The following is a 72089-nucleotide window of genomic DNA, read 5'->3' on the forward strand; positions in this document are numbered from 1 at the left end:
CTTTGACTTTGCTATTTCTCCTTTTTATTTAACGAATCTCAATTATGGGACAGGATACGTTCTGTTCGATTTATGGATCGATTGCGACAGAACGCGTGAACAATTTTGCAGCGTGAGGCTTAGGCTAAGGGTTGGAGTCAATACTCAGAATATGAATTGTGTGTTGTGTGTGTCCTTTCACGTCAAACTTAAGGCCCTATTTATAGAAAAGAGTTCGTGGAAAGATAGAATTGCAGAGTTCTAATCCACAAAGAATTAGGAAAAAACACGTACCCAGGTATTTTCAGCGCCCAGGCCTGGGCGCCGAAGATTTCGGCGCCCAGAGCCAGGCGTTGAATAGGGTCTGGGCTTGTTTTCTTAGTCAGATTCGGATTCCTGAAATCCGTAGTGTTTGAGACTTAATCGAGCCTTTTAGTGCGTATCAACTTTATGAAGGAATGCGTATGGGCCCGTTACGAACTCTAGGCTCGTTAGGATTTTAATTAATACGTAACTCTTATTTCTGTATCATATTAGGAATAGGATTCTCGTAGTTTTCTATCTCATTTAGGATTTATGTTGGAGTGCAACACCTAATTCTGACAGGTTTCTATCTTTTATGACTTGCCACTTTTAGAAGCTAACTTTTACGGCAGTTACTATTTTTAGCAGGTTTCTATAAATAGCAGGTTTTGGGTGAAATGAAAAGGGGAATAGAGATTCGTTTATTTTATAGGAGATGTGTTGTCAAGTGGAGATTTATGTTCTCATCATCGAACCTTTCCCTTTCGGGAATGGGGACAAAAGTAGGTGTCTAAACCTGGCGAATTTTGACTTTCGGATTTCTAAACGCGTTTCCGAATGGGATCAGGATGTCACTTGACGCGTTCAGCTATATATAGGGGCTAGATACGTCCCTATTTTCCATCACTCTCAATTTCCTTCTTTCTTTGCTGTGTTTTAGTTACTCCTTGCTTTCGTCATGTCGATTCCTACTTTCTCACTCCAACGGGCTGTTAGGCGTTGGCTACGGGCCCTTAATCCTACAGAAAAGGATTTGTTGAAAGAATACCACTTAGAGGGACTTTTAGTCTTACAACAAATCAACATTGACTATAATTTTCTGCACGCAGCCCTAAGCTTTTGGGATTCCGATCATCATGTTTTTGTCTTTCGGGGCAACGAAATATGTCCTTTGCCAGATGAATTTGCTGCGATCCTTGGCTATCCTACTAATGCTACCCCTGCCACTCCTGGCACTATTGAAGAGAGTAAAACAACCATAGGGGCTTTCCTAGGACTAGATGCTAACATGCTTGCTGAAGTTGTTGTAGGTGATGGGGTTAATTTGGCAAAACTTGTAAAACACCACTTTAGGCCTAGTAAGAATATGACCGAACAGAAATTGAATATTCGAGCTCTTGTATTTTGCTTGTTGAATCATTATTTGCTGTCAAATAACAATGGTGAGTTCGGTGACATAAGGTTAATCCCCTTGATTAGCCAGATGGAAAGTTGTTATTCTATTATGCCGTTGGTTGTTGCCGAGACTTTGCTGAGTGCGGATGAGCTGAAGAAGGACGCCAAATCTGAATATTTTAAGGGAAGCCCCCTATTACTGCAGGTAATCGATTTTTTTTGCGCACGTATACGTTTTTTTTTGCATATATATTTTCCATTCGTCCTGCCTTGGGGCTGAGTTTCAGCGCCCAGGGCTGGGCGCTAGAATTTTCGGCGCCTGGTCCTGGGCGTTGAAACTGCGCCCCAGGAACCGTTTTCTTTTTATTATTATTTTTTGATCGTACCCGTTTTTTGCAGATTTGGCTCGTGGAACGGCTTAGGCTCTTGGAAGCTCCTACCGATCCTAAACATTATCGCCCTATAGCCTTGGGTAACCGAAAATATTTGCACCAAGGCCAGGACGAGGCCGAATGGGCCTCCTTTTTTACTTATGGCATCTGTTCTATTAAGTGGGTGGTACCATGGTGGGGTTTGACTACTATGACGGGGGGTTCTGATGTATCGGTTTATGTTTCTTTGTTGGGGCTATCTCGGCCCATTTATATTTTCCCTTACCGAGTCATGCGTCAATACGGTTTAAGGCAGACTATCCCCTTTTCTGATACGGTACCACCTAAAGTAGCGGCCTTTTCACAAGCACGGGTTCTAGCGTGGGCTAAGTATTATGATGGTCTCCCGCGTTGGGCCGTGGCTACAAATGGCTTTGTGGGTCTTTCTGAAAACTACAAGTTGTGGATGAGCTCCGATGATAAAGCTGTGAGGACTGAGGCTCGAAATGGGGAGCCGTCGGAGCTTTTGATACCTCGTATTCGTGTTAAGTATGAGGGTCCTGATTCTGCCAAACCTCGTACCCATGGTATTAAGACTGTGAAAGCTCGTCCTGATAGAAAGCGAAAGGAAGTTCCTCCCCGTTCCAGTTTCAGGCCTAAAAAGATGCCTAACATGAAGGGGCCTGCTGTTGTTAAAAGAAATGCAAGTTCTCGCGGAGATCGTCGCCGGAACAATGTATGGGTTAGGAAGGCTCAGCCGCCTGTAGAAACAGCGACTAGTCTAGTTGATGATAATAATCCTTCTCCCGCCATTGTCTGTGCCCTTGAGGCTGAGCGGGCTATAACTGAGAATGTTTCTGAAGCTTTGGCATCTTTGGAAGTTAGTGTCCAGGAGCCGGTGCTTATGGAGATTGATATTGGGGCAGCGCAGAAGACTGTGGGGGTGGATCCTGCGAACATTGCCCTCTACAAGACTTTATTTGATGATCCGGAAGAACTAGAGTAGTGTAGTTCTTGCTAGGGTGTAGGTGCCCTTTATTTATTTCACTTGTGTTTGTTTTTTCATTCCTTAGCACTTTGTTTTCCTTCTTATTATTTTTCAATAAAGGCGTATTTTATTTTTTCATTTTCATTTTTTTGTTTCTCCTCCTTTTTTATATTTTTATATGTCTAACACTTTTTGCACAATTTATGTATGTTTGTTTTTTTTTATTGGACCGAATCCTTGGTAAGGATTGCCTACGTTTCTTGTCAGAATCAGGTCGCGCGTAGTTCTAGCTAGAATAAGTTCTAGGATGCCAGATTTTAATAGATATGCCCTGAGGTGGTAGCATATTACTTAATCGGTCAAATGAGTGAAGTATTATCATTATTTTCGTCTGCCGTTTTTTGTTTGCCGTTTTTTGTTTGCCGTAAGTCGCGTAAAAAATGAAATTCGACTACTTTTGGTATGGCTATTTTTTGGTGAGCCTATTTGGATACGTGATGTACCCCCCACGTGTTCGTTATTTTTCCGTTATGTGCGGATAAAATGACGAGCACTTCTAAAAACATTTAGGCAAGCAGAGAGTTTCAACGCCCAGGCTGGGGCATCAAAGATTTCAGCGCCCAGCCCTGGGCGCTGAAAATGATTTGGGCGGTCGTTTTTGACGCTTTGCTTCACGTGTTCTTGCATTTATTTCTTTTTTTTCGTTTTAGTGCTTTGATTTTTGCTCGTATTTAAAATCAATTTTGAGGCTATTTCGGAGGCTTTTTGGACTGTTAGTGTGAGATGCATTTTTGTCCGGATTAATTTTTTCTATCCGTGACATGAAACGGCTTTGAAAATGGAGTTAGGGTGTGGAAGATATGAAGATCTTTGTGTAGGCTTTTGGGTGGGTTGAGGTGCGTGTCGTTAGTGAAGGGTATGATGGAATTATGTTTTATGAATCTGTTTTTTTTGGTAACATTTGCATTGTTTTGGATTTTGATTTCCTTTTATTTCTTTGGGTTGCATGGATTGACTTTTATGATGATACTGGTTGACTTTTATGTTTTGGGGATGTGAAGGGGAGAGTACGGTTTATTTTGTGGGTTTCGGGAATTGGTTCCCATGGCACTATTTCAAGACCGAGTGGGCCTCGTTTGTTGGACCTAGAGTGGGCCGCCTCTTTATTTTTGTATTTTGCAAGTACATTTGGTGTTTACTTAGTGTTAGAATTTTTAGGAGAAATATTACGCCTTTATTAATTTGGAAAGTAAGGAAAACACACTGAAATAAACTTGACCTATATTCTAAGGGGTCTTAGGACCATCTAAAGTCTTTATTATTTTTCTACCAATCTAAAGAACTACTAGGCGCTTTTTATTGAGTTGCTCTATGTGGCTCAAGCCTTGGGTTTAGTCTCGTAAAACTTTGGTCCTTCACCGATACTCATCTTGAATTCTATTCCTTTTGTATTGACCCACTGATATGTCTTCACCCATCCGTTCTCGATCTCTTCTAGTGTTTATGCAGGAGCGATTAACCGGGTTGGATCGAAACCTTCATCTTGTAAAGCTAGGGTAGTCATCACAGTCTCGTCCTCCATAGGCCTCGATTCGTTAAACAATGTCCATAGAGCTTGGTCGTCCAATATTTCAGTTGTTTTAGTCTTGGTGAGGTGGGGTGCCTCATCCAAGGTGTGGCAGTCATGGAAGATTTCAAATCCTGGTTTTAGCAAGCCATCCTGAACGAAGGGTTCAGGGAAATCACAGCATGGGTGTCCTTCTCCTTCCCGAACGAACATCCCGTTAAGGGTTCTTTGATATGGGGGAAGGAGGGTGGTTTGTTTGGCCTTGTTAAGGCGTAGCCTAGACAGGCGGTCAGCAATATCTTCCTCCGTTGGTTCATAGCCTAAGCCAAAGGGAGTAGATTTGTTGGGTAAAGGATGGAATGTGCATTCCTTCTTCCTTATGCCCAATGGGGTTCCAGGGAAATAACCTTGAGCTAACAACATTCTAGGGATGACTCGGGATGCATGCGGGTCTAGGAATGCTGGATCGTAATCTTCGATGAACTGGATTGTTTCTTCCATTTGAAAACCGTAAAGGTCGTCTGCCGTTTCGGCCGTTCCAACCATAGTACAGCTGACGTCGAGAGGAGGGGCGCGGATTTCTAGTATTACCCCGTTATGGTTAAGTTTAACCATTTGGTGCAAGGTAGAAGCCACACCTCCTAAGTCATGGAGCCAAGGTCGCCCCAAGAGGAGGTTGAAAGTGGGCTTGATGTCAATTATTTGAAACTCCGTGGTGCGTGCCACAGGCCCGGTTTGTATGGTAAGGTTGATTTTTCCCAACACAGGCCTTCGGGAGTTATCATAAGCTCGTACCCCTTGCGTGGAGGTTTGGAAGTCATCGTTTCCTACCCCAAGCAATGGGCGGTTCGCAATGGGCAAACGGTTAACCGCCGAACCGTTATCCACGAGCGCTAGGGGGATGTTTTGTCCTTTGCATCCAACCACTAGATAAAGGGCTTTGTTGTGAGCACCCCCCTCTTTCGGCAAGTCTTTGTCAGTGAAAACTATGGCCTTTTCTCCGGCATCTCTCGTGACATGGCTAACCAGTGAGTCAGGTGTGATATCTGTAGGTACTGAGATGAGGTCGAGTGAGCGAATAAGCTTTGCGCGATGTTCCTTTGAAGTACACATGAGATCCCAGATGGTAATCTCGGCCTTGGTTCTTTTTAGTTGTTTCAAGAGAGGATTTTAAATGACTTCTGCGACGGTGGCGTGCCGTCCATTCTCAGGAGTTTGCCTAACTGGGATGTCGTCCATAGGTGGTGGGCGAATATCCGGTTGGTATATTCTTCCGGATCGGGTGAGGTTGTCGACCTCGGGTTCCTGAGGGGTGGTGTCAATGAGAGCATACCCGGGCCAAGTTTCAGTAAAGAGGTCCTGGCCCGACACTTGATATAGGTAAATATCTTCAGCATCATCATCCCACACACCGCACACTTCTCCCTCGATTCGATCCATAGGGACCACAGCGAGTGGTGCACCTTGAGGCGTAATGTACACCGTGGGGTCGAAGTTCTCTGGTTGGTCGAGAGAGATGTGACAAGAGCCGAGTGGGCTCTTGTTGTTGTTGGGTTTGCCAACGTTAGGGAGAGGTATCACTTCATCCTCTATCATGTCCTGGATCGTATGTTTTAGATTCCAGCAGTTTTCAATGTGGGAATTTGCAGTAAGTACCTTCGACCCAATATTTTGCCTTGACAAGAGGGTCACGGGTGGGGCCTATAGGTCTCAACTTTCCTTGATTGGTTAGTCTTTCGAAGGCTTGTACCAAAGTTGACCCGAGTGGGGCGAACTTTCGGTCTCGGACCCATCTTCCAGGGCTTCTTCGGGCGGGAGTCTCCTCTACGGCATGGACTTCTTGGGCTTGGGCCGGGTCCAGGTTGTCAATGAATTTTTGGACCAATTCTGTTTCGGGAGGCCTATTGATTAGTTGGGCCGCCTGATCCCTCCATGTAGCAAAGTAGGTTGTGAAACCCTCATTTTTCTTTTGGAAGAGGACTTTCAGCTCGCGCATGGTGACTTGAAAATCCATGTTTGACGAGTATTGCTTGATGAAGACATTGACAAAGTCTTCCCAAGTGGAGAAGAGCTTAGGATCCTGGTGATAGTACCATTTGAGCGGCACAGGTTCCAAGGACAAAGGAAAGGCAGGTAAATACATGGACTTGTCCACGCCTTTCAAGTTCATGGCATTCACAAAGCTCAATAGATGATCACGGGGATTGTCCGTGGCTTTAAACTTTGGTAAGTCAGATGAACTAAACTTTTCTGGTAGTTTGCCAGGAAAAGGTTCAGGATCGAGGGAGAAGTACTTGCTCCCCATGGTTTGTTGTAGGACCATTTATGCAGCCGCTAAGGCTTCGTTTTCCATTTTCAGTTGGCCCATGAGTCGGGTCATTTGAGCCATCTGCTCTTGCAATTCTTCGATGGACATGTTTGAGGGTGCGAATCGAGGTTGGGGAAGCGGAGATCCTTGAAATGAGGGATGACGGACGGAGCTTGGAGTCACTAAACCTGGTGTTGGCGATGTATCTTCGAGGCGCACTAACCGTTGATTTCCTGATCGGCACCAAGTGGCAGGACCAGTCCTATGCATAAGATAAGCTAAAGTTTAGGTCCCAAAGTTTCAAGTATTACTTAGTTATGAATGTTTGGGCAATTTTTAAGGTCGTTGGTTTTTCTAGGATAGTTCGTCACACACAATCATATATTTCGCTACACATAACTAACATTCCACCATGAGGCAATAATAATATGTCATGAAGTTTATGATAGGCTTCTATAGGTAGTTATTTGCGCCTGGCTTCGTACCGCTTCTATCGTAGATCCAACACATGCCCCGGTCGAGGTAGTGTCTTCAACAGACGAATTTCGCTCAAGAGGCCAACCCGCAAGTGCAAGCCAAGGGGGAATGCAGGCGAGAGGGACCTAATGGGCGAGCGATTGGGTTTGGGACGGATGTACTACTAGCGAAAGTGCCGAGTGGACAACATTCGAAGCGTATGCACCCCCCGGTTGGCGATGGGTATCCTTAGTCCCAACTCCCGAGATGAAACACCAAGGGAGCCAAGATTCGTTATGCGGTTCTGCCCGTTCACATTAATATGCTGATTTTCAGGTCGTCCCAACTTGATGGGGAAATAAACGCGGGGTAGGATCGTTTCACCCTTCGGCTATTTTGATTACTGTGAGGGGGTCGAAAAAGCACGAGGCTAATGCGTGACCTCGTCCCTCGTGGGTGTGACGCTTCTTTTTGTCAAATCAAGTGTAATTGGATTTCCTGTGAGTTTACACCCAATTGACTAGTAATATAGGAGTCGCCATTCAGTTTTTAACGACAATGAGAAAAACTGACAAAACCCGATTATCGTGACATAAAGGGAGTGCAATTATGTTTTACCACGACGGCCGTAGGTTCCCTTGTGATCCCTGGTGGTGGGGATCGCTCAACGTACACCCGCAGGGTAGAGATTGAGGGTTCGGGGGACTGTAACTACCGAGAGGAGTACTCGCTCTTCGATAACTCCAGAGGCAGGATATCCTTACTAGCTCAGCATAAATAATTGAAGGGATATGCGTTAACTATTAAACTAATCTGAGTTGATTTTAACAATATGCAACATATAGTACTAGATCGAACGCGATTATCTGATTTAGATTGTTTTAAGGGACCTAGCATGATAATCCAATTTCCCAAAAATATCTTATTTATTAAGCGTGATCGAACAATCAGATTTAGTTAGTTTAACAGTTCATAAAAGGGCGAGGAAAGCAATGAAACCATGAAAAAGGGACACATTACGACGCACCCTTGAGAGGTGCGTCACGGTTCTCAAAAAACTAACCACTTTGACTTTGCTATTTCTCCTTTTCTTTCACGAATCTCAAATTATGGGACAGGATACGTTCTGTTCGATTTATGGATCGATTGCGACAGAACGCGTGATCGGTTTTGCAGCGTGAGGCTTAGGCTTAGGCTTAGGGGTTCAGAGTCAATACTCAGAAATATAATTGTGTGTTGTTGTGTGTTGTTTTCACGTCGAACTTAAGGCCCTATTTATAGAAAAGAGTTCGTGGAAAGATAGAATTGTAGAACTCTAATCCACGAGGAATTAGGAAAAAACACGTACCAGGTATTTTCAGCGCCCAGGCCTGGGCGCCGAAGATTTCGGCGCCCAGAACCAGGCGTTGAAAATAGGGCATGGGCTGTTTTCTTAGTCAGATGCGGATTCCTAGAATCCGGAGTATTTGAGATTTAATTGAGTCTTTTAGTGCGTATTAACCTTGTGACGGGATGCGTCCGGGCCCGTTACGAACTATAGGCTCGTTAGGATTTTAATTAATACGTGACTCTTACTTTCGAATCATATTAGGAATAGGATTCTCTCGCAATTTCTATCTCATTCAGGATTTATGTTGGAGTGCAACACCTAGTTCTGACAGGTTTCTATCTTTTATGACTTGCCACTTTTAACAACTACCCATTACGGCAGTTACTATTTTTAGCAGGTTTCCAGAAATAGCAGGTTTCTATAAATAGCAGGTTTTTGGGTGAAATGAAAAGGGGAATTGAGATTCGTTATTTTACAGGAGATGTGTTGTCAAGTGGAGATTTACGCTTTCATCATCGAACCTTCCCTTTCGGGAATGGGGACAAAAGTAGGTGTCTACAGTGGGACCATGTCATTTTAGGGAGTGGGGGTGGGGGACGTGGGGTGTAGATATATTATTTAATTAGATGGTGGGGTTGATAAGTTACTAAAAATGGCAAGTGTATCTCTTAAATAAATACGGCCGGAAAAGGCAAGTGTATCCCTTAAATAAATACATAGGGAGTAGTACATTGATAATTAATTTGTATGAGAAATTAGAATATAGTACATGTAAAAATGTACTTCCTCGGTTTCTATATAGTTGCAACATACCCCTCTACACGGTATTTAAGAAAGTGGTACTTGAGTGGGGCCACAACCACTTTAGCCACATTACTTACTTCATCTTAGGTGTAAAATTGTAACTTTGGGTAAAAAATGTTTCCATTTTAGGTGTGTTTTGTGAAATTTTCATTTCAGGGAAGTATTGCAACTATATAGAAATGGAGGAAGTATATAAGTACATGTAAAAAGGAATAAAGTACATGGGAAGGGGAATATAGTACATAAGGAGGTCTTCGATGCATTTTTTTTTTGGGGGATCCCAAATGAGGGTAATATGAGAAATATTTTATGTTCAAATAATGAAACAATACTATAATTATGGGACGCCCGATTTGGAATATAGGACTATAATTTTGGAACGCCTGGAGTATGAAATAGTCTAATTTTGGTAAAAATATAATGTTTTACCTTCACAACGTGTTTTTTCTTTTTGTATAAACTGTAACTTGTGTTTACTACTACAAGATACCCTAATGTTGCGGAAGTTGTAACTTTAACTCCCACCAAGATTGTGGAATTCCCTTGTCTCTATGAACTTGTATATGGAAAATTAGTTGATTGACTTGTGTTTAATGTTAATTTGAGTCATGGCTTACGGATGCTATTATGATGATGAAACAGAAAATAATCTGTTACTTCAAAGTACCAAACTAAAATGTACCTTTTTATTTTTTTCGGATTGCGACTATTTCATATGTACAAAATGTTATAGGTTTGGTTACGCATCAAATGATAGTTATGGAGCTCATGGCTCGAAAGAGAAAGCATGAAGATGGCTCTGAAGATGATGGTCATACAAGAAGTATAAAGAAACAAGTATTAGGAGGAACTTCAAGTACCTCAACTACCAAGGTAGGCTAACCCTTTGTATTTCAAGAGATTCCTGTTCGAAGCATGATGACATGGGCTTGAATGTTTCCACTTGTATTTATTGGATTAATTACATGTATATTGTGTTATAGAACTGTCGATTTAAAAACATATTTTTTTTCCAAGAAAGGTGTTAAAGAACTTAGAGCTATGACTCTATGAGTGATTTCTTAAGTAATATCAATGATAAAGAAGAGCATGTGCATATGGATGATCTAACACTTTAATCCATCTGCAAATTGTGAAAGATAACTTTTCTAGCATCAACGCATATGCATTTGTTTGGATGGCGGTTCTAATATCAAAGAGATGGGTCATAAATGAAATTTGGCTAGTATGGCTGATAGGTAGTTAAGTCAATGACAAATCTCTGCAGTGAGATCACTTAGATGATGTTGGCAATAGAAATTCGCTGTTGATTATTATTTGGACGACAACAATATCAACAGGCTGCATTCATATACATGAGCAGTTTGATGGGTAAAGAACTTATATATGTGTCATTCAAGTACTCTTGGATATGCGTTATTCAAATTATATGTTGATTACCAGATATGTGTTATTCAAGTAGTTCTTGAGGTAATTTGGTTCTGGTTATTACTAAAGGATTTTCTTATCTCTCTTTGTCTTTTGTTGCGTTAGCAGTTAGCGGATATAGAAGACCAGAAGAAAAGGATCAAAGGGAAAACTCCTTGTCATCGAATGATAAACTTAGAAAAACAACTGGATGCGCTTTTAGGAGAATAGACGAGCTTAGCAAGTATGTCTATGTGATGTTAAATTTTTTTTTACCAAGGCAAGACTTTGAAACTCTAATATACAACATTTAATTAGGTTTTCTAAAGGATGTGTCGTAAGAATTGCAACTGGCTTTCACTTAACCTTCTTTCTGCAGCGACTTCATGGAACAAAAGTTGGTTTATAAAATAAAGGCCATCAAAGAGATGGAAGATGTGAATATGAAGGATGAGGATAAGAAGAATAATCTGGATAAAGAAGAAAAGAGGGAGAAGGAGGTATGTCAATAAAAGTCCATGGAAAGACAACTTCTATAACACCAAAGCATGTGGAATACTTGTTGGGTTTCAAGGATAGCGGCTTTCCAATCAAAGAAATGGATCTTGAAGGAGATTTGGCTAGTATGGTTGATAATTTTGGGAATTTGACTACTAAACAGATTTGTTGTCAACTTAGAATTCTTCCACACAGTGATGAAAATTTCAAGAGAATGTTTGTTCTTTTTTTGATGACTGCATTATTTGCTCCCACTCCAAGCCTTAAACCAAAGCACTCATGGGTTCACATCATCACGGATCTAAGCCTTGTTCCAAATATGAACTGGGCACAATTCATATATGATAACCTTGTTGTTTCTGTGGACGAAAACAAGATTATGAGTGGATGTGCCTTGTTTTTTATGGTAAGGATATTCTGTTTGAAAATTTTATATGCTTGCTATATAATCTTTATTTATCTTGTATTTTTTTCATTTTCAGGTTTTGTTTTGTGAGTACTCCTTAGCAACATGTTTGGATAATGTCAGGAAAAGAGATTTGCCACGGATCATTGATTGGGATGACAACAATATCAAAAAGTTGCATTCATATGTAATTATGAACAAACTCAATGGGTATAAACTGCAAAGGTTAGTAGCATTTAGTAACTATACTGATATATAGTTGACAGTAACCAAAGTCATGTTATTTTTGTACATTTTGTCCATTAACCAACCAACAATCTAACAGGCTAACAACAGTTTGAACAAAACTCTTGCATTCTGCCCAAATCAGATACTAGACCTGATGCTACTTTATCCAGGTCTTAAACACTCCAGAAGTTTCCTAAGATAACAATCATACACTTGCTGCTATTGTGAATTCTCTTCATGTAACCCTTGTGTTTGTTGCTCATTTCTACGCCCTCCGTCCCTCAAAGATTTCCCCCAATTTCCTTTTCGGTTCGTCTCTTTGAGTCTTCCCCCATACCATTTTTGGAATGTGGTTCTCACATTTCTCTCATCACAAACCATTATTTGATGTGGGAAAAAGCCAAACTTACCAACTCACTTGCTTTTATTTTGCCCAACGCTCAAAAAAAGTGAAAATTAAGAATTTGGGGGCAACCTTTGGGCGACATAAGGAATATTTTCATTTTTCCCAATTTTGTAAAAGTGGTTTAAATATTATGTGGTATTTGACTAATTGCATGTTTGAAAAACATGTTGTATTTTCATATTCAGAGTTTCGGACAAAGTAATTGTTCTCATCCAAGAACGTTGTTCACAAAATAATTGGTTTTTGTGGTTTCTAAAGTCACTTTTTCTCTCTTTGTCTCGCTTTGTGGTTGGGTTGATTAGTTGATGGTGAATATAGAAGCTGAAAAGGAAAGAATCAAAGGGAGTCCTAACTATCAAATTGCAAGTGGGAGAAATCTGTGCTTATATTGATTGGGAAAATAGCTGAGCTTAGAAAGAGTTTCAATATGATATTTGATTATCTTTGCCAAAGGCAAGAGTTCTAAATTCCAATACACTTCTTATAGCCATGTTTATTAAATGGAAATGTATTAAATTTTCTATAACTGACTTACATTTAACATTATTTTGTAGTGAATTTCAAGAGAAAGCTAGGATATAATAAGAAAAAAACTAAAGCCGACAATGAGATCAACAATCCAAACGAGGTTGAGAATAAGAAGGTGAAAGGGGATAAAGAGAATAAGAATGACGAAGAAATAATAATGATAATGACGAAGGTATGATTAATTCTTTTAGGTTCTCTCTTTTTAATTTGCTGAATGGAGAAGAAATTACAATGACTATGATGAAATCTCTATGATTCGTTAGGTTAATAACCTTGCTGAAGTATAGCTTTCACTTAGAGTATGTTTGATTGGAAGGAATCCATTTTCCAAGAAGGGATAGAAAATATGTTCCCCTAGAGTAAAAGTAGTGCTTAGGAGCTGAGGGTCTAAAACATTTTCCTCTCCATTCCTTGTCTTCCATTTTCTCTCCACCATTCCATCCTCTTCTCTCCTCTCCTCTCCCCTCCATTACCGTTTATCTGTTTCTCTTTCACTTTTTCAATCATGGAACCAATGAGGAAAAATAATTTTCAATTTTGAGGTTTTCCCTTGGAAGACCCATCTCTGGAAGCCTGTTTATAGTTGGTAATGTTCTGTCCAACCAAACGGAGCCTAAGGTTGTGCAATTATCCTTCCTTCGTGTAGTTTTTTGGGATAAGTTGTCGTGTCTTATCTTTATATATTGAATCATGTTGAGGATTCTTTCACAATGTAACCGATATTAATATGTTAGTTTAAGTTACCAAACTTGAATGTACTTGTTGCAACTAATTTGATGCACAAGATGCGGTTAACTTTTGGTAATTACTGTTTCTGTACCCCATGTAAATGACTTTACGTACTTCTTTGTTATGTTTTGGTTATTAGTTATTTAAGGCTCCAAAAAAAAAGCATGGTGCTGGTGAAGGGGTTCATTCTACAAAAAGCGAAAAGAAACAAGGATTAGAAGGCACAGTGAGTATCTCACCTATTGTGGTAAATATTTAAGATTTAACCCTGTGCAAAGAGATTCCTATCAGAGCATGATGAGTTGATGACACGAGCCTGACTTTCTTCCACCTGTTTATATAGGATCAACTGGATACATATTGCGACTTGGAAGCTATCTATTTGATTCCAGATTTAACTCGGGTTAAAAAAATGGTGGTTAAGGACATGGGGTTTGGGTGCTTACTGGAATGTAGAACTAGAAGTTTAAGGAAGGGTATGTGGATTTGGATGATGGAGCACTTTGATCCAACTACAAAATCAATACAAGTCGACGGAAAGACCACATTTATTACGGTAAAGCATGTGGAATATCTGTTGGGTTTCAAGGATAGCGGTTTTAGTATCAAAGAGATGGATCCGACATGAGATTTGGCTAATATAAGCAGTATTTTGGGGAATCTTGCCACAAAAAAGATGTGTACCCGCCTTAGATCACTTTCACAAGGTGATGTCAATTTCAAGAGAATATTGGTTTTGTATCTGATGACTGCATTATTCGCTCCTACTTCAACCCAAACGCCAAAGCCCTCGTGGATTCACATCATCAAGGATCCCAGCCTTGTTCCTAGGATGAATTGGGCACAATTCATATTTGATAACCTTGTTGGTGCTGTAAAAGAATACAAGACGACAGGTGTGACAAATATCGGTGGATGCACCTTATTTTTCATGGTAATGGAAAGGACATTGATCTTGAAATTATGCTTACTTACTCAATCAATCTTCATTTGATCTCGAGACTTCCAATTTCAGGTTTTGTTTAGTGAGTACTCCTCAAAGACATATTTGGAAAAAAAATCTACCGCGGATCATTGATTAGGATGGCCACCGTGGCAGAAGGTTGGAGTTATATATTTTGGACAATTTAAATGGGTATGATGCTGAAGAGGTTAGTAGCATTTTCACAATTACTAAGAGTAGATCATGTTGTTCATGTGCTTGTTGTTTATAGATCAGCTAACAGTTAAAGTGCATCTTAAACCAAATATATTTAATTCTACCAGATTAAGTTCTAGATATGATACATTAGATGTCACTTTTGCGACTTTGTTTAGGTCTCAAACACACACAGGGTTTCCAAATAATGTCAATCAAACAATCACCCACTTGCATTGTCGCTGAAAATTCTCAGTAAACTTTAATAGTCTTTTAGACCTTCCAGGTCAATAAAAATCACTCTTTGCACATTTATACATCTAAACAGTAATTGTTGCCTAGTGAGTTATCTTTCTTATAATTCTTACTTCTACACTTCAGTTCAAATTTTTCTAGGTGTTATCTTCATTTATCTGATTATCTATGTTTTTTTGACATGTTCAATTGCTTTTATCCAAGAATGACTGCCATGTATTTAGTTACTGATTTATAGAGTATTATTTGGTGACAACTATATATGCGCAACATAAAGTTGTAATTACTAAAGTGGTTTTTGTGTTGCCTTTCTCTTTGTGGTTGGATTGCATCAGTTAATGGTGAAAATAGAGGCTCCAAAGGAAATGATCACATGGAAAGTCCCTAATGATCGAATGACAAACTAGGAGAAAATCATTGCTATATGTCTTGAGGATGTTGATGAGCTTAGAAAAGATTTCAAAGTGTTATTTGATCGAATTCTCCAAGGCAAGACTTCTCATACACTACTTTTCCCATATTTTCTGAAGGATATGTAGTAACTAATAATTATTATACAACTGACTTGGATTGAACTTTTTTGTAGTGGATTTTGGGGAAAGATCTTCTAGAGATAACACTAGTACATGCAACCAAGAGATGGATATAAATGACAAAAGGAAGAATGAGGAGATAAATGAGAGTGTAAACAAAGATAATATATATTCAGAATGAATGTGATGATGCAAGGATGGTGAATGAGGAGATAAATGAGAATTTAAACGGAGAAGAGATTCAGAATGAAGATGGCGAAGCAAAGATGGTGAATGAGAAGACAAATGAGAATGTAAACGTACAAGGGATTCAAAATGAAGATGATGAAGTAAAGATGGTGAGTTTGGAAACAAATGAGAATGTAAACAAAAACGAGATTCAAAATGAAGATGATAAAGCAAAGATGGTGAGTGAGGAAACAAATGAGAATGTAAACAAAGAAGAGATTAAAAATGAAGATGATGAAGCAAAGATGGTGAGTGAGGAAACAAATTAGAATGTAAACAAAGAAAAGATTCAAACTGAAGATGATGAAGAAAAGATGGTTAATGAGGAGATAAATGAGAATGTAAACAAAGAAGAGATTCAGAATGAAAATGAAGAAGCAAAGATGACGACTGAGGAGATAAAAGAGAATTTTAAATGGATAAGAGATTCTGAATGCAAATGACGAACAAAGATGGTGGATGAGGATATCAATCAGAATGTAAATGGAGAAGAGATTTTGAAGGTAAATGACAAAGAAAATATTGTGACTGAGGAGATAAATGAAAATTTAAATGGAGATGAGATTCTGAATGAAAATGATGAAGCAAAGATGGAGAATGAGGATATAATTGAGAATGCAAACCAATAAGATATTCAGAATGAAGATGACGATGCAAAGATGGTAACTGAGGAGATAAATGAGAATATAAACAGAGAAGAGATTCATAATGAAGATAAAGAAGCAAAGATGGTGAGCTTGACAGAGGATGCTTTAATTAATTTTGGTTTATCCCGAGTAAAGGTATGTCCACCTGATTAAATTTGCACAAAGACCAGTGAAAATCAAGACGAAGAGAATCAGGGTGATAGATAATGATGAATGATGAGGATAATCAATGAAAGAATGTAGTCTTTTTAGTCTTCTGAATTCATTGGGTGTTTTTGGATTATAATTTCTATCAATCTTTCTCAGTTCGTAATCATAAATTTATTTCAGTAATACAGTCTGCAAGTTAATACAGAGTTAGCTATTTGTAGAATTGATAGTTTTTTTTTCTTTTCTTCCACAATATTGATTGAATATATAGCACCAAAAATGACTCATTCGTATGACATTAGTATTACAGAAACCCTTTAAAGACAAGTTTAGGACAAATCAAAGAAAAGGGGGCTTTCTAATTTTCGTAGCTTGCTCAATAAGTTTAGGTTCTGTACCCTTTATGCCTCCGAAGCATATGCCAAAAGGTACACCATATTTGTCATATCCAGCAGGAACACTTATTCCTGGATACCCTCCAATGGCAAGAACAGATGAAAATGATGAATCAGGTGTTACCATTGCATCTAACTCGTGTTCTACCATAACCTTCTCAAACCAGTCTCTTGACCACTCTTCTAGTGTTTCCAACAATTTATTCTCTTCCGGTCCGATTCCAGTTGTTGCTTCAGCAGAAAGGAATATTTCTTGACCAAGTTCTTCGATCATTTCCTACAAATACATCCAATAAGGTCATTTAATCTAGTATCATAGCCAGCATGTGCTTATACCAGAAGCTAATTATCACCTTTTGGGAATTTTTGTTGTTGAATTCTATTACATCGGCCAAAGATCGCACCGGAGACTTGATCAGTTGTTTTAAGTAGGAATTCAAAGCTATTTTGAACCCAAATTCCATCACCATTTCCTCATTGTCTGATGACAGAATTGCATCAATATTGGGTATTCTCAAATTGTCGACTAAAAGTGCCCCTCTTTCCCTTTAGTTATAAGAGAGTATTAGTAAATGTTATGCAATAGTACACAAGTCTATCAAACAAAAAGTTGGTTCTTCTTTTTTTCCTACCTTAGAGTATGGAAGTGCTGCTTAAAAGTTGTGGTTATAGGATCAAAGAAGGGATCTCTTAAAATTCCTAATCTCTTTCTATGTAGACCATCTAGCTTTAGGAACTGAACATAGCCACCCATAGGTATGTATTTACTTGTGTTCGTTGTCGCTTCAGAATCATAAGGATCATAGCCTACAATGCAATCCAGAACATAAGTTGCATCTGCAACAGTTCGTAGGAGTAATTGGTATAACCCCACCACGGCTAGTGAGACCGAGAGTGGGCTTGATCCCCACAACTGAATTAGCACTGGAAGGACTAAGGATGGAGCCATCTGTCTCAGTCCCAAGTGTAACGGCCACCAAATTTGCTGCTACAGCTATGGCTGATCCACTACTTGACCCAGAAGGAGTTTCTGATAGATTGTAAGGGTTCTGCAGTTAAACATATGCACTTTTTGTCAATAATACAGTATTACTTGTGCAGTTGTGTTATACATTTTAAATTTTAAATTTTATTTTTCCTGATCAAGTGGGGGATGCTCCTCTCACCTGGTAAAGTATGAACTTACGAAAGAGGTAAAAGTACCCAAGGGAATTTTTTATGCTTTCTATATTCAACAAAGAACTAATATTGGTTTGTAGATTTAATTACACCTTAATCTAGATACAAAAACATATTTGTATAAGCATGACTAATCAGATAGGCCTCGAAATTTAAACAACAAAAATGTTGTTGACTCTAACTACCAAAATCCCCTTCAGTAGAACAAGAGTCATCAGAATTCAGAAGTACTACCATAAGTCAACAAGAAAGAACCATAAAGAGTATCAGCTGTCAATCTGTCATTTAAGGTGACTCGAGAAATATGTACCAACTCAAGACTTATAAATCCCAGCACATTGAATCATTTATTGAAGACACCACAAAAAAGTATGGGATTAAAATTGATTCTTGATCCCCGCAGATAATCAATGAGTTTATAATGAAATACATTTTTCTATTCAAATTTATTTTGGGACAAAAAATGGACTTGATATTCTTTAATTTTCACAATTATACTGCTAGGAATTGTAAGAGGGAGAGATATAGCTCACCCGGCCTTGGCCGCCTCTAGCACACCACCCACTAGGGGCATGAGAAGACCTGAAATTAGCCCACTCACTTAAGCTAGCCTTTCCAAGGATGATAGCCCCAGCTTTCCTGAGCTTCTCGACAACACCAGCATCTCTAGGAACAACTAAACCCAACAATACATATGATCCTGCAGTTGTATTCATCTTATCTTTAGTAGCAATATTATCCTTTACCAATATTGGTATCCCATCTAGCCCAGGATCCTTATTTGAGCCGGATTCTTTCGCTTTCTCCCTTCGTTTATCGGCCTCCTCCGCCAACTCCAGAGCATCCGGGTTGATCTCTATGACTGCTCTGAGAACTGGGTTGAGCTTTTCGATCTGCTGCATGTACAACAGTACTAGTTCTTTTGAGGTTAGCTTATTTTGTTGGAAGGCAGTTTCGAGATCTTTTATGGTAGCTTCTTTGACAGGAAAATTTGATTGGTGATCATTATTGTTAAATGATGACATGGAATTAATTTGATGAGCCTATGTCTGTAATGAGAAAAAACATGCACGGAAAAACAGAATATTTGATGGATTGGGGAGAGAGATTAGTGGGAGAATGAAGGAGATTAATTTGCTTTTTTTTTCTGAAAAGTTGAATAAAAGTTGAGGAGAAAAATATTAAAACATGACTACAGACCTTACGTCTTGAGATTTTAATGAATAAATATTACGCACATACGGGGTACTTATTAATTTTATTACTACTAGTTGTTGGACCGTGCGCTAGCGCCAGTGACGGAGCTATTGCAGGGCATGGTGGGTCACAGGACCCACCATTCCCGAAAAACAATATTGAAAAACAGAAAAACCAGTATAAGATAATATTATGTGCCTTTTATATCATAAAGTGTAAGTTGCCTCACTGGCTTTTGCCGCTCAAGCTCAGCATCTCAACGCCATTTAACTCGGGTTCGATCCCCATCGAACTGTTATTTTACCTTTTTTCACGTTTTTTCTTCCTTCCGCCTTTGTTTTTGTTTTCCTTCTTTATTTCATTTGCGTTGTTGTTAAACTGTTAAAGTATCCCCATTCTTTTATGCGTTTCTCATTACTTATTTATTTATTATATTATTGGTTATTCAAAAATCAAAATTATGCTTATGAAGACAAATTTATCAATGCTGCAAAAAGTAAAAAGTGTTTAGTTTTGTTAGTAAACTCATTCTTTTAGTAAACATATACTATGTACGAAGTATTATTTAATGTATTTGCTAGTTGTAATTGTGGTGAATTATAAAGTTGAATTATATTATAGGTAATTCATTCATTGTCTTATATTTGAATGTAAAATGCACATTATTATATTATATCTATATTGATGCTATTTTAGGTCATACGGAGCACATAGTATGATATAACAAGTTCCACGTTATTTTGATTTATAGGAGTAGTATCTAAAAGTGAGGAAAAAATTTGGCTTTTTCTAAAGAGCGTATTAAAAGGTGACCTACTAAGTTTTGAATCCTGGATCCGCCACTGGCTAGCACGCACGATCCCCCAAGGTATACAAAATTATTTTGTAGAAATATTGCGTAAAAGATCGATATTTACAAAATAATGGTAAATTCTAAAAAAAAAAAATTCGATTTGCATATAATTGATAATACAAAATCATAATATGTTTACAAAAATAAACATTAGCAACGTGTTTCTAAGGAAAAATTTATGAGTACATTGTGTTAATCAAACTATTCAATGAGAAAGGCCATAAACAATTGGTCAAATAAAAACTAACAATAAGTCGAAAAAGCATGTGATTATAGTGATAAGGTCGCGTCCTTGAGTGTGGTATACCGAAATTTAAGCGTCTACCATTTCTCAAAAGGAAGTGGAAATACTATAGCTCTGAGAAGATGGAGGTAAAACACCATTGTTTGTACGAGCATGCCTTTGAGAAGAAGTCCATGGTCTTGCTTTAGCATGGGAATTATTTTCTTCAGGGGCATCAGCAATCTCAAAATCCAAGGATTGCATTTGAATCTTGTTGCCATCCACAGATTGTGCTAATGCTACCTTCTGCCAAAATATTTTGGTCAAGAAACCTAATTATTAACAAAGTTTTAACAATCAATGGAAAAGCAATTTGAACAGTGTTCACATTACCTTGATATAGTATACACCCTGTATTTTATTCCACATCAGTTATCATTTATTTCTATGTCCCAAACATTAACCATCATTGAATAAAAAAAAAACTCCTGAATTATTTTATGAAAATATCATTGTAATACAGAGCATAAGCACGAGAAAAACAATGCCCATGTTTTCTGAAATTTGATAACAAGTCCATGCCATAAACATATCCCGAGACTTGAGCCAAACAAAGAATCAGGCCCGCGAATCGTATCCACACTCTATAATCATGTTTTCTAAAAGTCTTAACACATTTTAGAAAAGTCAAATATAATAAACACAGTTTATGTTGTTACCCCTAGATTTTAAAAAAATATATTATAATTTGTGAAATGCAATAGATGAGGGCTTGGTTCGAAAATGAAAGGGATTCGAGGAGGTGAAGATCTCATCTAGTCATCCCAAAGAAAGAGAAAAACGTGTCAACATCAATAAGCCAAAGGTTATAAACGTAAGTACACTATTCTTAAGGAAAAGACAAAAAAAAAATATGAAGGAAATTGGGGGCAATACAGGTAATTCACTATTGTGTGAATAGTAATTAAAGTGTGAAGCTTTATAAGTGTTAGGATTTATTATTATTTATTATGGTAAGATCGATGGTGGTTAAGGGAAAGGAAATGGAAAACCTTGTGGGGTAGGGTATATTATAGAGGGATTTGGGGTAAGTGAAAAATAAAATAGGGTAAAGAAAATGACAAGAACCACTAAACAAACAACAACAAATGGAATGAAAACCTATCATTCTTTTTCCTTTTCCTGAAGAACTCCAACCAAACGCCCCCTTATAAATATCCCAAAAGCCCAGTTGTTTACTCTCATATAAATTTTTATCCCCATTAAACCCCTCGATTATTTCTTTTTCCTACCCACATGGGTTATATTCTATTGAATTCACGTGATAATTGTAATTTTGTTGGATTGTCTTAAATTCCAAAATGCACTGACATTCATGAACGAAGACCATCTATTACCACTTTAGACATGGTAATGAGTATTTATAAAGAAAATAAAATGTTTAGATATATAACTCTATATATTACAACGAACATTTGGCGTGAAACTTTCCTTAACGGATTACATACAAACTCATTCGTTTAATTCACTAAACTGGAATGGATTGGTATGGAACCTCATAACAGGAGAGTATGGAAGAAAATTCCTACCAATGAGTTAGGACAATTCTATTGACTTAGCATAACTACAACAGAAATTAAAGGAAGAAAAGAAATTTGATTGATAAAAATGGAATTACAGAAAATAGAGGATAGTTATCAAGCTTTGGAGAGACCTTATTCACCCTCAAGAGCTAAACAAAGCTAAAATAAACTTCAATATTCTGGATGTCTTTCTCGCCTACTCTCCCTTATTTATAGTGGACTATCTTACTCCTCAAGCTACGCTTGACCATATTCATTTTTTAAAGTGCAGGAGGCTTCCTAATTGCAGTAGCTTGCTCAAAAGCATAAGCTATCTCTATAAGTTTAGGTTCTGTACCCCTTAGACCTCCAAAGCATATACCAAATGGTACACCATAATTATAATATCCTGCAGGAACACTAATTCCTGGGTATCCTCCAATTGCAAGAACAGTTGAAAAATAATAAAGAGGCGAAATAATTGCATCTAACTTATGTTCTTCCATAACCTTCTCGAACCCATCTTTTGACCATTCTACTAACATTGCTAGGGCTTTGTTCTCTTTGGGTCCGATTCCATTTGTTGCTTCAGCAGCAATGAATAGTTCTTGATTATATTCTTTGATCATTTCCTGCACATTTTACAAATTGTATAATGGTCATTTCTCGATTAGTTCAGGTAAAACATTTTTCAGGTTAAGCTAGTGAATGTTGCTTAGATAAGCTAGTAGCTAATCATCACCTTTCGAGCATGTTCGTTGTTGAATTCTATTACATCAGCCAAAGATCGAACTGGAGACTTGATCAGTTGTTTTAAGTAGGAATTCAAAGATAATTTGAACTCAGCTAGCATTACCGTAAGCTCATAACTCTGTGACATATCTTGTGACACAATTGCTTCGATGTTGGGTATTTTCAAATCATCAACTAATATTGCTCCCTTTTCCCTTTAGTTATTTCAGTCAACCAAAAAACAAAGCATGTTGAGTGTTTGTGTATTAGTAGTAGCAGTGTAATGTAATTATAGTATTATACATAAGACAATAAATAAAAGAAGAAGTAGATTATGTTGCTTGCTTACCTTAGAGTATGGAAATGTTGCTTAAAATCTCTGTCCTGTTTAGGACGGTCTTTAATATAGTCAAAGAATGGATTTCTTACAATTCCTAACCTCTTCCCTTTTAGGCCATCAAGCTTTAGAAACTGAGCATAGCCACCTTGGGGTATGTATTTTCTTGCACTCGCTGTTGCTTTGGAATCGTAAGGATCATAACCTACAATGGAATCCAGAACATAAGTTGCATCTGCCACAGTCCTACAAATGGGTCTGATCATAATACAATCCCACGAGGTAAACTTATAGTGTTAGCTTCAGAATGTATTTCAGAAAAAGCAATAAAGTGGTGTGGTTATATTATACGTAGTACCCAACAGTGTCTTGTGTAGGAGTGATTGGTATAACCCCAGCGCGGCTAGTGAGACCGAGGGTGGGTTTGATTCCCACGACTGAGTTGGTGCTGGAAGGACAAAGTATGGAGCCATCTGTTTCAGTCCCAAGAGTAATTGCTGCCAAGTTTGCTGCTACTGCTATGGCTGATCCACTGCTTGAGCCACAGGGATTTTCTGATAGATTGTAAGGGTTCTGCAGTTAAGGGTATGTTACATATTGTACAACATTTGAGTTCAAACACTTTTTTTGTACAATTACACAAGAAAACAAATATGGGGCTCAGGTGGCTTAGAGTTACATCACCGGATTAGTGAGGTCAGGGGTTTAACTAGTCTCTCCCCTGTCAAGGATGCCTCTTTGTTTTTGGGTTAGACCTTACACCTGAAAGTTCTATTTTTGGAACTACAGTATAGCCCGCCTGGAATTGGGATTTAAATTAAGGGGATATTATGTCAAGGAGCTGTTTCCAATGTAATAATCCGGGAGTACCTTCTCCTTTCTTACAAGTTTTATATCATTACTAGAGTAATAGAAATGGTTGGGAAAATCTCGAGACTATACACTGGTTTTACTTGAGAGAAAGAGGAAGGAATAAATTACCCTAGGGGGTGGGTGGGTAACAAATACCTTCATCCAAACCGTTAAAATAACCAGTATTTTTAACCTCTTAGATTACTTTCTTTAGGGGAACAGAATACCCTCTTAGATTACTTCTTCCCATCCAGACCGTCAAAATAACCAGTATTTTTACCCCCTTACTTTTCCCCTCTCATTTCCTATGATCCAAGCGTGCCCTAAGTTGTAACAGGTGTATATAAATTGTTACTCCTATTCCCTCAAAAAAAAAAAAAAAAATTATCCATCCGAATTACGGAGTAGTTGTCAACTTGTCATACGGAGGTATTGTCCTAACCCCTCATAATTTTGTAGTGTCTATTACAAAATGTCAAAAACACTTTAACTATTACAATATACTAAAAGAGACACCAGGAATGACACGTGTCATTTCCTGGTGCGACTTTTTCCAGCCAAAATATTTTTTTAAAAGATTTTACTTTGCATTTTTTTAGGAAACTAAGATAAAAATGAAATAAAAATATAATTGAATTACCATTGATAGAATATGCAGTTATTTTGTAAATATTATGTATTAATTAGATTCCTAATTAATAGCTTCATATCACGCTATTGTACAAAAATAGTTTGTATATATACTGACAATACACAATCAATGAAAGTCGGAGGAATTATTTCTCACAACCATACATGTAACTACGTAATACATGATATATTATTGGAGGAAAAATGAATCAATATTATTTTCTCCTTTACAATTTGATTTTATTTATATATTGTTATAACTTTTTCATTAATTTATATAATATTGAAGAATTGATTTCTAATGTTAGTCTAATAGTAATACACGGTGAGTACGGATGTTAATTAAAGTAATAATAAGTGGTAAGTATACAACCATATAATCCTTAACTTTGTACTCCGTATTGTACTAATCTGCATATTTAGCTTATTTGGATATTTATTTTATACACTATGAATTCATACTTTTGCATATATTTTTTTTACTTTCACGTTTTTCTAATATTACAAGTCTTTTATTTAGATACTATTGAAATAATAAAATATTTTAGTAATAACGCACGGGGACCTAACCTAGTATGTTAAAATTTGTGACAATTGTATACGAACTATAAACATCCTAAAATAAGTATTTTGTATTCCCTCTTTCTATGAATTCAAAATCTGAAATACTCGTGTTATTTTAGCCTATATATCATATATGTGGTCCCAAACTCCCAATGTACTCATATAAGAGAAAAAAAAGCTATTTATGCTCATCATTCTGTTACCTAAAAGTTGTGATGCAAAGAAGATTAAAAAGTAAGGAACTTGCCTGGCCTTGACCACCTCTAGCACACCAGCCACTAGGCGCGGCAGTAGACCTAAAGTTAGCCCATTCACTCAAGCTAGCCTTCCCAAGAATGATAGCCCCAGCCTGCCTTAGCCGCTTAACAACACCAGCATCTCTAGGAACAACTGAACCCAACAACGCATATGATCCTGCAGTTGTATTCAGCTTATCTTTAGTAGCAATATTGTCCTTTAACAATATTGGTATCCCATCTAGCCCTGGAGCTTCTTTAACTAAGTTGCATTTCTTCGCTTTCTCCCGCCTGCTATCAGCCTCCTCCGCTTGCTTCAGAGCATCTGGGTTCACTTCTATGACCGCTCTCAGGATTGGATTGAGTTTTTGGATTTGTTCTAAGTACAACTTTACCAGTTCTTTTGAGGTGAGCTTGTTTTGGTGGAAGGCTATTTGGAGATCTTTTATGGTTGCCTCTTTGATTTTAAAGTTTGGATCTAGAGAGGTGGCTGATGATATGCTGAGAAGAATTAGCAGAAAGATAGTTTGTGAGTTTGCGGTTGCCATGGCTAATTAAGATTACAAGATTTAATCTGCTCAAGGATGAGAAGGAGAATTAATAGTAATTGAGGCTGTGTTTTGATTAAAAAAAGGTGTGGACAATAGTTTAGTGGGTTTTAGTCCTTTATCAGGAATCATACTTGTAAAGTAACATGGACTTTCAGCACATGTTTAATGTTTTTAAAGGAATAAACTAGAGAAGCAGGGGAACATCAGAGAGTAGAGTTCGGAACTCGGGAATACGAGTTGGGTTCGTGTTTTTAGTAGTTCGAGAGACTAGGCTGGAAATATAATGTTAGACTTTTAGTGCTTGTTTGATTGACATATTAGAAAACGGAAAGTGAAAGTTGGAAAACATCTTGAATTAAGATTTAGTATTACAAAAACCAAATTGTAAAGGCAAATTTAGGAGGAATTAAAGTGTAGGAAGCTTTCTAATTTGTGTAGCTTGTTCAAAAGCATAGGCTATCTCAATAAGTTTAGGCTCTGTGCCCTTTATGCCTCCAAAACATATACCAAAAGGTACACCATCTTTGTCATATCCAGCAGGAACACTTATTCCTGGATATCCTCCAATGGCAAGAACAGATGAAAACGACCAATCAGGTGTTACAATTGCATCTAATTCGTCTTCTGACATTATCTTCTCAAACCCGTCTTTTGACCATTCAGCTAATGTTGCCAAGGCTTTCTCCTCTCTGAGTCCAAACCCAGTTGTTGCTTCAGCAGAAACAAAAACTTGTTGACCATATTCTTTCATCATTTCCTTCAAATTTTAACACAGTTGAAACACACAAACAAACATCAGCTTAATTAAAATCTGTACAAGTTAACTGTATATACAAAAGAAAACCAAATTTTATTATAGACAAGTAGTAATAGCTACTGTAATTGTCACCTTTTCAGCACTTTTGTTGTTGAATGCTATTACATCAGCCAAAGATCGAACTGGAGACTTGATCAATTGTCCTAAGTAGGAATTCAGAGATAATTTGAACTCAGCTAACATCACAATAAGCTCGTTCTTCTGTGACATAATTGCTTCAATGTTGGGTATTTCCAAATTATCGATTAACACTACCCCGTTTTTCCTTTAATTATCCCGATCACCAAAAGGAAATAAAAAAACGTGGTAATTTTGTAAGTGTATATTTGTAGAATATAAGAAACTTTGCGCAAGCCAAGAAAAACAAAATGAAGTAAGTTATTTTTTTCGGTTACCTTAGAGTACGGAAATGTTGCACATAGACTGAGTTTTGTACAGGAAACTTTGTTATATGATCAAAGAAAGGATTTCTTACAATTCCTAACCTCTTTCCTTTTAGACCATCAAGTTTTAGAAACTGAGCATAACCACCTTGTGGTATGTATTTTCTGGCATTCATTGTCGCTTGACAGTCATAAGGATCATAGCCTACAATGGAGTCCAGAACATAAGCTGCATCTTCCACAGTTCTGCAGATAGGCCTGTTCATAGTAAAATTTGACAGATGTTATTCCAAAATTGAGATATTAGGCAGAAAGGAGAATTACTACTGGGTCTACTGGTGTGGTTATAATACCCAACTGTGTCTTGTGTTGGACTGACTGGTATAACCCCAGAACGGCTAGTGAGACCAAGAGTGGGTTTGATGCCCACAACTGAATTAGCGCTGGAAGGACATAGGATGGAGGCATCAGTTTCTGTACCGAGAGTAGCAGCCGCTAAGTTTGCTGCTACTGCAATGGCTGATCCACTACTTGACCCACAAGGATTTGCTGATAGATTGTAAGGGTTCTGCAAATAAAAGATATGCAGTATGCTTTTAAATTTTAATAAAATGATAGTACTTGTGTTGCATATCCTACAAATTTTGAGTTGAAACAACTTGCCTGGCCTTGGCTGCTTCTAGCACACCAGCCATTAGGCGCATCAAAAGACCTAAAATGCAAGAATGATAGCTCCAGCCTTCCTTAGCCTCTTGACAACACCAGCATCTCTAGGAACAACTGAACCCAGCAAAGCATATGATCCTGCAGTTGTATTCATCTTATCTTTTGTAGCAATATTGTCCTTCACTAATATTGGTATCCCATCTAGCCCAGGAGCTGCTTTAACTGACTGACACTTCTTCTCTTTTTCCCTCCGCCTATCGGCTTCTTCTGCCTGCTGTAGAGCATCCGGGTTGACCTCTATGACTGCTCTGAGAAAGGGGTTGAGTTTTTCGATTTGGTTTAGGTAAAACTGTACTAACTCTTTTGAGTTTTGAGGTAAGTTTGTTTTTGTGGAAGGCAGTTTGGAGATCTTTGATGGTAGCCTCTTTGATTGGGAAATGTGGAATTACAGAAGTGGCTGATGATGTGATGGTGAGAAAAATTACTATGAAATGAGTTATTGGGAGAAAACTTTGCATGATTATGATTATGATTAATTCGTTGTATTAGCTTCGTATATGGATGAGCGTGATTTGAAACAGAGGTTAAGGCAGGGGTTTAAAGACAAATAGGATGGTAGTTGAAAAGTCGACGTCCTCTATAGGCCCCCTATACCGTTGACTTTCTAAGGTCAAGCTACGATTTAAAACTGGATCGGGTCATTTCATTGTATCCGGATTCAATTTTCTACTCATCAGTCATCGCCCCACGACTCCATGTGACTTATACTCCCTCCGTATTTATTTATGAGATATATTTGGTCAGACACGGGTATTAAGAAATAAAATTGAATGAAATAAATTAAAAAAACAAGTGGGGTTGGATATATATTTTAACAAGTAAAACAAGTGGGGACGGGGTGGAGGGTGGGGTGTAGTTATGAAATTATTAGGGTGGTGGGACATATGATATATTAGATAGATTATTTAATTAGATGGTGGGGTTGATAAGTTGTTAAAAATGACAAGTGTATATCTTAAATAAATACGGCCGGGAAAGACAAGTGTATCCCTTAAATAAATACGAAAGGAGTAATAAAGTTAATTTTAACTTATTTAAAAATAAAATATATTATTGCGTGTAATAAATTAAGTTCAGATTAAAATAGAATAAAATAAGAGATAGTATATATCTTCGCATTTTTCTTCGCCGCTCTCCCCTCCTCTCTCCTTTCTAGGGTTTTTTCTGACCCTTTCTCTTCATTCGATTCAGTTATTGTCTCTAAAATTTAATAAATTCTCGCCATATAGGCTGAGTTCGTCCTTGTTCGTTAGTCTCTCTATGGTGGAGTTAATTTTAGTATGTTTGGTTTGTCGTTCACTTATGGTGAATTTATGTAGAATTAGTTCGTTGGTAAAGTTTTATGCGGAATCGCAACAAATATCAAATTATCAAGTGAATCGAGATGAATCAACTGGAAATCATCCTCGCGGCTACAATAAATCGTTAGACACTCTCTCTAAAAAGGTTGCATATTCCAACGTTATATACGGGAGACGTTCTACAGTGCAAGATCTATTCAACGACCGTAGTTTTGATGAAAAAAACTTTTATTTGGTTCAATTTGTAATGTACTAGCTTGTTAGATCTATATTTCTCTTGTAGATGTCGTATGACTCTTTATTAATGAATTAATTTTCCTTATAAAAAAAAGGAGATAGTATGAAACCGCCTTATTTAAACAGACTAAAATAAGAAATAATATTAAACATCAAGCAATTGTAGATAAATTAAAGCAAAGAAATTCCAACTGAATGAAGAATAAAACAAGCTCTGATTGTTATGGTGTAAAACGTTTTCGTGAAAAACGATTTCTCCCTTTCAACCATTTTGGCTTCGTTTGATAGGGTATAAAACGTTTTCATTGAAAACGATCTTCCCCTTTTTAATCATTTTAAGTTCTTTGGTTTGGCGAGTGATGGAAAACAATTTTCCATAACTTCCTCAATTAAGGTGGAAAAATATTTTCCATTTGAAAGGAAGGGAAACCACTTTTTCATCTTTCCTCCTCACCTCCATCTTTCTTTTTCCCATCAATCTTCACCCATTTTATCTCGTTTTCTTTTTCTATTAATTTTCTTGTAAGGAACCAAACAAAGGAAAATTAGTTTGGAATTGTATTTTTCCTGGAAAAAAGTTTTCCATGAAAATCACTAAAAAAGTTTTACGCCAAACCAAATAGAGCATTAGGTGCGTTCTTTTCACCTTAAAGATACGTTTCCTCTAATAATTAAGATAATTTGCATTCATGACCTATCGGGTAAATAAGTATTAATCTGGTCCTATAAATCGACTCCTATAAGTTCACCCTTTTGCAATCATGTCTGATTAGGTCTAATACGTTTCAATCAGGTTTGACCAGGTCTATCATGTCCATCAGGTTTAATAAGTTCCACAAATTTGAGATAAGTTTAGTGCAGATAAGTTCAAGTATCAACCGACGAATAGAACGCACCCTTGCATGTAGGGGTGGGGATGGGAGGTTCTAACAACAAAAAAAATACTTAAGTGTTTTTACTACGTAATTAACACGTCTGGATATTTTGACACCATATCATATACGACGCTCTTGCCTATCTGGCGTTAAGGGTGCAAGTCTTATGCTGAAGGTGTGTCTCGGGGTTCGTAGTAGCATGAATGGGTGCTTGATTAAAAAAAAGAGCACTCTTGCCTGTTAGCGACAAGAGCGATGATCAATTAAGGTGTTTGTACGCGCATAACAGACAAATGCGGAACTTTGATGGATTTTGGATGCTTTAGAGCAAATACGACACCATATATATAAAGACTACTAGCAATAAAGCAAAGACACCAATCAGTGAAAACTCTATTTTCTCCTAAAAAATATGTAATACTTGATTTTTTTTGTTATTATTGTAACCGGTGGCATGTGTGAATAGTAACCTAGACTATTCCTCCCTGTGAAACTTTTAGAGCAAAAGATAAAATGGTAAGGCTCTGTATACATGTTTAATTCATTTGAAGTACCCTATCGGATCGAAATTTCGCACCGTCGTACAGGTCAACCTGACCCGTATTAGTAGGTTGGACACTTTAAAAATGGAGAAAGTGTATATTTAATTTGCCTAGCTTTCTTTAGCCAACCAGAACACTAATAAATTTAATAGAAAAGTTAATGGTGTTATAATTTAAGATTTTAATCTATTAGACTTGTTTTTATCTGAACTTATACTATTAAAAGTTATTCAAACTTAATTTATCATTAAGCGTTACTCCCTCCTCCATATGGGAGATGGAATAGGGATAATTAGGTGGATAAATTATTTGTTACCACCTACAAAAAACAAAAAAAATGTTTTTTTACCACCTAAATAACTAAACTTGTATTTTACTCTCTCTCCGTTTCGAAATGCTAGTACTGTTTTGACTTTTTGCACTATTCACATAATATAGTTTGACCCTATTTATTTCTAGTATGAAAATAAATGTTAGCATAAAATATATTGTAAGCTTTATCTTAATATATATTTTCAAAATATTAATATTTTACAAATTCTTATTATATGTAGTTAAAGATATTGGACGTCAAAGTTGTGCATTGGCAATCGTGTCCAGTCAAAATGGTGCGAGTATTCCGGGACAGATGGAGTACCAGCTAAAAAAAATTATAACTTAACGGAAAAATAGATGAAACTGTTATGTGGCGCCCACTAATTCAATTTTCCTCCATTTTTTTTACAGTCGCTCTGCGATTTCCTTTAACTCCTTCACCCTCCTCTCTTTATTGCCATTGAATTTTTCCAATTTTGTTAATTAATGGGAGGAAAAATTATGTGAATTCTTGGAAAAGAAGGAAGAAGGGGAAAAGAAGAGAGTTAAATACATGAAATTGTGGAAGAAAAGAAAATATCAGAAATATTACCGTTATTGTGCCCCCCACACTCACATAATGGTTTAATCTATTTTTCCATTTTCAGGTGGTAAAAAAACAAGTTTTTGGGTGTCTCAAAATGTTCTTTACATTTTCTTTTATATCATCACATAAATGATTTAATATTTTATCAAAACTTGTGTCAAATTATTATTTTAACCAATTAAATCCATTGAGTCATTTAATCTCTCACACTTTTCCATTGGGACATTAACATTTTCTCATTTTCCCAATATCAGAATTTTGATATGAGTGAAAACATTATAAATAAACGTAATTTTCCTAGTTTACATAAAAACTTAGAAAAATCTCAATGCACATTAATTAATCTTTAAAACGCGTACAAAATACCAAACGTAAAAAACAAAAAAAGACGGAGGGATTACGTAAGTACGTATATGAACTGGAACTTATAAGGACCGACTTCGTGACTTCGTGTGCAATAGGCCCATGACCTAGCTGCTGAAGCGCCCTTGTGTTTATTACTCCCTCCGTTCCAAAATGTTTGTTACGTTTGGACTTTTGCACGTTTATTAACGTATAATAAAGATTCTTTTGGTTTTTTATTAAAAAAATAAACCAAGTAAAACCCCAATCCACTAATAATTACAACAACCAATAAGATTGTTTTATTTATCAAAATGAACCAATAATGGAAAAGCACAAAGATTGCTAACTTAACATACTTGGGAAATTGTAAAGAAATTTAATGAGTTGAAAAACTTGGACCAATTAAAATTAAAAGTTGGCACAAAAAATAATAGTATAATAAGTTTATAAAAGGAAAGATTCCCCCATGTAACAAACATTGTGAAACACCATAAAAGGAATACGTAACAAACAAAAAGAAACGGAGAGAGTATTTTTTTATCAAAAGGTCTTGCGCGCACAAGGTGTACAATAAATTTATTGTACACCAAGATAACTTTAACCCATTTTTTTATAACTTTAACTTAATTTTGATTAACTTTTATATTACTAAAAAAATTAATAGATAAACATTTTAAAGGATTAAATGATTAATTTTATACATTATTAGTGATTTTGAGGTTTTATTAAAATGAAAAAATTTATCACTAAAAAATAGATAACTTTTACATATATAAGCATAACTTTTAAGCATTTTGAGGTAACTTTTACTCCGTTGTACAATAATTATTGTACAACCCTTATAAATAAGAATTTGTGTTTTTTTATCTAACTTTCTTTAAATTGTTTGTCGGCTATGTAAACAAAATTAAATACTCCGTACTTCATTAATAGTTGTACTACTACTCCGTATTAAATAATCAACAATGACCAGCAAGCAAGAAAATACGGAGTAGTAATGTTAAACAAAGGGATGTAGGCTATTAGTAACAAATGTGGTCAAACTTAGTAAGTGGACAAAGTAAAAGGTTAATATGATATATCTGTAAAGAAACGAATTGAAGGTGAGGAAGTATTTTAGATATCTGATACTACGTATGTGTTTGCGAATGTATATTAGAGCAAAAGATTAAATAGGAAAAAAGATAAAAAGGAATTGAATGGTACTTTTTTAAACAAAAATAGTATTTTTTTTCAAAAGGTCTTGCGTGCACAAGGTGTACAATAAATTTATTATACACCAAGATAACTTTAACCATTTTTTTTGTAACTTTAACTTAGTTTTGATTAACTTTTATATTAGTAAAAAAAATTGATAGATAAATATTTTAAAGGGTTAAATTATTAATTTTATACATTATTATTAATGTTGAAGAAATAAGTTTTACTAAAATGAAAAAATTTATCACTTGAAAATAGATAACTTTTACATATATGCTTAACTTTTAAGCATTTTGGGTTAACTTTTACTCAGGTGTACAATATTTATTGTACACCTATTGTAAATAAGAATTTGTGTTTTTTTTTATAGAATGGTATTTTTTTAACATGAATGGTACTTCCTTTTTTGTCTTTTAGCTATTTTTCTTTTAGCTTATATGTGTGTTGCCACACATATCTGATATCCGAAAAAACGACCCAATAAAGGCAGTACATACATGCAAATCTTCCAAAAAAAATAAATTTATAAACGCATATACTCTGTACTACGTATAAATATACATACACACATCTCTGAGGAAGAAAAAAGAAATATATGATCATCCAGACAAGTGAATGGAGTGGAAATCCGTATCTGAGTTTAAGCAACTCTGAGGTGTGACCAAGCCTTTGACCTCCCCAACTGCATTTTTGCAATATGATTGAGCTTCCTTATCGGCATATGTGAGATTGATGTTTTGGAGCTGAATTCCGGTGCACGGATTCGAACCACTGCAATCGAGTTTCACAGCAACTTCGCTTAACGATATTCCTCTGATATGTTCATACTTCACGTCAGTTACTTCTACACCCGATTCCTGTTTAAAACACGTGGTAGTAGAACCAAGTTAGAAATATAAATCGAGAGAACATTTTGTTAATGTAACGTCTAATAATTAGTTGCGCCACATAGTTACTAAGGAATTTTTTATATTTACACCTAACATATATTTAATTTAAAACTTAAGTACTACGGAGTACCTTATAAAAAAATTGAAAATTACCAACTTAACTTTTTAAAAGTTTTGAAAATTGCCACCTCTTAACGATTTCCGTTAAGTTTTTAGTTACATTATTGTTTTATTCCCTCAAATTTTTTTTTTTCATGATTTCATTCCCTCTTTCATTATTTTCTTTAATTATTCCCACTCTTCATATGCATTGCTTCTCTATTTCTTTCCGCACAGAAGAGCGATGATTTATTTCGTTTCGTAATCGAAAGTTTACACTGTATTGGTTTGAATTTTAGCGTGGATATTTGATATTTATATTACTAGTACGTTGAAGAGGATAATGGAAAAATGAACGAAATCATAGTAACTTTTTAAGGAAAAACAGAGAGATAAATTAATAAAAAATCTTATATATGGGTCCACTTGACAAAAAATGTATTTTAAACCGTTAAGAAATGTTAATTTTCAAAAAATAATTATAAGGTGGTAAGTTCAAAAGTGGATATGTAATATATACTCCGTATAAGGTGTTACATATAAAAAAAATCATGTAGTAAAGTGGTGAGACTTGTATATAAATAAATTTACCTTGCCAGGACAATTTATATTATGGGGGCAATAATTTTGGTCAATGATAATCGGATTCCAAACATAACGCATGAGGATATCCTGAAAAACAATCCCTTGAACAAAGCCGTTGCTCGGTCTTCCCCATGACTTAATTCTCACACCAGTTGTGGAGTATGAAATCACTGCCGTCTTCACTGTCACATTTTGTACCCCTTCTTCGTCCATACTCTTCGCTAGGCTCCCAATGCTGTAAATAATAGCAATAAGGTTACATTATGTGCCGTCCTTGTATCGATCGATCATGCCACGTCTTACCTTAATTAATTAGTAACCCTTGAAAATTACTGATCGAACATCGTTTTTATTGGTTAAAGATTATTGGTTATGTTGTACTATTATGTACGGAGTACGTAGTAGGGTATACTAGATGTCTAGATCTAACTATTGAACCTAATATTTTGTGAGTGACCTTACTAAAGATGGCACTTGCCTGACGACACGGCCCAGTACAGAAAAAAAAAACACGTCTCGATATGAGCATAATGTTATGAGTCATGGACTAGTCACAAATCACATTTTTTTTAAAAGCACAACAAAGAACGTTAAATCGAGTGAAATTAGGAATAGACACGATGGTCTGACCCGACCTGACCCGACCCAACACAAGAGCACCTGAGCTAGTGTCGCATTTTTTGATGTGAGTTTGACATGTGTCAGGCCCGTTAAGCCCTATGCACATGGGTACGACCCGAGCGCACCCCTCCCTCCCGGCCTACAACAATCTTTAGACCCGACACAACCAAAGCAATTTTCATGATTTTCTTGATGGGAGTGCATGTTGAGGCCAGCCGAAGCTATTTATTGTAGGACAAAGGGTGTAACATTTATTAACAAGTTGTTCCTTACCTAATACCATGACTAGGGCCGCACGTGATCCGTTCAATCCACAAGTTTTTCGTGCCAGGTCCAATGGAGACGCAATCATCTCCCGTTTTAACGTTGGTGTTGATGATAGTGACCTCGGAAGAAACTTGAACATGGATGCCATCAGTGTTAGGGCTATTACCTGCGGCTCTAATCTTAACGTCTTCAATTAGAACATTCTTACATACATTGATCACAATATGATACAATTGGCTGTTTAGTGAAGTAATTCCTTTGATCACTATGTTGTTGGAGCTGGTAAATGTTAAAGTCTGCAACCACAATACAAATAATCATAATGTGTAATCCTTAATTAACATTATACTTTTGACTTTTGACTATGTGGTATGCTTCCACTATAATTAATCACACCATACCACTAGTGTTTAGCCAACCTCACTAATCAAGCTAATGGAAAAATGTAATCACAATTACTACGACTTTGACTATGAAATTTTGACTTTTTACTTATTTCTGCTTAAGTCAACCATTATATTTTGACTTTCTATTTTTCTTTTTGGTCAACTATGGTTATTGCAAAACTCGAAATATGGCCATCTAGCGCATAAGAAAAAGAGTAAGGAGGTCAATAAGTTTCAAATAATGTGAGAAACACAATTTTTTGTAAACTGACCAATTAAGGTACATATTACGATTTACCTCATCCATGATACTCGAGTGGTCTGATGATGGAGACAAAAGATTAATTCACCTTTTGGAAAACTCAAAAAAAAAAAATTATTAGGAAAGAAAAGTAGGCTAACTACCTTCGCATTAAACCAAGAAGAAACAAAACATTTCTTGATCGATCTCTATATAATCCCATTTTTGTTCTCTTTGATAAATTTTTTCTAGCTAGCTAATGACATTTGACCATCTTAAGCTAATGAACTAGCTAGGCTAAAATGTCGAAAACGATAGAACATACTATTGGAATGAATAATGAATTGAAACAAATAATCTCTGAAAACTATGTTTGAATGTCTTTTGATGTAATTTCAAGATGAAGATGATATTGTCGAAACTATTTTAAATCGTACCAGCATATGGAAATTTTTTAGTACTAGTTTTTTTGGAAAATTACAAATGATAAGTTTTGGGAGGATCGTAACTTGTGACGTATCGTACAGAAACCATCCATCTTTGCCATTAAGCAAAGACTTTGTTGGTATTTTAGTATTTTGATTCCCGACCTTATAGCTTAGTTTATAGTCAAATTAAAGTTCTTAACAATAGCATGCTTAAATGTAAAATTTACATATGAAAGTGCTTTATGCAAAACATTTTTTTTTACTAGGAATTTGAGTAAAATGTAACGAAAATAATATGGTACGTACTACGTATATATACGTATATAAGTATACATACCGTTGCACCTAGAGGACACTTATCCCCATTTTTGCCCTTCTTACAATCCCACAAAGAGGCACCTTTGGCATCAAAAAATCCACGACCAGCAATTGTAACACCATCAACCCTATCAAAACCGACCCACCGGTCCACGCCACCGAGCACGCGATAATCAAGAGGCGCCACTATGGTTCCATCAATGTAGAAGGTTATACCACCGCTTTTACAGCCAACGCCACTTAACTGAACAGGGTGGAGTAAGTACCTCCCCTTAGGTACGACAATCGACGTGGGGCCATTTGTTTCGCATGCGGCCTCCCATGCACTAACGAAGGCCTTGCTCGTGTCAGTTAAACCATTTGGTTTCGCGCCAAAGTTTAGCACGTTGAATTCTGTTGTAGCAGCTAATGTTGATGACGGTAAGTTAATAATAAGCACCATACAAAGAAAACATATCGTCGATATATGTTTGTTTGTCATGAGTTTGGCCATTTTGTTATATGTAGATCTAACAAAATGTTACCTGGCCCGAAAACCTTAACAAAACGTAATCCTCTTGAATTTTAAGGGCTTTGAACACTATTTTTCGAGACCTACTCACTAATGTTTGTATTGAGGTAGTTTATTAAGAAGATTTTGAGGGATAGGAGTATATAACTATATATAGTTCTATGAGATGGAGTATATGTTGGTAGCAAGTCACTAAGATGGCGACTAAGGGCGTTGAACAGAAGGTAAACGTACACTATGGGGATTTAGAAATACGGAGTAGTAATTAACAAGAAAAGTTCGGCAGACAAAGCTAGGTTAATAGACTTGTGATTGAAGCTTTATTCTTTTCACTTGTTTGATCTGTTTTTTCTAGTTTCTGGTATGACCTTATAAAAGGTCTTGCACGTACAAGCTTAGGATATACAATAAATTTATTGTACATCAAAGTAACTTTTAACTAGTTTTTGTTAACATTTAACATATTTTGACTAACTTTTACTACGTATATTACTAGAAAAAAAATTGATAGTATTTAAAGGGTTACATAGTTACGTTTATACATTATTAATGATTTTGAAATGATAACTTTTATTCAAGAGTAAACTATCTCTAAAAAGTGGATAACTTTTATATTATATCTGGGTAATTTGTTCAATATGTATTGTACACCACGCACGTCACCACCTTTAAATACTCCCTCCGTATTTATTTAAGAGATACACTTGACCGGGCACGGGTATTAAGAAATAGAATTGAATGAAATAAAGTAATAAAACAAGTGGGGTTGGGGTAGATATTTTAATAAATAAAATATGTGGGGACCATGTCATTTTAGAGGGGTGGGGGTGGAGTGTAGTTCTGAAATTATTTGTTTAATAAGGTAGTGGGACATAAGATATATTACATAGATTATTTAATTAGATGATGGGGTTGATAAGTTACTAAAAATGGCAAGTGTATCTCTTAAATAAATACGCCCGGAAAAGGCAAGTGTATCTCTTAAATAAATACGGAGGGAATAAGAATTTGTGTCGGTCTTACTCTTTTTGGTCTGGTCTGATCTTAATGTTTTCTATAAGTGTTTGTTGTTTTTTCTGGTCTTGTCAGCTGACCTGTACGTATTTTTCTGACCTGGTCAATTTTTTTTAATCTGATACAATAAACAATAAGAATAAGGTGAATATAATAGAGCCTAAGTCAGTTAAACAGCTTTGTACGGAAGGTAAACGTGCACCATGATATAATAGTGGATTAGTGGTAAACTCATTATTGAAGAGAAGTACGTATCTTAAGCTGAAACTTGAATACATGTCAAGTGTAGTAAAGTCTGTATACGAATGTCAAATAAATCGTACATGTTTTAGATGAAATTAAGGAAGAAGTTATATCCTTTGATTGGTTTCTAGAAGACCGGACTGAAAATGATCGAGAGAAATCAAGACGAAAAAATTAGCTTAATTAACAACAACTACTACGTACCTTCAAAAAAAATTAAACAACTACTACGTTTGTATTTCAGAATTGACTAAGAGTATGTATCGAGTCATCTAGGGATGTACATGTAGGGATCGAGATAGTCGTCTTTGTGAACAAGTTCGGTCAAAACGTGTTTGTTAAATTAATGAACATGTATGTATGAACAAAAAGTTTAAGTCAATTAAGTAAATGAGTCAAGCTCGAACAACTTCATGCTCGATTAGTTAATATTCGTGAACAATTTGTTTGTAAGCGTTTTCATATTGGATCATAACTTGTTTAAAACTCGTTCAACATATGAAAAGCTAAGTGCATATATTGTAGGAACTATGACTAATAAGAACAATAATTAGAACAAGCTTATCTGTAACAATGTCGTGGCGTGACACCAATCACTGCCCTAAAGTCGAATTTGCCCCGCTAAGTACACGCGGACTCGTAGCAACCGACCCCCAGGGATACACGACTCCAATCCTTCGGTGTACGACGAAGAACTAGATTGAGAACACTCTTACGCAATGCCCAGAACAATGGTGGTTTTGTGTTTTCATTTCGGAGAAGAGGAAGAGATTATTTTTCTGTGTGTATTTTTCTGGAAGGGAAGGTCAAGTTTTATAGCCAAAACGGTTAAGCTAAAAACGGAAACCCAATCAATTGGTCCTTGATTGATTCCGTAACTGAAGCAATCAACCGGAATAATATCTTTGACGGAAATCAAATCGTCAAAGAAATCAATTAACCGTTACGTCAATCCTGCAAAGATTACACGACCAAAAATAATAACGGTTAATAAAAAGGAGCCCCACCCGCGAACGCGCCACTCGCCCGAGCCCGAGCCCGGCTCGGCCCGGCGCGCGCGCGCGTGTGTGGTTACTAGTCCCGACTCTCTAGTCTTCTAACAAATCATTAAAGGGTAGTGGAATATATAAAGAAGGTAGTATGTGGGTTTTTTATCAATGTGGGACAATTGGTTTTTCATTCTTTTGAAGCATTCTTTTTTGGAGGAACAAACTCCAACATTCCCCCACATGATTCAAAAGAAGAACGGCTTTGGTAATGAAAGATGTTCTGGGCAAGGGATACTTAGTTTTACAAGTATCAATGTCTTGTGGACTTGAATTGATACCTAGTGCATACTAGTATGTCATACAACCATATAAGGTGGATTTATCCTTGAACCTTGCATGGGGATTGTAGTAACACAACAGCGCACCAAACTTTTCTCAAAACAAGTAGTGTTCTCGCGAACTTTAATAGTCAGTGCCCCACAAATTCCTGGTATTTCATGAACGCTCTAGAGGTCCTAAGCCAAGGGACCTCATAGGGGGTTGGGCGTAGCCCCCACATTCACATAGGTAAGTTCATCAGGTTTATACTTTCATAAACCACCTCAATAGGCTATGAACTTATTAAGAGCTTTGGCTCATCCTTACACATTTGACAGTAAAACAAAATACTACATCACTTTATTAATAGGAATGGCAGTAGTATACAAAACGCGAGTTCTTTTGTGACTTAGTTTGACCCATTGAACTTAGATTTCTCCAAGATGGGTATCCATCACAATTCACTCCTCAATAGGCTTTAAACCCATTCCTTGTGCTGACTCATGCACCATTTTCTTACAAAGGCCTTTGGTGAGAGCACTACTACAAAATAGGCTTATAGCAACGGCAATAAACAGTTACCATAGATCAATTAACCGTTGTAATAGGCCTATAGCAACGGTTTAAAAACCGTTACCAATAGGGGGCGTTGCTATAAGTTTATGGCAACAGTTTCCAGGATTTAGGCAACAGTTATGATAAACTGTTGCCATAATTAACTATGGCAACACTTTTTATAGGCAACACTTTTAACCTAAGGCAACAGTTATTCAACAACTTAAGCCAACATTTACACGTTTAAGGCAACAGTTTTCGCCAACTTAAGGCAACACTTAGTAGTTGGTTGTTGGTTGAAGTTTAAAACTAATGCAACACTTTCTTACACCTATGGTAACACATCTAATTATATCTATAGCAACATTTTCTATTGAGTTTGTGGCAACACTTTTAGTTTTGATTATAGCAACGCTTTCAATTGAGCTTATGGCAACGCTTTCAATCGAGCTTATGGCAACGCTTTCAATTGAGCTTATGACAACACTTTCAATTGAGTTTATATACAACGCTTTTAATTGAGTTTATATACGGCAACGCTTTAAATTGAGTTTATGACAATGCTTTCAATTGATCTATAGCTACGTACATTCTCAAATGGATTTAGTTATCCATATACCTGTAATATAAAGCTTTCAATTGATCTATAGCTACATTCTCAAATGGATTTAGTTATCCATATACCTGTAATACAAAGCTTTCAATCGATCTTTAGCTACATTCTCAAATGGATTTAGTTATCCATATACCTGTAATAAATATGAACTACATATAATAAGATTTTAATAACAAATAAGTTAAAAAAATGTAAATTCATAAGCATAATATATACCTATTACAATTGTCTGAATAGTTCAAAAAAATATTGGTTCTAAAACTACCTCCATTAAAATTAAAAAATCCTGCAATAATCACTATACGTTAGCTTTATTTTTTAAAACATGTCTAATATTTATGTGCCAAAAGCCCTATGAATCTCCACATATTTAAAGTAGCTCGTACTTCTTGACTATATGCACCATCCTGCACAATAAACAAATCAAGTATAACATTTTAATAAGAAATTCATTATCAATGAATAAAATCCAAATATTTAAGAAAAAAGAGCTCAACATGAATGACAAAAGATAAACCTTAAAAATAAGGAATATGAACTTGTTAACCAAATAAGTTTACAACAGTAGCTTGTGATATACAACAAACTAAGATTTTTGCAAAACAAACGAAAAAAGAAGTAAACTCCATGCAGTCCTTAAAACTGGTTCTATATGCCATTTCACAAACACAATAGGCACCAATCAACACCCCACTTCCAAAAAAAAACTAGCAATATTCACTTAGGTTTCATTATATTTACCTCATTTTTATTACGACTGGATTGCAAAACCAATACCAACTTTACCTGACCTCCATACACTTTACCATTTAAACAAGCAACCCCTACACGAGATAATCCATTTTCACCAAATAATACATTCATGTTAGCAGCACTCCACACTTACTTTTCACTGGCAGCAATATTCCACAAAAAGAAGTCTTTAATACCTAATATACCATACTTTTAAGGCAAACATATGCCAAGAAAGTAGAGGAGTAAGAGCTCCTGAAGTTAACAGGCTTCAAACATCTACCAAACTGTGACTGAACCAGCTAGCTCATTGTAACTAAGATCTAAGACTTGAACGTTTTGCATGTGTAAAAAGTGTGTAGGCATTATTACTTGCATCAAAGTTGTATAAATTGTTATTACTTGCATCAAAGATGTATTAAATTCTTTAAAGAACCCCAAAAAGGGGAATTCACCAGAGAGCTTGTTCAAACTTAAAGGGATTGAACCACTGAGTTTATTATCATCTAAAATAGAGCTCTTCAAGGTGAGGGAGGGAACCAAGAGAGTTGGGAATGGAGAGTGTAAAGAGTTCTTAGAGAGGCTAGGCTAAGGCGGCAAAGGCGAATCAGATTAGAGAGGGAGCCTGACAAAGAGTTGCCTGACAGGTCAAGTGTATGGAGGTAAGGGAGTAACCATGTTATGTTAGTGAGTGAACCTGAGTAACCGGTGCCGTTAAGGGAGATCTCAGTGACTCGACTCAACCCTGCAAGACTGAATAACACCTTGTTCCACATGTAAAATTTGGACTGAAAATGAGACAATGCCTAAATTACACAAAAAAAGAGTTATAGATCACAAATATTTTGCAATGAGTAATAGAATTGTTGGATATAGACATAATTAACAAATAAGAGACCTTAAGCAGACTGTCCAGTAAATAATCAATCAAAATATTGAATCAACTTAAAATGAGTAGTTGTTTTTCTTTTTTAGTTTGTCAGGTCAGTGGCTCAGCAACAGTATAGACAGAGCAGCAAATTGCAACTCAACATTATCACCAAATAACCAACTGATCAAGACAACAAACGAACGAGACAAAATTGCAGCATAACAAATGAATATATACTAAATAACCTATTGAGTCTATGAGTCTGTGACTATAACTGACCAAAAATAGTGCGGTTTTCTATATCCAGCAACTCTGAAGTTAAACTATGAACAAAAAGAGTTGCATTAGGGGACAATGAACTAATACCAATTATTATCAAATAACTATGGTAATGCCTGTGTTGTTGATAATGACACTAATTTGAAACAAAATCTCTCCAATCCTTCCAAAAGCATCATATATGAGCTTCCCGTAGGTGATCCTTCCTTTTCTCTATAGCGAAGCAATATCTCAACAGAGTACATAGTCAAAAATCCGAAAATAAAAATCAAAAGAACCCCCGGGATAACACCAAGTACTTTCATGGCAGCTGGTAAGCTCATAATCCCCACACCAACTATGGTGCATGACAAATTAAAGACTCCACTTAAATATGAAGCTGTGTTAGTATCATCCTTTGTTATAATCAAAGGATGATCTTGTAGTAAGGGCACTCGTTCACTCATTTGAGGGATAATCAGTTGACTCTCTATATCAGTCATCTTTTCTGAATTGGGATTTTCAGTAAATAACAAGAAGATATATTTGGGATAATCAAAAGCGGCAGGAAACTATACAATTGCAGATATATGCAAAAAGCTCAAGATAAACAACAAGATATGAAATGAATATATATTTACAACAAGAAAACCCAAAAAATGAACTTCGAGACTTTGATGTCTCAATAGTTCAGGAAAAGAGAGGGTTATGAACTTTGAGTCTCTGATGTCTTAATGTCTCTACCCTTTTATAAGACATACAACAACGGACAACCACTCAAATTCGCTTATTCCTGCAGTTGACATTGAGCTTCATGCTTCGCCGCATATATTATCAAGCTTTGTCATCAATTGAAAATGACATCATTGGGTTTGATCTAGTGAATTAAATAAACAAACTAGAAAATATTTGTCCTGTTCAAATTTAGCTCATCAAAGAACTGAAAAAACAACCATTCTGGTTTAAAGTAGGGAAAAAATGAGGCAGCTGAAGTCTTCAAGCATTGCAAAATTGGAGTTTGATCTAGTGAATTAAATAAACAAACTAGAAAATATTTGTCTTGTTCAAATTTAGCTCATCAAAGAACTGAAAAAAAACAACCATTCTGGTTCTTTAAGTAGGGAAAAAATGAGGCAGCTGAAGTCTTCAAGCATTGCAAAATTGGAGTCTTCAAGCATTGCAAAATTGGAGTTTTTGTTCATAACAACTCTTTTTGGTCTGTGCGGTTTTCTACTGGTGTTGTTACATTATAGCTTAAAATTTGAAACCTTAAAAGCACTAGAAGGTCTGATGCTAGACATTCTGTTGGAAAAAGTTCAAATCTGTATGCCATCTAGAAAACCACACTATTTTCCCAAGTTCTATATTTCCGTTGTTTCCCTAATATATGGTTGTTATCCTCGTCAATGTTTTATTCTTGTTTATTGGCCTTGGTTCCATTTGTTTGTACGTTGTACAGTTGTACATAACGATCCAACAATGTTAAGTAGTATCAAATGATGTTCACATTCTTTTTATCTAGTTTGTTGATGTTTATATAATGCATATTCAAAGTGGCTATATTGTCGGATTATCAATTAATTATAACTGATCATTTTGTATTTTACCTTGTCCTGTCAGGTAAAAGAAGTTGATACTTGAAACCCATATATCAGGAAGCACAAAACTGTTGTAAAAAACTGGTATCAGGAAGCATACTCGTTCCACTATTGTTTTTTCTGTACAACTATGTGGTGGTTATTAACTGGATAGTTAGGAGGAGAAAGTGATTACACTCCTCAAACACCAGTTTCTACCAACTTTTTCCTTGAAATTTATAGAACTATTGGACTTGTTAAAGATGCCAATTTCTTGTATTACTTGTCAAATTAGTGACAAATGAAAAACAATTAGTTTCTTGACATTGTAATCCATGTCTTGTTGTACGTCATTTTTTAAAATGAAAACTAGTGACAATATCCAATAATTTGGTTATATATGACAAGTATAGCTTGTTAGCCAGCAGTGTTCTTATCTGGTATTTTCATGTTCATAGAAACAAGCAAGCAGCAAGAAATAGAGAAACCTAGTCTCTATCAGGCTGTGACATCTACAAAGCATGATGAACAATCTACTCCGACTCCCTCCACAAATAATTACAGATTACAGATTTTCATCCAAAATACCATTGGAATCAGGCATGAAAAAAATTCAACCAAATTCCCAATACCCGATTTCCCTAACAGAACCCTAATTTAGCCCTCAAAACCACACAAAAAAATCAACTATAATCGCTCAATAATTTAAACAGAAAAATCGTGAAATTTGAAACCAAATTTCGAAGAGATATATAACAACTAACCTTGTTCTTCTCGCTAATTTAGAAACGCAATTTGCAAATTTCTATGTATCGCCAATTCAGAGTCCCAATAGCAAATTCAGAAAAATCAATCTTCAATTCGCCTACTTGAAGAAATGATGATGAAGAGCTCAAACACAACGACGATGGCGGCGAGAGAGAACGTATAACGTGAGAACGAAGAGGCAGGAACAGAGTGTAAAGGGTTCTGGACTTCTGGGTGAAACAAAATCCGTGAAAAAAGTGACGAGTGAAAACCAAAAAAAATTGCGCTATATTGAAATTGTTAATAAACCTAATTTGTTACTTTTTTTTATTTTTTATTTTTAACTAGTTTTAAATGTTTGACTAACAAAAATGTTGCAATATCCTATCAAAAAATTTGTGAAATAAAAAATAATAATTATAATGTAAAACTGTCGCCATAGGTTTCTATAGCAACGTTTTTTCAAAGTCAAAGTCTACTCAAACTAATAATTATTTTACTGTTGCAATAGGTATGATATATCAACGCCAGTAAAAGTGTTGCATAAAAGGGCGTTGCTATAAGCCTATTTTGTAGTAGTGGAGGATCTGCAATATTCCTCTCCGACTTTACATACTCAAGTGATATCACATTATTTCTGATCAGATCTCTAACAATTGCATGCCTCACGCGAATGTGCCTCCTTTTTCCATTATAGGACTGATTGTTCGCTACCCCAATTGCAGCTTGTGAGTCACAATGCATGGACACTGATGGAGTTGGCTTCCCCCACAATGGTATGTCAGCTAGCAGGCTCCTTAGCCACTCGGCTTCTTGACCTGCCAATTCTAAAGCAATAAACTCAGATTCCATTGTAGATTTAGCAATACAAGTTTGTTTAGATGATTTCCATGAAATAGCACCACTAGCAAGAGTGAAAACATAGCCACTAGTAGAATGAATCTCATCATTATCTGACACCCAATTAGCATCGCAATATCCTTCTAAAACACAAGGTGTCCTATGATAGTGCAAACCCCAATTGATAGTGCCTTTCAAGTACCTCAATAGTCTTATTAAAGCATTCCAATGATCACGATTAGGACTATGAGTATACCTACTCAATCTACTAACAGCATATGCAATATCTGGTCTAGTATAATTCATTAAAAACATCACACTTCCAATGATCTTGGCATATTGTTCTTGAGACACACTATCACCTTTATTTTTCTTCAAAGTAATATTAGAATCATATGGGGTTTTCGCAGGTGTACAATCAAATTGATTAAATTTCTTTAAGATTTTCTCAACATAATGAGATTGATTTAAAGACAGCCCATATGAAGTTCTAATAATTTTTATGCCAAGGATAACATCCGCCTCTCCCAAATCCTTCATTTCAAAACAAGAATTTAAGAAGGCCTTGGTTGCATTAACAACATCTATATTGGTTCCAAAAATTAACATATCATCCACATATAGACATATGATAACACAACCAGACTTGTCAAGTTTAGAATACACACAAGCATCAGAATCATTAACACAAAAACCATAAGAAATAATAGTTTGATGAAACTTGTCATACCATTGCTTAGGTGCTTGTTTTAGACCGTATAACGATCTAATGAGCTTACATACCTTGTTTTCCTGTCCAGGAGCAATACATCCCTCTGGTTGCTTCATGTAAATCTCCTCTTTCAAATCACCATTCAAAAAAGCAGTTTTCACATCCATTTGATGCACAATAAGGTCATGAATAGATGCAAGTGCAATTAAAGCTCTAATGGTAGCAACCTTTGTCACAGGAGAATAGGTATCAAAGAAATCTAGACCTTTCTTTTGATGATGACCACCAACTACTAATCTAGCTTTAAACTTGATCAAATTTCCATTAGTATCCTCTTTCTTTGTAAAAATCCACTTACTTCCTAAAGCTTTACAACCCCTAGGAAGTTCAGTCAAAACCAAAGTATTGTTACTCATGATAGACTCTATCTCACTATTTATGGCCTCTAACCAAAAGCTAGAGTCAACAGACCTCATAGCCTCCCCATAGGTCCTAGGATTTTCTTCTAAAAAAAATGCATCTATCTCATGCTCATTCAGAAACTCATTCTCTATAAGAAATGCAGTTATGAAATCAGGACCAAAACTAGACTCAGTTCTAGCTCTCTTACTCCTTCTAGGTTCTACATTAGATGATGCAATGTCATGATGCACAACAAAAGAAGATGGACATGGAACAGGTAAACTTGCTTGCACATTCAATTTCATAGGAAAAATATGCTCAAAAAAATCAACATCCCTCGACTCACGAATTGGACCAAAACCAGATGCATCCTTAAGAATGAGTCTATATGCAGCACTGTTAGAAGCATAACCAATAAAAATCCCATCAACAGTCTTAGGCCCAATCTTACTCCTTTGGAAATCAGGAAGTCCTATTTTTCCTAAACACCCCCACACTTTAAGGTAACTCAAGTTTGGCTTAAAACCTCTCCATAGCTCAAAAGGGGTTTTATCTAGTTTTTTATGGGGAACACGATTAAGCACATAGCAAGCAGAAAGAATGGCCTCACCCCACATGTTAGTAGGCATACCCGAACTAATAAGCATAGCATTCATCATATCCTTAAGGGTTCTATTTTTCCGCTCAGCTATTCCATTTTGTTCGGGGGTATAAGGAGCTGTAATCTCATGAATAATACCATTAGTTTCGCAAAATTTCTTAAGGGGATTGCTATCATACTCTCCACCTCTATCTGATCTCAGCCTTTTAATCTTAAGGTTTAATTGGTTTTCAACTTCAGCCTTATAGATAAGAAACTTTTCCTCAGCCTCATCTTTAGTACTCAACAAATAAACCTTAGTAAATCGGGAAAAATCATCAACAAAAGTAATATAGTAATGCTTTCCTCCTCTACTCATTGAATTCTTAAAGTCACCTAAGTGACTATGAACTAACTCAAGTAAAGAAGAGGTACGAGACACACTTTTGTTAAACGCTTTCTTAGGGTGTTTAGCCTCCACACATACTTCACACTTATCGAAAGAAGTACTGCTAAAGTCAGGAATTAAACTAAGTTGTTTAAGTCGTTTAACAGATGCAACATTCACATGACCTAGTCTAGAATGCCATAAAGAAACAGACTCAGCAATATAAACAGAAGCAGTAGGAGTTTTATTATCAGAAACAACATCAAGCACAAACAAACCCCCATTACAAAATCCCGTTCCCACAAAATCCCCATTTCTGGTGAGTACAAGTTTATCAGATTCAAAAGTTAATTTGATGCCAGCTTTGTTCAATAATGCACCAGAAATGAGGTTTCTGCGAATATCAGGTACATGTAAGACATTTTGCAAAGCAATGGTTTTTCCGGAAGTTAATTTCAGAAAAACCTTTCCTTTGCCAAGAACACTCACAGTGCTTGAGTTGCCCATGAAGACACATTCTCCTTCAGAAACTTTTTCGTACTCCTTGAACATCTCCTTGGTAGAACAAATATGACGAGTTGCACCGGTATCAAGCACCCATTCTGTTACGTTGCTCACCAAGTTCACTTCCGACACCACAGCAGCAATGATTTCATCTTCAACAAGATTGGCTTGAGCTTTATTCTCCTTTGCTTTGTTGTTCGGTCCATGCCCTTGTCTGCAATCTTTTGCAATATGCCCGAACTTACCACAAGTGAAGCAGTTTCCCTTGAATTGCCTATTTCCCTTGAAGTTGTTGTTGGCTTGTCTGGTCCCATGAAGTTGATTAGAACCTTTGCCTTTCGAACCTTTATTATAACCTGCATTTTTAGATTCAACAAGGTTAGCAGTAGAAGAGGAATGATCCTGAGATTTCCCTTTGGTTTGGATGCGATTCTGCTCTTCTATCTTGATCCCAGAAACCAACTCCTGGAGGGTGAAATCCTTCTGTTTATGCTTCATGGAGTGAACATAATTCTGCCAGGAAGGAGGTAGCTTTTCAAGAAGACAATTGGCTTGAAACTGATCACAAAACTTCATTCCTTCAGCAATAATATCAGCACATAGATTCTCATACTCATGTACTTGATCTAAAACAGGTTTATCATCAGTCATACGAAAATTTAACCAACGAGAACAAGCATACTTCTTAGTCCCAAAATCACCAGTACCATACTTAGATTTCAAAGCATCCCAAATATCCTTTGCATTCTTTGACTTACTATGAATCATGTAAAGGGAAGTAGTCATATAATGCAACAACATACCACGACAGGTCTTATTATCCTTATCGAAATCCCTAATAGAATTAACAGGGGCTACATCAACAAGAAGAGTATAATCTACCCCAATCTGACCCAAGAAAAATTCCATTTTATCAGACCACATCCTATAGTTTTTCCCATCAAAATGTTGCATTTTCAACATATCAGGAATGAAAGCATGGGAAAGCAGGGATGAGGAAATGGGTACAGCAGTAGGAATATGATCAGCCATAATTCACGAATAAAAAAAAATTCGACTTTAGATTGTAGGAACTATGACTAATAAGAACAATAATTAGAACAAGCTTATCTGTAACAATGTCGTGGCGTGACACCAATCACTGCCCTAAAGTCGAATTTGCCCCGCTAAGTACACGCGGACTCGTAGCAACCGACCCCCAGGGATACACGACTCCAATCCTTCGGTGTACGACGAAGAACTAGATTGAGAACACTCTTAAGCAATGCCCAGAACAATGGTGGTTTTGTGTTTTCATTTCGGAGAAGAGGAAGAGATTATTTTTCTGTGTGTATCCCAATCAATAAGTCCTTGATTGATTCCGTAACTGAAGCAATCAACCGGAATAAAGAAATCAATTAACCGTTACGTCAATCCTGCAAAGATTACACGACCAAAAATAATAACGGTTAATAAAAAGGAGCCCCACCCCCACCCGCGAACGCGCCCGGCCCGGCCCGGCGCGCGCGCGCGTGTGTGGTTACTAGTCCCGCCTCTCTAGTCTTCTAACAAATCATTAAAGGGTAGTGGAATATATAAAGAAGGTAGTATGTGGGTTTTTTTATCAATGTGGGACAATTGGTTTTTCATTCTTTTGAAGCATTCCTTTTTGGAGGAACAAACTCCAACATATATCTCTATATTTTTTAATTGAAATTAATTAAAGTTTTCTTTACTTATTAAAATACAGACATACTCCGTAGTTTTTTTGATAGAAAAGTCCGAAGAAACTTGAAACAAATTAAATTTATGTACTTCATTTAAGCTTGTTTAAACTCGAAATTCAAAGGAGCAGGCATGTTCGTGAATAAAGCAAACAAATCATACTTTGAACAAGTTAAGTGCGAACAAAATTTTTTAAAAGTTCAAGCTCGAACTAGTTTGAACACCATAAATCCTTATATATCAAGCTTAATTCGAACAAATCAAAACACGATTCGGCTCAGCTTGACTCTTTTGCAGCTTTATTAGCTAAGCAAAATCTTATACTCCCTCCGCCTCGGAATACTCGTAACGGTTTGACTTTTTGCACTATTCACATAATTTACTTTGACCCTATTTTATTTATAGTGTATGAAAATAAGAGTTAACATATAATATATTGTTGGCTTCATCTTAATATATATTTTCAAAATATATTAATATTTTCAAAATATTAATTTTTTATAAGTTTTTATAATATATAATTGAAGATATTGATGGTCAAAGTTGTGCATTGGCAAGCGTGTTCAGTCAAACCGTTGCGAGTATTCCGAAACGGAGGGAGTATATGAGACGGACTAATAATAACTTATTAGACATGTCTGGAAAGAATGTGTTACTTAAGGCTCTGTTCTCTTCACCTTATTTTCACTTATTTCAGGTCTGATAAGATAAGATAAGATAAAATAAGATAAGTTCAGGGTCAATAAGATAAGATAAGTTCAGGGTCAATAAGATAAGATAAGTTCAGGGCCAATAAGATAAGATAAAATAAGATAAGATAAGATAAGATAAGATAAGGTAAATATTACATAAGGTTATACTATAAGTTTCAATAAGATAAGAGTCAATAAGATAAGATAAGGGTCAATAATATAAGATAAGATAAGATAAGATAAGGGTTAATAAGTTCAGATAAGATAAGATAAGATAAGATAAGGGTCAATAAGATAAGATAAGATAAGTTCAGGACCAATAAGATAAGATAAGATAAGATAAGTGAAATTCAGGTGAAGGGAACACTACCTAAATTATTGTTTGAACGGGCATAAACAATAACTTAAGTAAAACATTCAAAAATAGCATATTGGTAGCCTGATATCTTTGAAATATACTCCGTATTTGGAGATTCAGAACAGCAGAATAAAAGGCCAAAAGGATTTGAGACTTTTATATTTCAAAGCAACGCAATAATGAAGTTAAGGCAGATTATGACTTTCTTATATTTATATATGCCGCATTGCACTTTCAAATTTCTACTCAAAGCATCAAATTAAAAATCAAATCACCCTATTTTCATCTTTAATAATTTATCTTCCATCCTCAAAAACATTTAATTACTCATAATTTGGCTCTGTTTGTTTCAGCAAAAAACGTTTTCAGTGAAAAATGGTGTTTTATGAAAAAAAAAATTCCAAAAAAAGTTCCAAAAGTTTTAAAATAGTTTTTCTTTGTTGAGTTCCTTACCAAAAACTCATAAAAAATGAAATGGATTAAATGAGTCAGGTGGGAATTGATGGAAAGAGAAAATAGGGAGGTAAGGAGGAAAAGTGAAAAAATTATTATTCTTTTAAAATGAAAAATAATTTTCACCCTTAAGAGAGTTATAATATTGTTTTGCATAACAAACCAATTGATAGAAGGTACTTTTAGAGTTTTAGGTAATATTCTCTTCACCTGAATTTGACTTATCTTATCTTATCTTATTGGCCCTGCACTTATTTTATCTTATCTTATTGACCCTTATCTTATCTTATTTTATCTTATTTTATCTGAACTTATTGACCCTTATCTTATCTTATCTTCTCTGAACTTATTGACCCTTATCTTATCTTATCTTATCTTATCTTATTGGCCCTTATTTAATCTTATCTTATCTTATCTTATTTTATCAGACCTGAAATAAATGAAAATAAGGTGAAGAGAACAGAGCCTTAGGTAGTGTTCTCTTTACCTGAATTTCACTTATCTTATCTTATCTTATCTTATTGACCCTTATCTTATCTTATCTGAACTTATTGACCCTTATCTTATCTTATCTTATCTTATCTTATTGACCCTTATCTTATTGAAACTTATAGTATAACCTTATGTAATATTTACCTTATCTTATCTTATCTTATTGGCCCTGAACTTATCTTATCTTATCTTATTTTATCTTATCTTATCTTATCTTATTGACCCTGAACTTATCTTATCTTATCTTATCTTATTGACCCTTATTTTATCTTATCTTATCTTATCAGACCTGAAATAAGTGAAAATAAGGTGAAGAGAACAGAGCCTTAATGCTTCAGAAAAACACATTTTTATTGTCTAAAAGTACATATTTACCTATTAAAAGAACATTTTTATAGACAAAAAAACGCATCCGCTTTAAAAGAACATTTTGTTGAATACAATTAAATCGCTAAAATAAAAAGAATTTTTCTGAGAAAATGTTTTGCTTTCAAACTGTAAAAATGTGTTTTTATATTGTAAAATGTGTTTTAAATTGAAAAAATGTGCTTTTTAATATTTCTTCCGTCCTTGAATGTTAGTCATTTTCCCGTATTAAGGCTCTGTTCTCTTCACCTTATTTTCACTTATTTCAGGTCTGATAAGATAAGATAAGATAAAATAAGATAAAATAAGGGCCAATAAGATAAGATAAGATAAGTTCAGGGTCAATAAGATAAGATAAGATAAGTTCAGGGCCAATAAGATAAGATAAGATAAGATAAGATAAGATAAGATAAGATAAGGTAAATATTACATAAGGTTATACTATAAGTTTCAATAAGATAAGGGTCAATAAGATAAGATAAGGGTCAATAAGATAAGATAAGATAAGATAAGGGTCAATAAGTTCAGATAAGATAAGATAATGGTCAATAAGATAAGATAAGATAAGATAAGATAAGATAAGATAAGTTCAGGGCCAATAAGATAAGATAAGATAAGATAAGTGAAATTCAGGTGAAGAGAACACTACCTAAGTTGTTTTTATTTGTTAGTCCATTTTGGAATATTTCCTTATTTGTCCAACATTTATCCCCATTATACCCTAGTAAATATCCAAATGACCCACTTGTTTACTCCCAAGTAAACCTTTATCCTCATTGTACCATTAATTATTTATCTCTCATTCCCACATGGTTTAGATTTTATTGAGATTCATGTGACAAGTGTACATAAAGTTAATTGTTTTAGATACCAAAATGGAATAACATTCAAGAACGAAGGAAATATTAAAAATGTGCTTTTGACCCGGATGCATGTAAAACTACATACAATCGGGTATACCTAATTTGTACCCTTTTATGTATTTGATGTTTTCGTCATTGATAGAACGGAAAACACCTATGTGGGATATATCTATTGTATAAGATAGACAACAAATTTCTATTACCCAATTTGTACCTAGCACAACATGAATGCACAATATAATGCTAAAATTAGTTTTTGGGCCCGGGCGATGCCTTGAGTTACTACATTATTAACATTTGCATTTATTTAATTTTACTTTCCCAATGATAACATGAAACATGTCATGTCTTAGGCTCCGTTTGGTATGGTGTAAAACGTTTGCAGTGCAAAATAATTTTCCATGGAAAACATTTTTCAAGGGAAAACACAATTCCAAATTAGTTTTTCTTTGTTTGGTTCCTTAAAGGAAAATGGGAGAAAATGTTGAAGATTGAGGGGAAGAAGGGAGAGGGAGTTAAGAAGGAGAGGTGGAAAAGTGGTTTCCCTTCCTTTCAAATGGAAAAGGTTTTTCCACCGTTGGGGGAGTTATGGAAAATTGTTTTCCATCCTTTGCCAAACCAAACAACGTAAAATGATTGAATGGGGGAAAATCTTTTTCCATGAAAACGTTGTAGGGGAATACAGTTAAACATACATAACATGTGCGGAACATCCCCAAAGCCAGGAAACATGTATAAAGCACAGTTTATGCATACTTACATTTGAAGCGTATTTTCCCGAGTATAGTATCAACAAACACGAACAAAGAACTCCACTTATCGTTCCTCTATTTGGTTCACCGACATGTTCAGATCCGTCTTGATTATTGTAGCTTAGACAACGCACAAGAATTTTGCTTTTCGAGATGAACAGTTTTTTAGCAGAGAGAAAAAATGAAGAACGTAATTTTGGAATTAGGTTTAGGTTTACTTGGAAAACTGATTATGGGAATGTGTGTGTAAATAATGTAACCTAAATGTTATATTAGTGTAACCGGCCAAAGACCAAAGGGCCTTGGCCGGCCACACTCACACACGCGAGCACAAGCCCCGCGCACAACCAACACACTGCAGGCCGAAGCCCACAGTGCGCAGCCGAGCAGCATGGGCCGTGGGCCTTGCGTGTTCTCTGCTGTGCTGCTGCGCGTTTGTGCGCGCTGCCACGCCCTTGTGGACTGGCTTGCTTGCTGTGTTGTGAGCTCGCTGGCCCGTTGGGCCTTGCGCGCATGCGCGTTTGGCTCGACGGGCCGGCAACTCCGATGCGGCTCGTATTCGCGACCAACGCCTTACGGCTATTATTTATCGTATCGTATACGACGAATCACCGTCGTACGATACGATTATTCGTTTCGCTTATCTTACGAATATTCGCGATACGATATACGATTCTGATACAAGGTCCTATCGTATAATACGTTTTCTAAACTAATTCCCGAAAAGATATTAAATGAATTTCCGATTCATTTAATCCGGTGATCTGTTACATGTCATTGGTGTGACCTTATAGGTTCAGTCAAGAGTAAGTTGTGAGCTTTAGGAATGTCAATGGGGCGGGGCGGATGCGGATGTAGGTCCCTCCATCCCCATCCCCACCTAAAATTTTCATCTCCATCCCCGCCCCATCACCCATGAAGGGTACAAAATTCATCCCCATCCCCGCCCCAACGGGTGTAAGCTAAAATTCATCCCCGCCCCACCACCCAACTGGGTATCCATCCCCGCTTCATACCCGCGCTAATACCCGCCTAATTTTTCTTATTTAACAAACATTTTCCATCTATACGGAGTAATGAAAGTTAACTATTGAAAAGAATACCTTACGATTAAAGTAACATATATAATCGAAAATAATACTCGTCATAACAAAAAAATCCAAACAAAAAACTTAAAAATCTCACCTATATTCATATTATCACCTAAAGATGCAAATAAATCCAAACTCACCCCATCACTCATGACGGGTATGAAGCGGGGCGAGTAGGGATGGGGCGGGTTCAACACAAAATCCACACCCGCCCCATCACCCATGGCGGGTACGATTTTTATACCCATCGCCCCATCACCCGCCAAACCTACCTCCATTCCCGCCTACTTGGGGCGGATGCGGGGCGGGTCTCCCGTGAAACCCGCCCCACTGACATCCCTAGTGAGCTTAATATAGATTAGAACTCACTGGTCGGAAGCATTGCTCCAGCTAGCTGTTCCGATCACTTGATCTTACTGAATTAATTGTTCGCAATTAATCTGAACCTTGGTATTAGACTTAATGCACCTTTTGTGAAGGACATATTTCTTTCAGGCTCCCACTTGTCATTCAGACAAGTGTGCATTCACATTCCTTTGTCGCTTAGTGTTACTTGCTGAACATAAGGTAAGATCCAAGCCATCCTTATTAGGTCTAGAAGTGTTTCTCGGATTACAGAGCTCAACTGTTAAACTTTTACAGAAGGTTAAGCCTTAACCATTCTGAGCACGACCATGCATTTCCACAGTATTTAACTCTCCGAGAGGCCTTGTTACACAACAACACCATATCCCATCAAAGATAGGAGGACAATCCATTCTTGCAATCTATGAACACTCACTTTGATTCATAGTACACCCAATAACTGCTATTATAGCCTCCTTTGACGGTGCGACGTTTAGCTAGTATCAAAGCGAACTAATTCTCAAACAAGCAGACATAATCACTCATGTTCTGAGGAAGGGTTCTAATCACCATTAATGAGAACTACTTATGACATGACTTTAATCTCTTAAAGTGTTCTCATGGTCAATCCGATACAAGATCAAATAAGTATCTATGCAAAAGATTCTGACATCCAGTCAATCTAGTTCAAGAAACCGAACTACAAATCTACTTGCAATCTAATCTTCATTAGTCATTGGTCGTCCACCTTTCAATGACCTGGATTAGGGATCTATTGTGACTTCAATATTCAAGTTCACTTATGGGTGTTTCTTTGTCAAAGAATTCATCTTGACATCCCATTTGAATGTTTTGAATCACATGGACTTATCATTTAATACTAAACCAAAATTAAATGAACATGAAATAATAAATTTCATAAATATGAAATGGTTAAACCAATTTTTTAAAACACAGATCTAACATATGTTCTAAAACAAAACTTAGAAAATCAAAGCCATCCTCCAATATGCTTGATTCCCATGGTTGCTAAATGTGCGTTGTGCTTCGCTTGTGGCAACGGTTTAGTCAATGGATCTGCGACGTTGTCGTCAGTTCCAACCTTGCAAATCTCGATTTCTTTCATTTCAACGATTTCTCGAAGTATATGAAATCGCCGCAGTACGTGTTTGGACTTCTGGTGGCTCCTAGGCTCCTTTTCCTGGGCAATGGATCCGCTATTCTCGCAATACAAAGCCACTGGTTCTTTTATGTAGGGGACAACCCCCAAGTTCTTCGATGAACTTCCGAATCCAAACAGCTTCCTTTGCTGCTTCTGAGGCAGCAATGTACTCGGCTTCAGTTGTAGAATCCGCAACAGTGCTTTGCTTAGCACTTTTCCAGCTTACTGCTCCGCCATTAAGGCAGAACACAAACCCAGACTGTGATCTGAAATCATCTCTGTCGATTTGAAAGCTTGCGTCCGTATAGCCCTTAACAATCAACTCATTTGTACCACCATAGACCAGAAACTAATCCTTAGTCCTTTTCAGGTACTTTAGGATATTCTTGGCAGCAGTCCAATGTGCCTCACCTAGTTTTGGCTGGTACCTGCTCGTTGCACTAAGTGCGAACGAAACATCCGGCCTTGTACAAATCATAGCATACATGATGGATCCAATAGCCGAAGCGTATGGAATTCCCCTCATCTTTCTACGCTCATCAGATGTCTTGGGACACCGAGTCTTGCTTAGATATGTGCCATGTGACATGGGTAGATGGCCTCTCTTGGCTTCCATCATATTGAACCTTGCTAGCACTTTATCAATGTAAGTGCTCTGGCTTAGTCCAATAATCCTCTTAGATCTATCCCTATAAATCTTAATGCCCAATATGTATTGTGCCTCTCCTAAGTCCTTCATTGAGAAACACTTTCCAAGCCCAGTCTTTACAGACTCAAACGATTCAGACTTGTGTTTCATTAAGTAAATATAGCCCTATCTACTGAAATCGTCCGTAAACGTTATGAAATAGCTGAAATCACCTCTAGCTTTCGTACTCATAGGCCCACATACGTCCGTATATATTAGCACTAGTAGTTCTCTTGCTCTTTCTCCCACCTTTGAGAAAGGTTGCTTTGTCATTTTGCCAAGTAAACACTAGGGGAAAAAACATCAAAAGTGGCTAGTTAAAAGTTGCCCTTATTTAACAAGGGCATCCTTTGAGTGACAAAAATTAAAACAAAAATAAATAAATAAAACTCTACCCTCCTAATTCCTGGGAAGCGCATCTTTTGTGTTTTCTCGCTGCTTCCCCTTTGTTGCTGGTGCTCGTGCTCCCCTTTGTTCTTGCTGCTCCCGCGCACTACTCTTCTTCTTCTGCACCATTTTTCTTCAAATCAGTGATGAATTCGGCGAGTACTTTGTCGCCGACTCCGACTATGCGTTTCAAGTTCGGAGCATACCTTTGAAACGAGGGAGAGATATTCCAATTTCTTCAGTCCGTCGCCTTTGCTTTCCTCAACTGTCGCCATTGTTGCTGCTGCTTCAAGAATCGATTTTCATCGACGGTCTCGCACTTTGTTGGTGGGATTCGAAAGTGAAAATTGAAAACCCGTGTCAATTTTTAAGTTTTATGTAACTCGTTGAATACCTAAGAAGATTCGCTTATTTAATTGCTGAATTGTTGGTGATTTATTGTTCTTCGTTTTAGTTGTTAATTTGATGAAAATTTAGTTGGTTCTGTTAATTTACAAAATGCAATTTAAAATAAAAATCTACAACTGAGGAAACCCTTCTTCATGAAATGGGGAAAAACCTATGTTAAACTAATTCGGGTCATTTTAGGGTTTGAATTTTTGTTTTTGATGTTATTTAGATAGATTTTTTTGAGTTTTGCTTAATTTGCTGATGTTATTCAGTTTTGTTACAATGTGGTGCTTGTATGAGTTTTCCCCATATGAATCATTTACCCAAGAAATACCATAGTCTGAAGCGATTTTTTATTTGCGTTGATGCAGCTCTTGTGGCTCTGCATATTTGAACCTTAGCAGATGTGGCATGTCTGATCATGGTTTTGATAAGCTCTTTGGTTAGTGCTATTGAGCTCTCTGAATTGAAAATGGAACTGCTCTCTAATTTTCTCTATATGTTGCTGCATTTTTATGTTACCCCTTAAGCTTGAAATCTTTATTACTGCTTTACAGGACTTAAAAATTTGAAGGTGTTCAATCTGGCCTTCAACAACATAACAGATACATATATGTTTGGTTCATCTCAAAGATTCTGTTGCTTTTTCACCCCCCCACCCTTTTCTTTCGTGCCATTCTTTATGTGTGTATTCTTTCTGTGCCACTCTTTATGTGTATTCTTCATGGGTTTTTTGTTAATTTTTGCTATATCCTTTGTTTGACCTTGTTCTTTAATTAATAAAAGACATTACTAATGTGGAGTAGCATTTTTGACATTACTGCATTTATGGTGAAGGGTAAGGCGGTAGTATTTTTGACGGGTCCGTCACCGGGACTAATGTGGAGTAGCAGGAAGGGAATTTGATTGTCCAGAAATGGAGGTTTTGGGAATTGGCCTGATAGCGTTTTCTCTACGGTAATTCTATTTTAATCTGCAACTTTTCCAAGATAATTTATTAATGCTTAAATCTGAATTGTTTGATTTATTGTGGTTGCTACTTGATGTTTTATTTTCACGGCATTTAGAACTGATGGGTTTTATAATAATTCGTAAATTTCAAGATGCATTGGCTACCCTTGGCCGTATTTTGAATAGTCGAATGCCACGAAGAAATTACAGGTGAAGGATAGCATGAGGTAACCTGTTTCTTAAGCTGAATAGCTGTTAGTCTTTATATCCTTAAGTTGAAATAAGTTTTGTAGCAAATTCTTTATTGCTTAAGTGATCTTTTTGTTACTGAGGTTAATCCGTAGCGTTGCCATTTGGTTCATTTCTTAGATTAGATTTAGCTCATGAAAAATGACATGCTGCTGGAATGAAGGAAATCCTGAGGCTTTGCTGGTGAAATGTAAATTTATTGTTCAAGTGTCGACCTTTATTCATTTTAGTTCTTTGAAAATGGTTTGTTTCTCACACATGATGTTGGAATATGGACATTATCTGCATTTTTTCTTCTGTTTGCAATGCCGGCATTGAACTCCTGGAAATTATCTTTGATTATACTCCAGATGATCTTTGTGTTCATTATACACAGGGAAACACATGGTTTACTGTAACAGAAAAACAAGTGTGTAATGCACATCTTCTCCTGCCAATTATGCATATGTTTCTCTTCATGGCTCCCCTTTGATATTGAGCGTACGGCAAGTGAAGAGACCGAATACCTAGCATGAACTTCTGTCAGAGGTGTGTTCTGTTCTTCTGAATCTGTTAAACTTGATGCTTTTGTGAAGTCATATTCTGATTGCGACAGTTGAAGCATTTATGCCTTTATCCCTTAAGAAAACTTGATCTGTTTTAGTCATCTATACTATGTTTGCGTTCAGTTTCTGGCTTCGAATAATGAAAGTTATAATAATCAAACTTTGAAAAATCACAAAATCCTCTCTTTCCAATCACAGTATTACTGCAGTCTGCAGCCATGGTGTTTGGCTGCAACTGCTGCAAACCTTTGCATCGCCCTCGGAAGTGGTTTCGCTGCTGTTATCGTGATCACGGTCTGTTCACATTGGTGTGACACCAACATATGACGCATAATTGAAATGCGTTTGTTTTTTTTTTTTTTTTTTTTTTTTTTTTTTTTTTTTTTTTTTTTTAATGCGAATGAGCCACAATTATCAAATGGCGTACGTGATACCAAACGTAAAGAATAAAAGTTACGGGCACAAAGGGAATAATCAAATAACCTATTCAATTCGATTGAGATGTGAAATGCTGCCAAAGAATGAGATAGAGTACAGTTCGATTGAATCCACAGAAAAACTTGTCTCCTTGTGCATCTATATCTTTGGAGATCTTGGGTGATGGTTCCTGGGACGCAATTTTCATAATATCTTTGATATAAATTCCTTAAGTACATGTTACTTTTTGGAAAATTTCTCATCTATAGAGCCACCTAGTCGTTGTATGTAGCTCAATAGATGGGTGCTTTGTGCTTTAGGACTTGAGGTGTAAGCCTCACCAAGGGACAAAATGGATAACGTAAGTTGATATTAGTTCTTTTGAATCATTATATCTACGTCAAAATATGACAATCTGATAGGTGGTTCACTTTCTTGTTAAAGATGAACTTAACATGTTGAAGGAGCTCATGCCTTAGCTAGACGAAAGCGGTCCAAGAATAGAAAAGAAGCTTCGCTTTCGTTTTCAATGACTATAACATATGTTCTTTATCATAGAGATGAAGTCTTTATTGCCACAGTAGGGGCACTAGACAGGTATTGCAAAACTCCCCTGTTGAACCTATGTCTAGGACTAAATGTTTCAATCTATATTAATTTGACACTAATTCCAATTCAGTGTAGTAAAGTTTTGGGACACAAGAAATCTTCGAACCCTAGCTACTCAAGCTGGTTCACTTGAAGGGTCTATGACTGAAATGGTTAGTGTATTAGCATTGTGCTTTTTTTCTATCCTAATCTTGGAGAAAATGTCCAATTGTATTCCTTCATTATCAAAGACTTGGTAATCAGCATTCAGCTCTATCCAGTTCTTTGTAGAAAGTGTCATTTGTGAGTTTGACATGTCTGTAGAAAGGAAGAGAACATGGGATAACCAGCCCATCCCAAGATCTTAATGGAGTGCTTCTTTCTGCATCTTGTGAAGATAATAGGTACATATTGTAGGAACTATGACTATTAAGAACAATAATTAGAACAAGCTTATCTGTAACAATGTCGTGGCGTGACACCAATCACTGCCCTAAAGTCGAATTTGCCCCGCTAAGTACACGCGGACTCGTAGCAACCGACCCCCAGGGATACACGACTCCAATCCTTCGGTGTACGACGAAGAACTAGATTGAGAACACCCTTAAGCAATGCCCAGAACAATGGAGGTTTTTTGTGTTTTTATTTCGGAGAAGAGGAGAAGAACCAATTTTCTGTGTGTTTTCTGTGGAAAAAGATGATGAATTTATAGAGAGTTTTTGGGAAACTGTAACAGCCATAAACGGCTAGTGGAGCAGTTACCGGAGTAATGGGGAACTCCAACAGTCATAAAACGGCTAGTGGGGTTAATGGAGCAGTTTCCAGAGTTAGTGGGTTGATTAAGTCTCCTGACTTAATCAAACTGCCCTTGACCAAAAAGAATAACCCGGTCCACAAAACCCACCCCACCCCACGCCCGCGTACCAAGTACCAAGGCCCAAGGCCCACGGCCCTCGCCCGAGCCCGGCCCGGCGCGCGCGCGCGTGTGTGTGTTGTGACCACCCATGCCACTCTCAAGCACTCTTAAACAAATGATTAAAGGGTAGTGCAATATATAAAGAAGGTAGTATGTGGGTTTTTTATCAATGTGGGACAATTGGTTTTTTCATTCTTTTGAAGCATTCCTTTTTTGGAGGAACAAACTCCAACATTCCCCCACATGATTCAAAAGAAGGACGGCTTTGGTAATGAAAGATGTTCTGGGCAAGGGATACTTAGTTTTGCAAGTATCAATGTCTTGTGGACTTGAATTGATACCTAGTGCATACTAGTATGTCATACAGCCATATAAGGTGGATTTATCCTTGAACCCTGCATGGGGATTGTAGTAACACAACAGCGCACCAAACTTTTCTCAAAACAAGTAGTGTTCTCGCGAACTTTAATAGTCAGTGCCCCACAAGTTCCTGGTATTTCATGAACGCTCTAGAGGTCCTAAGCCAAGGGACCTCATAGGGGGTTGGGCGTAGCCCCCACATTCACATAGGTAAGTTCATCAGGTTTATACTGTCATAAACCACCTCAATAGGCTATGAACTTATTAAGAGCTTTGGCTCATCCTTACTCATTTGACAGTAAGACAAAATACTACATCACTTTATTAATAGGAATGGCAGTAGTATACGAAACGCGAGTTCTTTTGTGACTTAGTTTGACCCATTGAACTTAGATTTCTCCAAGATGGGTATCCATCACAATTCACTCCTCAATAGGCTTTAAACCCATTCCTTGTGCTGACTCATGCACCATTTTCTTACAAAGGCCTTTGGTGAGAGGATCTGCAATATTCCTCTCCGACTTTACATACTCAAGTGATATCACATTATTTCTGATCAGATCTCTAACAATTGCATGCCTCACGCGAATGTGCCTCCTTTTTCCATTATAGGATTGATTGTTCGCTACCCCAATTGCAGCTTGTGAGTCACAATGCATGGACACTGATGGAGTTGGCTTCCCCCACAATGGTATGTCAGCTAGCAGGCTTCTTAGCCACTCGGCTTCTTGACCTGCCAATTCTAAAGCAATAAACTCAGATTCCATTGTAGATTTAGCAATACAAGTTTGTTTAGATGATTTCCATGAAATAGCACCACTAGCAAGAGTGAAAACATAGCCACTAGTAGAATGAATCTCATCATTATCTGACACCCAATTAGCATCGCAATATCCTTCTAAAACACATGGTGTCCTATGATAGTGCAAACCCCAATTGATAGTGCCTTTCAAGTACCTCAATAGTCTTATTAAAGCATTCCAATGATCACGATTAGGACTATGAGTATACCTACTCAATCTACTAACAGCATATGCAATATCTGGTCTAGTATAATTCATTAAAAACATCACACTTCCAATGATCTTGGCATATTGTTCCTGATACACACTATCACCTTTATTTTTCTTCAAAGTAATATTAGAATCATATGGGGTTTTCGCAGGTGTACAATCAAATTGATTAAATTTCTTTAAAAATTTTCTCAACATAATGAGATTGGTTTAAAGACAGCCCATATGAAGTTCTAATAATTTTTATGCCAAGAATAACATCCGCCTCTCCCAAATCCTTCATTTCAAAACAAGAATTTAAGAAGGCCTTAGTTGCATTAACAACATCTATATTGGTTCCAAAAATTAACATATCATCTGAAGGAAATAATGCCCTTGGTCCAAGTATGCATTCTATGTTAAGTCTAATAAATGCGGTTCAGTATTAATTAACAAGTTAATAATTCAGTGAGATCAAGTGAGCTGAATGCCTAGCTAGAGGCCGCTTCAGTTCAAGTGGAATTAATGATATTAATCCACAGCTTACTCTTGACTGAACCCGTAGGGTCACACAAATAGTACGTAAACGGATCAAGTATTTAATGGCATTAAATACTCCATCTATGAATATTCGGAACCAACGGATCTTGGTTTCAGTGGGAGCTAAGATTGTCACAGGCAAGAAATGAATACTCCGGAAACGATGATATTGCCGGAAACGGAAATATGGATCGTATCGGAAATATAAATATTATCCAAGTCGTAGATGTTGCCGGAAACGGAAACATGGTACGTATCGGAAAATATTATCGGAAATGGAAATATTGCCAGAATCGGAAATATTGCCGGAAACGGAAATATTGTCAGAATCGGAAATATTACCGGAATCGGAAAATAATTCCGGAAACGGAAATATTAAATATTTGTTCGAAACGGAAATTAATTCCGGAATCGGAAATATTAAATATTGTTCGTATCGGAAATGAATTCCGGAATCGGAAAATTTAATCGGAAGCGCATCGTACGAATAAGCATCGGACGAGGCCTGCCGGACGAGGCCCAGCACGAAGCCAGGCCATCGCCCAGCAAGCCAAGCGCGCCGCACAAACAGCCACGCCAGGCCCAGCGCAAGGCCAGGCCCAGCAGGCTGCGCAGCGCGCACAGCGTGCAGCGCGCGCGGGCGCTGCGTGGGCTGCTACTCGCGCGCACGCATGGGGGCCCATCGTGGCTGCCGTGCGTGTGTGTGTGCAAGTGTTTGTGTTCGTGCACGTTTCCTAAAACATGCAGAGTTCGGTTAATGATTAAATTCCTAATTCTATTTGATAAATTAATTAAATTAGAGTTCTTGTAGGATTCTAGGTTTAATTAATTTGTATCTGAATAGGATTTCGATTCCCTTTCCATACCCCTATAAATATGAGGCTAGGGCTCACAATTTATAACAAGTTTCAAAGTATTCAAAGTGAGTTTTTGAGAGAAAAATTCAGTCACACATTTGCCTATAAAGTGCCGAAAATAATAGTACCTTAAGGGCGATTCTAGTTGGTCAATCTTAAGGCGGATCCGGACGTGCTGTGGACTATCTACGGAGGGACGACACTTGGAGTCCTAAAGACTTGTTCTTGTTCGGTTCGGGCGCAGCTAGGGAAGGCACGCAACAAAGAGTATGCATCTAAACTATGCTAAATGATTATGTGTAAATAATATGTTTTCCTGGCTTTATGGTTTTTCCGCATGATTTATGAATTGTCATATGTATCATAACCTAACAGTGGTATCACGAGCCCCTTATTATTTTCATAATCTAAATTGCATAAACATGGTTAAATATTACAAATTTGCAAGAATTAAAAGGGGTGATTAATTTTCGTAATTGTTAATTAATTGCAAATTGCGTTTATTTAATTATACGTACGCAGTTTTTCGGCAGTTTCTTCGTTACTCATCCGAATTGAGTGATTTTTGTGTCAATTCCGCATGTAAAAGGCATTCTAAAATTTTGACAAAAATAGAATTTTTCTGCCGAACCCAGAATTCTCAAATTCGAAGCCTAACTATGACTTTTCGAAGGTTTTAGTTTTTCGAATGCAAAATTTCGTAAATTTAAGATGTTAAATTAAATATTTGCGATTCTTGTTGATAAATCTTGAATTTTTGATTGACCTACTGCATATGTTTAACAAGTTTGAATGCCTAGTCTTGTTAATTATGCAATCTAATTTGTAATTATGATTAATTTGTTGAAAATTAGAATAATTTAGAATTAATTTGATTTTCATAATTAATTGTAATTTAATTAGAAACCTATGATTAAAAACCACCATAAAAATTGTAAATTTATGATAAATTTTAAATTTTTATGACCTAGACTTGAATCCATAACAATCGGAAATCAATTGGATAATAAATTTTCGATTTTTCGCCCTAAAATTATGAAATTAATAATATTTATTAATTTGTCATTAATTTTATAAATTTTAAAATTTTATGCGATTCGTTCATAAAACTTGCACGCACAAAGCAATGGACGCTTCGTGTTACCCTTAAGGGGTGTTGTATAATGCGGGCATGCGACGACGAGCAAGGGAGCTCGTCGCCCGTGCGGCACGAATGCAATGAGCAAGGGCGTAGTGCACGAGCACAAGGCAGCAGCCCTGCCTTGTGTCGTGTGCCACGAGCAATGGACGAATGGGCATCGGCGAAGGGCGAGCCAAGGCAGTCGCGTGTGGGCAGCAAGCGAGCTGCGCCACAATGCGCGCTGCCTCGCACAAGAGCGCGCAGCCTCGCGCGCAGCGAGCGCAAGCTCGCGTGCCACGAGCGCTGCGCCCAGCATTGCTCGCGCGCACAGCGAGCGATGTCGCGCGCCCAGCGAGCGATGTCGCGCGCCCATCGAGCGATGGCTCGCGCGCCCAGCGAGCGATGTCGCCCGCCCAGCGAGCGATGTCGTGCGCCCAGCGAGCGATGGCTCGCGCGCCCAGCGAGCGATGTCGCGCGCCCAGCGAGCGATGTCGCGCGCGCACTGCGAGCGATAGCTCGCGTGCGATGAGCGCTGGCGCGCGCAGCGAGCACCAATGCGTGCGGAGGCTTGCGATGGGGATGCAGCAGCTATGCGACGAGCGCATGGGCTGCGCGCGCATGGCCAACAATGGCTGTGTGCGTGCGGCCCATGGGCGTGCAACGCGTAGGGTGTTTGCGTTACGATTAAAGATCGTTTTGAATGTTTAATTTGAAAATTCCAGTTCACGTAATTTTAATTAATTTTAAAATTAATAATTTAAATTATTTTCTTGGATTTTAATTTTGAATATTGTAATTATAATAAATTTTATTTATTCTAATTATTTTACTAAAATTAAAATCATGAATTAATTTAAATACGACTGAAATTAAATTAAACTTTTTGGATTCAATTATAAGTTTATATGAGCTTTAAATTTTAATTAAATTTGTATGTTTCCGGTTAGACTAGAAATACATTTTTATGTTTAAAATTAGTAAAGCATATGAATTTATTGGTTTAAGTGGGAGCGTATTTTAGTCATAAACTCTTGATTAGGTCTACAAATCCTTAAGGTTAAAACAACTTGATTAGAATTAATAAGGACTGAATAATTGGTAGATTATTGGTGCCCTTGATTAATTGCTGCAAATGTTTACGTGATGCATAATGTGTTTTACTAACCAGCTATGTGGGCCATTCATGATAATGAATGGGCGAATGGTATATATTGTATATGTACTGTTTTGCAGGTTATGAAGTGACTAGTATGGCCCAAACAGGATAGAAAATATGGTCTGCGTACCATTAATTTGAATGTAATTGGTCTAAAGTACCAAAGTTATTTTTCAATTCAAATATGGTCTGCGAACCATCAAATAGTTGTAATTAGTTATAGCTTATCCTATTTGAAGAAAATGGTGCCTCCCACGGAGATTTTCAAGACGGACTTTGAAGTCAAAGCTTCAAGATGAAGTCGGGCCATACTAGATCACAAATATCTTATGCATGTTTTAAGTTATTTATTGTTTTAAATATGTCTTAAAATGCATGAGATCAAAAGCTTGATTATGTTGCATGATTAAGGATTTTAGTTCACTTAAAATCTAACCAACATAGTAAGAGCCTTAAGTTCCAAACTTAAAAATTGAGTTAAAAGGTGCCATGCCAAAATATACACTTGCTTGGATATCCTTTACATCAATCTAGTAATAGTTTTCGCTCAGCGAGGTGTTACTTATTGGTCCTAAAGGGGCAAGGTACACAAATAATTGTGAGTACATGTTAGTTTTGGTGAAACTCAACGATATAAGTAAGGAGTCCTTTTATGTCGTGGCAAATTCGATAGGTTTACCTAATAAGTTCTTAGACGTACCTATCAACCAAGAATAGTTTCTAGACTATTAGCAAAAGGCTTTTTCTTACCTAAGATGTTCTAGGATTAAGTCGACAAACTGTGCTTAGTTCTTCAATGATTTTAGGATCTTGGAATCATTTTATTCACACCTGCCGGAACACATAATTTGAATAAAATGCTTAATAAACATTGAATTATGCATGTATGCTAGAATTTAAGTTTATTAAGAGAAACTGTGAATGGTTATTTATTTGTTTATTCTTTTCAATTGTAGTTTTTAATATGGCAAACAACAATTCATTCAACATTCGATCAATTCTCGAAAAGGAGAAGTTGAACGGGAAAAACTTCCTTGACTGGCAAAGGAACTTGCAAATAGTTCTTATGCAGGAAGAAAAGGAGTATGTCCTAGATGAGGCGATGCCCGAAGCTGCAGGCGACGGGGTCACTCAGGCAGCCCTCAATCGTTGGATTGATGCCAACAAGGATGTGAAATGTCTAATGCTCGCCACCATGAGTGCGGATCTGCAGAAAACGTTCATCAACTCAGATGCTTTCACAATCATCAGTGAGTTGAAGAACATGTTCCAAGATCTGGCTCGAGTCGAAAGATTCGAGACTCATAGGCAAATTCTTGAGACCAAGCTTAAGAAAGGCGAGCCCGTAAGTCCACATGTTCTCAAAATGATTGGACTCATTGAGAATATGAGTCGGCTGGATCAGCAATTTTCTCAGGAAATGGCTATAGACACCATCCTCCATTCTCTTCATAGCGGGTATGATCAGTTCAAACTGAACTACAGTATGAATAGTCTGGACAAAACGCTCACTGAGCTTCACGGTATGCTGAAGACCGCTGAAAAGACGCTCAAAAGTGATAAGCAGGATGTGCTTATGGTGCGTGGGGGCAAGTTCAAGAAATCTGGAAAGAAGAGGAATGCTAAGAAAGGTGGCAACAAGGCCAGCCCAACTAAGCAAACTGGCGCCAAATCTGCAAAGAGGAAGGTCAGTCAACCCACTTCTGAATCCGAATGCTTCTACTGCAAGAAGAAGGGGCATTGGAAGAGAGATTGCTTGAAGCTAAAGGAAGATCAGAAGAACGGAACAGTCGTTCCATCTTCAGGTATTTTCGTTATAGACTGTATACTTGCTAATTCAACTTCTTGGATATTAGATACAGGTTGTGGGTCACACTTATGTTCCAATCCACAGGGACTAAGAAGAAGTAGAAAGTTAAGCAAGGGTGAAGTCGACCTACGAGTGGGAAATGGAGCACGGATTGCTGCATTAGCCGTAGGAACTTACTATTTGTCGTTGCCCTCCGGGCTAGTTTTGGAACTGGAAGAATGTTTCCATGTTCCAAGTCTTACTAAAAACATCATTTCAGTTTCTTGCTTAGATGCTAAGGGATTTTCCTTTTTAATAAAAGACAATAGTTGTTCGTTTTATTTTAAAGAGATGTTTTATGGATCTGCTAGATTAGTCAATGGACTTTATTTATTAGATCACGACAAACAAGTATATAACATAAATACCAAAAAGGCCAAAAAGGATGATTCAGATCTCACCTATCTGTGGCATTGTCGATTAGGCCATATAAACTTGAAACGCTTAGAAAGACTTCAAAGAGAAGGAATTCTAGAACCATTTGACTTAGAGGATTATGGTAAATGCGAATCATGTTTACTTGGCAAAATGACAAAGCAACCTTTCTCTAAAGTTGGAGAAAGAGCAAATGAACTATTGGGTTTAATCCATACAGATGTATGTGGACCAATGAGTACAAATGCTAGAGGTGGTTTCAGCTACTTTATCACTTTCACTGATGACTTCAGTAGGTATGGTTATGTCTACCTAATGAAGCATAAGTCTGAATCCTTTGACAAATTCAAGGAATTTCAGAGTGAAGTAGAGAATCAATTAGGCAAGAAGATTAAGGCACTGCGGTCTGATAGAGGCGGTGAATATCTGAGCTATGAATTTGATGACCATCTGAAAGAATGTGGAATTCTATCAGAATTGACTCCTCCTGGAACACCACAATGGAACGGTGTGTCGGAACGGAGGAACAGAACCTTGCTAGACATGGTCAGGTCAATGATGGGTCAGGCCGAACTTCCATTAGAATTTTGGGGACATGCACTAAATACAGCTGCACTCACTATAAATAGAGCTCCGTCTAAAGCTGTCGAAAAGACTCCATACGAATTATGGTTTGGAAAGCCTCCAAATGTGTCTTTTCTTAAGATTTGGGGATGTGAAGTATACATCAAACGATTAATTTCAGACAAACTTCATCCAAAATCTGACAAATGTATCCTTGTGGGCTATCCAAAGGAAACAAAGGGGTATTACTTCTACAATACATCTGAGAACAAAGTGTTTGTTGCTCGAGATGGTGTCTTTTTGGAGAAGGATCACATTTCCAAAATGACAAGTGGGAGAAAAGTAGACCTCGAAGAAATTCGAGTCGAACAACAAACTCTAGAGAATGCTCAAGATGACATTCAGGATGAAACTCAGAGATCTTTAGAAGAATCTGGTGAGAATCATGGTCAATCTAGAAATGTTACCCCGCGTAGATCGCAAAGATATAGATCTCAACCGGAAAGATACTTAGGTATTTTGACGAACGAGAGCTATGACGTTCTATTACTTGAAAGTGATGAACCTGCGACTTACAAGCAAGCTATGACGAGCCCTAGCTCCAAGCAGTGGCAAGAAGCCATGCAATCTGAATTAGACTCCATGTCTGAAAACCAAGTATGGGATTTGGTCGATTTGCCAGATGGCTACCAAGCCATTGGAAGCAAATGGGTTTTCAAACTGAAAAAGGACAAGGATGGGAAACTTGAAGTTTTCAAAGCTAGATTGGTCGCAAAAGGTTACAGGCAAGTCCACGGTGTGGATTACGATGAAACCTTTTCACCAGTTGCAATGCTAAAGTCTATTCGGATAATGTTAGCAATCGCTGCATATTACGATTACGAAATATGGCAGATGGATGTCAAAACTGCTTTCTTAAACGGCGTTTTAACAGAAACTGTGTTTATGACACAGCCTGAAGGTTTTGAGGATCCAAAGAATGCTAAAAAGGTATGCAAGCTAAAGAAGTCAATCTACGGATTGAAGCAGGCATCCAGGAGCTGGAATATACGTTTTGATGAAGCAGTCAGTGACTTTGGTTTCATCAAGAACGAGGACGAATCTTGTGTATACAAGAAGGTCAGTGGGAGCAAAATTGCTTTCCTAGTATTATATGTCGACGACATATTGCTTATCGGAAATGACATTCCTATGTTGAACTCTGTCAAGATTTGGCTTGGGAAATGTTTTTCGATGAAGGATCTAGGAGAAGCACAGTACATATTGGGCATCAAGATTTACAGAGATAGATCTAAAAAGATGATTGGACTTAGTCAAAGCACTTATATCAATAAGGTGCTTGATAGGTTCAAGATGGCGGACTCCAAGCGAGGCTACCTACCCATGTCTCATGGAATGACTCTAAGCAAGACTCAGTGCCCAAAAACACTTGATGAGCGTAGACGAATGAATGGGATTCCATATGCATCATTGATTGGTTCAATAATGTATGCTATGATATGTACACGCCCGGATGTTGCGTACGCACTCAGTGCTACGAGCAGATACCAGTCAGACCCAGGAGAGGCGCATTGGACTGCTGCCAAGAACATTCTGAAGTACCTGAAAAGGCACAAAGATGACTTCCTGGTCTATGGTGGAGATGATGAATTAATTGTTAAAGGCTATACGGACGCAAGTTTCCAAACCGACAAAGATGATTTTAGATCACAGTCTGGGTTTGTCTTCTGCCTCAACGGAGGAGCAGTAAGCTGGAAAAGTGCTAAGCAAAGCACCATTGCGGATTCTACAACTGAAGCGGAGTACATTGCTGCACATGAAGCAGCAAAGGAAGCTATATGGCTAAGGAAGTTCATAGGAGAACTTGGTGTAGTCCCCTCCATTAAAGGACCAATAGCCCTGTATTGTGATAATAACGGAGCTATTGCACAGGCAAAAGAGCCTAGACACCACCAGAGAGTCAAGCATGTACTTCGTAGATTTCACCTTCTACGAGAGTTCGTTGAAAGAAAAGAAGTCGAGATAAACAAAATTGGAACTGATGACAACATATCAGATCCATTAACTAAACCTCTGCCGCAGGCGAAGCACAACTCGCACACTGCAGCTATGGGAATCAAGCATATTGGAGAATGGCTTTGATGTCTCTGTTTAATGTTTTA

At 36.9% G+C, this 72089-nt stretch overlaps 3 protein-coding genes and 2 pseudogenes across 3 annotated transcripts; 1 reads left to right on the plus strand and 4 right to left on the minus strand.

The window, feature by feature from the left end:
• The first annotated feature begins 15547 nt into the window (after window positions 1-15547).
• Window positions 15548-16207, plus strand: LOC130471453 (uncharacterized). Its single transcript, XM_056841589.1, has 2 exons — window positions 15548-15826; window positions 16031-16207. The coding sequence occupies exons 1-2, from the start codon at window positions 15548-15550 to the stop codon at window positions 16205-16207; spliced, it is 456 nt and encodes a 151-aa protein (XP_056697567.1).
• Window positions 16208-16582: 375 nt separating this feature from the next.
• LOC110805167 (probable amidase At4g34880) lies at window positions 16583-19147 on the minus strand (annotated as a pseudogene).
• Window positions 19148-21858: 2711 nt separating this feature from the next.
• On the minus strand, window positions 21859-26026 carry LOC110783183 (probable amidase At4g34880). The gene is made up of 5 exons (XM_056826369.1): window positions 25147-26026; window positions 23212-23426; window positions 22866-23111; window positions 22527-22731; window positions 21859-22416 (listed from the first exon to the last, which is right to left on the minus strand). Exons 1-5 carry the CDS (start codon window positions 25681-25683, stop codon window positions 22066-22068), a joined length of 1554 nt encoding a protein of 517 aa, XP_056682347.1. The 5' UTR covers window positions 25684-26026; the 3' UTR covers window positions 21859-22065.
• Window positions 26019-28132, minus strand: LOC110783182 (probable amidase At4g34880; annotated as a pseudogene).
• Window positions 28133-33391: 5259 nt separating this feature from the next.
• Window positions 33392-37489, minus strand: LOC110783045 (polygalacturonase-like). Its single transcript, XM_021987340.2, has 4 exons — window positions 36868-37489; window positions 35482-35771; window positions 34594-34822; window positions 33392-33870 (listed from the first exon to the last, which is right to left on the minus strand). The coding sequence occupies exons 1-4, from the start codon at window positions 37339-37341 to the stop codon at window positions 33613-33615; spliced, it is 1251 nt and encodes a 416-aa protein (XP_021843032.2). The 5' UTR covers window positions 37342-37489; the 3' UTR covers window positions 33392-33612.
• Window positions 37490-72089: the final 34600 nt, after the last annotated feature.

This window comes from Spinacia oleracea, chromosome 4 (assembly GCF_020520425.1).
Source record: "Spinacia oleracea cultivar Varoflay chromosome 4, BTI_SOV_V1, whole genome shotgun sequence".
In the NCBI taxonomy this organism is placed as follows: Eukaryota; Viridiplantae; Streptophyta; class Magnoliopsida; order Caryophyllales; family Amaranthaceae; genus Spinacia; species Spinacia oleracea.

What these genes read in the sequence shown, in the direction of transcription:
- LOC130471453 (XM_056841589.1), top strand. Translation starts at nt 15,548, where the DNA reads ATGGTGAATGAGGAGATAAATGAGAATTTAAACGGAGAAGAGATTCAG. An exon ending in AAGATGATGAAGCAAAGATG is followed by an intron (nt 15,827 to 16,030) that starts GTGAGTGAGGAA and finishes TGACGAACAAAG; the next exon opens with ATGGTGGATGAGGATATCAA.
- LOC110783183 (XM_056826369.1), bottom strand. Translation starts at nt 25,683, where the DNA reads ATGGCAACCGCAAACTCACAAACTATCTTTCTGCTAATTCTTCTCAGC. An exon ending in CCTACACAAGACACTGTTGG is followed by an intron (nt 23,112 to 23,211) that starts GTACTACGTATA and finishes TATTATGATCAG; the next exon opens with ACCCATTTGTAGGACTGTGG. An exon ending in CAACATTTCCATACTCTAAG is followed by an intron (nt 22,732 to 22,865) that starts GTAAGCAAGCAA and finishes AAATAACTAAAG; the next exon opens with GGAAAAGGGAGCAATATTAG.
- LOC110783045 (XM_021987340.2), bottom strand. Translation starts at nt 37,341, where the DNA reads ATGGCCAAACTCATGACAAACAAACATATATCGACGATATGTTTTCTT. An exon ending in GGCCCTAGTCATGGTATTAG is followed by an intron (nt 34,823 to 35,481) that starts GTAAGGAACAAC and finishes TATTATTTACAG; the next exon opens with CATTGGGAGCCTAGCGAAGA. An exon ending in ATATAAATTGTCCTGGCAAG is followed by an intron (nt 33,871 to 34,593) that starts GTAAATTTATTT and finishes TGTTTTAAACAG; the next exon opens with GAATCGGGTGTAGAAGTAAC.